The 72,089-nt window shown below is 40.2% G+C and overlaps 3 protein-coding genes across 3 annotated transcripts; all 3 read right to left on the bottom strand.

Annotated features, from left to right (window-relative positions):
• Positions 1 to 4,519: 4,519 nt before the first annotated feature.
• LOC126274545 (cuticle protein 63-like) lies at positions 4,520 to 8,862 on the bottom strand. Its single transcript, XM_049977123.1, has 2 exons — positions 8,825 to 8,862; positions 4,520 to 4,810 (listed from the first exon to the last, which is right to left on the bottom strand). Exons 1-2 carry the CDS (start codon positions 8,834 to 8,836, stop codon positions 4,589 to 4,591), a joined length of 234 nt encoding a protein of 77 aa, XP_049833080.1. The 5' UTR covers positions 8,837 to 8,862; the 3' UTR covers positions 4,520 to 4,588.
• Positions 8,863 to 33,494: 24,632 nt separating this feature from the next.
• LOC126274577 (cuticle protein 65-like) lies at positions 33,495 to 53,714 on the bottom strand. Its single transcript, XM_049977125.1, has 2 exons — positions 53,703 to 53,714; positions 33,495 to 33,785 (listed from the first exon to the last, which is right to left on the bottom strand). Exons 1-2 carry the CDS (start codon positions 53,712 to 53,714, stop codon positions 33,564 to 33,566), a joined length of 234 nt encoding a protein of 77 aa, XP_049833082.1. The 3' UTR covers positions 33,495 to 33,563.
• A 13,894-nt stretch (positions 53,715 to 67,608) lies between these two features.
• Positions 67,609 to 69,572, bottom strand: LOC126274561 (cuticle protein 65-like). Its single transcript, XM_049977124.1, has 2 exons — positions 69,535 to 69,572; positions 67,609 to 67,899 (listed from the first exon to the last, which is right to left on the bottom strand). Exons 1-2 carry the CDS (start codon positions 69,544 to 69,546, stop codon positions 67,678 to 67,680), a joined length of 234 nt encoding a protein of 77 aa, XP_049833081.1. The 5' UTR covers positions 69,547 to 69,572; the 3' UTR covers positions 67,609 to 67,677.
• Positions 69,573 to 72,089: the final 2,517 nt, after the last annotated feature.

Raw genomic sequence — 72,089 nt, 5'->3', positions numbered from 1 at the left:
CAAAATACCCCAGTTCTTACATCCAGTTTTAGTAATATTAGAGGTTTCTGTATCTGCAGTTACAGACATTCCGTTTATCAGAAAAGTGAATGTTTCAGAGATTTATTTAGAGCTTAAAACTGTACTGTAACACCATGTACTTGGTAGCAAATTTTGGTTAACTTACGTACATGACGTTTGTACCTTGGAAAATGTTTTCATTTTTGGGAAAATATTAATTTCCTGGATTACTTTTTTTTTAACATCGGAAGAACATTCCAGTGCTTAAAAAGTGAATGCCAACATTTAGTAATGGATTAAGATAATATATTACGCTTCTATTATAGGTCCTATTGAGACGAAAGTCTGAAAAATGTTACCTTTTAGTTTTCCAAATGTCTCAATTTGCAGCATCTTCACGATTGGTGTCTCAAATGGTATTGGTTTACAAACTGTGCTAGGTTTTTGACAGATTTAACACTTAATTTGTGCATATATTGTGGGAAATATTGACAGATTGCGACGGGTCCGGCTCTTATCGCGCAGTTTCCTTTCCCTGAAAGAAAATCCACCTACCTCGTTTCTTAGGTAGTTGCTGCACTCGCCTCTCCTGATAGCAGCTACTGGAAAAATTGCAGAAAAGCAGTGTTGAAGAAACTGCAATTTAATAGCCGCTCACCGGAGGCCGCGATACATGTTTGCTGAAATACAATCTATGAGCAATCTTCCTAAATAAATTGAGTTATTGGAATGGTAGTAATTGTTTACTCAAACGAGAACGCGAAGTTGGTAATTCTATTTAAGCTCTTTATTGTCTTTAAGCCTGATCATCAGCCCGCTAATCTACGTTTGAAGAAAGTTCAGTTCACAATTCTATCCACACTCAAACCCCGCCAGAATTAGCTTTCAAAGTTACGGAATTTACTTAACTGCAACACAGACGATTTTCTAACATACACGTTTGCAGTCGATGTTCAATAATAATTCGTTTTTTAACGTTAATGCTCGCCATAAGCACTTAGTAAAAGTTTACGAAGTACCGCCACGCTTTTAATTATTAAAGTTACTCGCGTCTTTCGCGGAACGAAAAGTCACAACTCGCTCAAACTCACACTACGCGTTACTGGACTCTTCCAGTCTCAAATCGCACAGTACCGAACCGATGAAGCCGTTTTATGACTTCATTTTACACATTATTCGCGAGGACACATCAAGCATGTCTCTTCTCGATCACAGTTCCTTCGCGACTCCTCCTCCACTCGCGACTCCCTCTCCTAGTCTGCTAACCGTCCTCGCATCTCATTGGCTCACACATCACACAGCCAATCAGAATTAACTCTTTGGGTGCGCCTCGCGCCAAAATCTAGCACGCACCAGTCATGACTTCTGAATCATTTACGTCATGATTTCTTGTTACACAAAATTTACTGTATAATTTAACAAACCGAAAGGAAAACTAGACTTTACTTTATTTCCAGAAATTATTTAAATACTCGCGAACGTTCTGGCTGCTTGTACAATACCATACACTCTTGGACATCCGACATTCACTAAGATGGGGAACCACTGGCGACTCTGTTCCCACGGTTACATCGTCTGAACACTTGCGAGTTCCAACCTAGATTTTATACACTTGCAAAGAATGGCGAATGTCCCTCTTTCATTCACTCAGGCACACTCATTCACTCTCACCTACTCATATAAAATAACTGTTCACAAAAATTCAAAACATTTATGGTTTTAACAAAGTTATAGGTGAATTTCTAAAAGTAAAATTCTCAAAATAAATACAAAAGCACGGAAGGTGATTTTGTTTCATAGTTGGATGGTCACTGAAGGTGATCTATACATAATGGTATTTATTTAGACTCGAAAATTGTAGAAATTTGCGTTTTCTGTAAGATTTTTCTAATTTCCAAAATATGCAGGTTTCAAAGCTCAAATTTGGATGACTTATTTTTATTCATAACAGAAACTAGTATATTAACTTTTAATTTCCTCAGGTTCCTCAGTTAGAAGTTATTAAAGATGAAAGTTCCACGTTATACACGCGGCTAGTTAGCGCACAGGTCTTACATTCTCACGGTACAGACATGCCATATGGTCGTGACGTCAGACGAACGGACACCGGTAATCTGCCCGCTACAGCACATATGCTAATCTGATGGCTACTTTACAGTCTGTCTACATTTCACAGTAAATATTTGATAGAAAACTGTGCGCTCGCACTAGTTGCGACGCCACAAGATGTAGCGTTGACCAAAGAATAAAAGTGTGGGTATCTAATAATCCAATCGAATACGTAAAGAGAGGAACTAACAAAGTAAAATAATATTATTAAAAGATATAACGAAATGGGCAGTTCCCATCATTTCTAGGTGACATGAATAATTTTGCATGTCATTGTGGAAATTACATGTGACTGTTATTTTCTATTGTTTGCGAATTAAGAATGGTATTGTTGTTTTTTGTGTTGATTAGCCGCAAGCAGAATGCAACCAAAAGTGGCGATATAAATTCCATTTTCCATTTGAGACTGTTTGTTTATAAGTTTACCTGGCTGATTTGTGAAATGACTAAAAATTTTGATCTCTTCCAGAATATCTGTTTTCTTCTCTTCATTTGTCTAATGAATAATTTAGAATTTGTCGAAAATGATTCTGGATGAGTGTGAAGAACAGGGACTTACGTCTCAACTACACACGGTATGAAGAAGAACCACCCGCAGGCCCGTCCACCTTCCTCACAAACAGAGAGAGATTCAATAAATGATAATTTGCATTTCCAATCACAGATTCGGTCACGGCCTGTTTTGGTAATTATTTCGAAAGTCGGGGGAAGCAATCCACACGTATTATAAAAATAAATGTATGTGTATATAAGTGTGTGTGTGTGTGTGTGTGTGTGTGTGTGTGTGTGTGTGTGTGCGACACATCGCCTCCTATACCACTTTATCGATTTCAACCAACTTTGGTACACTTGCAACTTACTGACAGCCAACAATCACTTTTGGCCTTCTCTAATGACCTCTATGTCGACGAAAAGTTAAATTCAATCTTCCTTCTTCCTTACAATAGCTCTGGGGGTAAGAAACACCGACCTATCAAATGGGTTGGGGGGAAAAGAAGCGTTTCCAGCACTGTTTTTAAAACCGCATGCCACACTGAGACTCGAAACCTAATAGTTGCCTTTCTGGGTCAGTAAAATCACCGGTTGTATTATCCAGTTATAGCTCACCTCACAGCCGCAAGAGTTTCTCTCCTACCTGCTGCGCTTCTTACAAAGAATCCTGCATATCCAGCTGGACTGGCACTGACTGGGTGATTCTCAACTCAATGGGTTTTCGGAAAGCAATTTTTAATGCTTCAGTTTAGTCTGGAGAGCTAAACTAAAATCTGCCCACTCAGAAGCCGGAGAATTATTAGAATCTCACACCGACAAATATTCTTACAACAACGCACACTCCATTGCAGGGTGAAAGATTGATAGCGAAAGCTCTGGGTGACTACATTGTTCATTATGTATATTATTTCTCAAGTCAACAACTCTTTTTCTAAACATATAATCGTACAGGGATGAAAGAGGTATCGCTAGAACGGATTTTAACCAAATTCTGACACTGCTTGCCGACTTAATATACGTGGAAAGTTTTGAGATAAAAGTGATTTTTAACTATCACTAGAAAAAGGGCATCACAGATGCCCAGCTTCATACTTTATATTATACGAAGCTAAAAAATTAATCGCGAATGATGGACTCCCTTTCCTTATTATCTTATCAGAAATTTCATTTTATTTGTTTTAAAATTTTAACTGGATAATTCTTCGACAGGATTGCCTTGGATAATAACCAGGATCACTGTGGTGGTCCACTATCTCTGCCCGTCGTACAAGGTGACTTTCGTAAACGAATATAATTTCCGAAATGACAAACGTATTTGTCATTGTAATCCTGCTAACGAACTTACTGTAATCGAAAATCTTTGCTACTTAAAATTATTGCTTATGTAGCCAAACTGACAGTCGCTACTCTTCGTACATTCGGAGTACTAACACGTATTTGGACACATGGAATATTTGTACCAGGGTGTATCATAGATTCATGATTATTTTTTCACGTAGTTCGCTTGATTTTTAAAGACATTTTCTCTTAAGTTCCACGACTACCCTAATCCCAACGACAATACTTATTTGAAATTCTTTCACTATTGAAAACTATAAAAGTGGGAAATTTCGCACATGTACCCTAGCCGCTGTTTATTTTCGTAGTATTAAGTCACTGAGAGCAGACGTGAATCTAGAGAATTTTTGGTTTTAGTATCATGTCAACCGAACGAATAATTCCAAGGAATAAAAACTAACATAGAAATCTTAATAATCATAGATGTGACATATTAAATGCAAACGTTTTGATATCAGCGTTGTTGAAACTGACAACAGCTGTTGAAGCGAAAAAAAGTGAGTACAGGGGCATGGGATGAAGTAGTCAGTGATGTACGACTAGACAAGATAAAGGTATTAGGAGGTAAAAGACAAATCACTGATTTTACAGAGGCTTTATATTTGGAGACACAGTACACACAGACAAGTATAGATTAGTATGAAACGGTTCAGCCGATGATGGGGTGACCCAAGCCGATCCCCAGGCCCAGAGGGGCGTGGCCGATGGCGGGGGCAGCGACGATAGGGGCGGCGGCTATAGCGGGGGCGGCGAGTACACGCGGCGCCAGCACAGCCCCGGGGGCGGCCAGCACTCCCGCCCCCAGGAGGCCACGCTTTTCTCGCGTCTCCTGGCAGCAGGCGATGGCCACGCAGACGGCAAAGACAATCACCTGCAGAATGAAGATTCATTACGTGTCTGAATCAGGAGAAAAGGGGTGAACGCATCACTGCCACCGTTATTTCATTCGACATAAGCCAACCGGATATAATATTAGTAATCCCCTTAAAAGAACGCAACCATTGCATTTGAGATTTGCAGAAGATGTAGAAGTAGTACCAGGCCGTCAGCCTGTCGGTTGTGTGGACTCAGTGTAGTAGGACGGTCTACGTGGGCACATGAGGGGCATCATCAAGTAATTAGCGGTTGTGGAACCGCCAATGTACACTGATGTCAAAAATGGACGCAACAAACCGGAGTTTCCTCGTTCTGTGTGTAATTCACGATATAACGATAGAAACTTTCAATAGATTTCCTACGGTCGTTTTCTGCAGGGAAGATCGCGTTCCAGTCAAAGGACAACCACGCCAAGGATGACGTCAGGGCACCTATGAAATGGGGCAATGTATGGCGCGCAGTCCCACATGGGCCAGTGTATGGCGCGCAGTCAAACATGGGGTAGTGTATGGCGCGCAGTCCCACATGGGGCAGTGTATGGCGCGCAGTCAAACATGGGGTAGTGTATGGCGCGCAGTCCCACATGGGGCAGTGTATGGCGCGCAGTCAAACATGGGGTAGTGTATGGCGCGCAGTCCCACATGGGGCAGTGTATGGCGCGCAGTCCCACATGGGGTAGTGTATGGCGCGCAGTCCCACATGGGGCAGTGTATGGCGTGCAGTCCCACATGGGGCAGTGTATGTCGTACAGTCCCACATGGGATAGTGTATGGCGCGCAGTCCCACATGGGGTAGCGTATGGCACGCAGTCCCACATGGGGTAGTGTATGGCGCGCAGTCCCACATGGGGCAGTGTATGGCGCGCAGTCCCACATGGGGCAGTGTATGGCGCGCAGTCCCACATGGGGTAGTGTATGGCATGCAGTCCCACATGGGCAGTGTATGGCGCACAGTCCCATATCCACCATCGCTGCGTACACAGTCATAGAGGGTGAAGTCATAGAGGGTGCATTATGGCCCATACCAGACCCTCTGCGATGAAGGGCCTTAGGAAAAATGGAAGTAATACAGTTGCAGACTGATGTGGCCCGATGGCATAATTTGGATCATTCTGTTCTTTCTCGGATGTGGCGACAGTTTATAGAGGCTTAAACTGTGTCCTGAAGATCAGGACAGGGCCGAGCACTAGTGATATCAGAAGGAGAGCACCGTTATTTGACTGCAAGGGCACCGTGGTACAGGCTAAGTACTGCACTGCAGCTGTCATCTGATCTCGCAGCATCCCCTGGACGTGTCGTATCGAGAAAAACGTTGTTTGCCCGGCCGGACTGGCCGATTGGTTCTAGGCGCTACAGTCTGGAACCGCGCGACCGCTACGGTCGCAGGTTCGAATCCTGCCTCGGGCATGGATGTGTGTGATGTCCTTAGGTTAATTAGATTTAAGTAGTTCTAAGTTCTAGGGGACTGATGACCTTGGAAGTTACGTTCCATAGTACTCAGAGCCATTTGAACCAACAAACTGTGCGCAGCAGGCTTCAGTAGCGTGGCCTCTATTGTCAGAGAGGTGCTGTATTTGTACCCCTGAAGCTTCTTCACAGAAGCGAACGTCTAAAGTGTAGTAGTCACATGCCACCCGGACCGCCGAACAGTGGGCCAGTATTCTGAGAAGAATATGAAACACGACTTCGAGACCCGAACATTGAGGAAAGAGACAGATATCGAGGAGGACTGCTAATGGTGTGGGCAGCGTTTATGTTGACCACTCGAACATCCCCTCATGAAATTGTACGGGTGAACCTGACAGGTTTAATTGTTGCCGGGTATTATGAAAGAGATCTTGGGACCTCATGTACGGTTGTTGCGAGCGGCTGCGTGTCCAGACTTCGTATTAGTGGACGATAGTGCTCGGCCTCATAGAGCATGAGTTATTGATCTTTTCTTAGAAACAAAGACACTGCACGCATGACGTGGCATTCTCGCTACCCCGATTTGAATCCAATAGAGCATGTATGGTATGCACTAGGGACACGGGTAGCGTAATGTCAGCAACTACCAACCACTTTCCCAAATTTGCGAACAGATCGGCAGGACGAATCGGCGTTATTGCCTCAACACGAGATTGATGACAACATTAACAGCATTCCCCGTTGTTGCCAGGCGTGTATTGTTGGCAGAGGTGGTCACACCCCATAATGAGCACATTAATCAGTTGTCGTAGCGTGTGTGCAGATCCATTAGGTTGAAAAAAAAAAGGAAACACATTTTGTCTATCACTATACATCTTGCACTTGCATATATTCTGTAGTCCATACATTGTTTCTACTTTACTATCACCTGTATACATCCGTTTTGTAGCAATATAAACGCAACCTTGCAAAATTTCTGTTTGTTGCTTTAATTCAGGACACCAACGTACTTACCGTTATCTATATGGTTCAATCTGTTGGTGTACTTCCACTGGACATGAAGACAAACACAGTTATGTTCAGTTACACAAAGGGAGAAAAAGGGAGCTTAGTAGATATCGAAGTCACCATAGATAGGGCACAAGCTATGACTGCATAACTACAGACAGTATGATGGCCGCGGCCTAATCAAAAGAATCTGTCCAACTTTGCTCCCAGGTCATAGAGAAACTTAATCTATGTGACGAAAGCGGATATAACCTACCATTATCAATGGATGTTCTGTTTTCTTACGAAGTGCTACGTAGTGTAAACCGTACTTAGCGTTTTATAAATATTTTCTTCGTGAATGGTACTACTGAAGTAGTCTACTGCGGCAGCATCTGCCCCAATGATGACTTTACGAGGCTGTTGTAATATTTCAATTGTCAAATGAAGTAATAACACTTGTTATATAGTTGCGCTACAGGCTTTTCTTCACGAACGTTTATGATTTTCGAATACGGGCGTGTGCCAGATACCCAACTCGTGGTTGATACTGCTCTGTTTAAACAAGAGAAACGCCAAATGATAGAGACATGGTTGCTCCGTACTGCCCATCACTTCTGTAACTGATATTTCTGTGAATTATTAGATGCTCTCAGTCGTATGGCATTGTTGGCAGGGAGACACCGAAGAGTAGGCTCAGGAGCGTAATCGAAAAAGCAGGAAATGTATTCGATTTTGCGAATATGACACATCATTGGTTGTATAATGAAGACAATGAAAATTTGTGCCAGACTGGGACGCGAAACCGGACTTCCCGCTCTACGCTAGGCGTCGCCTTAAGCGCTTCGGCTATCCGTGCACAAATCACTGGTAGACCCAAACTTGCAAATGTCGTCATCCATGTGCCATAGCCTGCAATCGTACTTTACGCATATTCCCGTCCAGGAAGGACATATTTACTGATAATCGAGGATCTCGTTTTGGCGAATAATTAAGAAATAGCAGTGTATCTGTTATTAAGAAGTATGTGAAAGGTTCCTTCGTATATGCATGTTTGTTTGAAAGAACATTCCATCGTACTTATTCATAACACAGGCACTACTGATTCGTAATCGGAAAGGGTATCCTAGAGCCGAGCAGAGGGTCTTCCTTTATTCGTGTAGGTGTTGAGTGTAGGTGACTATGGTGTGTATGGTGTGACATCGTCATTGTCTTGTATCAAGGACGGATCACCATCAACAGTTTTAAATACTCTAACTCCATCAGACACTGCTGATAGTTCTGAACTTTAATCTATGACGTTAGAGCAACGTTTGGCAGACAGGAAATTCACGCTCGCATCTATGCCCACACCACCCAAATAGTAGTAGTGAAAATGTCTTCCACCATAGAGATTCGAACCAGCTATATCCGACGCGAGCGCCATCGCAGAGGTGTAGGTTACCAATATCGACTGCGGAGGAGGGTAATTATCTCAAGTTCGTACCAGAGAAAGGAAATTTAAGAAAGAACAATTTTGATGTTCGACTAACAGAGTGAGGCTCGTTCTCCCGTTCTTAGCTCTGATATGAAAGACAAATGTAAAGGCTCAGGTGAGAACTGACTGTATTACTTACCAGAAACTTCATGTTGTAAGTTGAGAGAGGCAAGTGTGTCGAATGCAGTGGAGCGGCCAGCGTGCGGTTTATATAGCTGCAGCGACACCACATGTAGGGCGTTGGCCGGCCCAGCTGTTGGCCTTCGATGACCCACAGCAGGCGGAGGCTGTCTTGCTACCCTTTACACTGTCGTAAGCCGCTACCTCCCTAAACAATAGTTTGTAAAACAGTATATTTCGGATTTTTCCTCAACTTTACAACTGAATTTTTTAGTTCTATAAGTAACACTTCCTTGTTTCTTTGGACTTCCGGTTGTTAGTACCGCTTTGCAGATGATAGCGTTTACGACAACCATTACAGTATACTCCGTTTCATTGTTTGCCGCTCATGTCTTGGGAGGTCAGATCGGCCTCTAGGCCACCAAGCGAAATACTCCCACTCGAATAGATTGGTCCGATATCGCCCGCCGCAAAACACACATTTGCGCTAATGTTTTCCCTTTGAGTAGCAGGTGCAACCTACGCCCTCAATTGTTGACTGTATTCAAGGCACCGTCTTCCTTTACAGTTTTTACTCTCTACTGTTTGCTCTAATGCTATGGAGATTATTCCATGACGCCTTCTCTCATCTCCTACTATCCTATCCCTCTTCCTTCTCAGGGTTTTCCATATTTTCCTTCCTTCCCCGATTCTGCGGAGAAACTCTACATTCTTCATCTTATCACCACTTGATTTGCGACATCCTTCTGCATCACCATATTTCAAGCGCTGTGATACTTTAATGCTCTGGTTTTCTCACTGTTCGTGAGTCGTTGACATATAATGCTGTGCACCAAGCGTGCATTCTCTGAAATTTCATCTTCAAATTAAGGCCAGTATTTCATAGCAGTAGACTTCTCCTTGCCTGCCCTTTGTGCCTCTGCTAGCATGTTTCTTGTGTTCTTGCTTCGTCCGTTGTGGGTTATTTTGCTTAAGGTGACAGAATTCCGTAACTTCGCCTATTTCGTGGCCACAAATTATGATGTTAACTCTCTCTCTCCTCCCATTTCTCCTACATCTCATTGTCTCTGTCATTTTCCGGATTACTCTCAATCTGTATTATGTTCCCATCAGATTGTTCATTCGATCAAACAGATCCTGAATTTTAGTCTCACTCTTTAGTCTTTACTTTATTTCCGACATAGCTTTTTCGATGTATAGATTGAACAGCAGGGACGAAAGACTTCATCCCTTTGTTACACCTATTCTAATCCGACCACTTCGTTTTTGGTCTTCCAGTTTATTGTTCTCTTGGTTCTTCTACATACTGTATATTATCCGTCTTTCCGTAAAGCTTGCCGCTGTTTGTCAAAGAGTTTCGAACGTCCTTCACCATTTTACGTTGTCAAACGCTTTTTCTAGGGCGACAGAGCCTGTGAACGTGTCTTGATGTTTCTTCAGTATCAACCGCAACGTCAAAACTGCCTCTCTGGTGCGTTTACCTTTCCTAAATCCAAAATGTCCCTCATCTACATGTCCTGAATTTTATTTTCTATTCTTCTGTGTGTTATTCTTACTAGCAGCCTGGACGCATGAGCTTCTATGCTGATTGTGTGTGTGATAATTCGCACACTTGTCAGGTCGTGCTGTCTTCGGATCTGCGTGGATGATACTTTCTCGTAAGTTTGATGCTGGGTCGCCAGTCTCATAGATTCTACACCCCAACTTAAATAATCGTGTAGTTGTCATGAACCTCAATGATTTTCGAAATTTCAATTGAATGTTAAAATCTCTCCTGCCTTATTTGACCTCTCGTATTCAATAGCTCTTTTAAATTCTGTTTCTAATCCAGTATTCCCTACGTCACCGATATCGACCTCGATTTCCTCGTCTAACAAGTCCTCAGACAAGTTCTCCTCCTCATAGAAGCTTTCAACATACTCTTTCCACCTATCCGTTCTCTCCTCTGCGTTTAACAGTGGGACTCCCATTGCACTCTTAATGTTATAGCCTTTTATTTTAGCTGTATGGAAGGTTGTTCTGATTTTTCTATGTGCTGAAGCATCCTCTCAATAATCACTTGTTTTTCGAGTACTTTATACCTTTCCTGCAGGCACTCCACTTTGGCTGCCCTGGCTTGGTATTTCTTTCAGGCTTGACGGCTCGAATGCCAGCAAATCATGAACAGTGTGAAAACCAGAACAAGAAAGAACCGTAGAGCTGTAGATGTGGCGCTCCAGAAGGATGTCTTTCCTTGAAAATTTCCCCAACGTTTTTCCGCAGTTACTTTTCCTGCATCTGTGTTTGTCCGTCCAACGTCTGTGATTTACATTTTATGAAGACTTCAAACCCTCTTCAACTCAATTACCTACCCTGTGGTTCCTTTACATAGTATCGACATGTTTAGCGATCTTCAAACACGTCTACGAACAGCTAAAACTTAACAAACATGACTTCATAATATGCAGATGAGCGCATACTACCACAAATGAAGGCTAAGTCTGTAAAACTGCGACTGCCTTCAGTCGGTCTTCAGAGACTAGCGAATTTAAAGACTGTATCAGCTCAAATCGTCAAAGAAACAATACCACGTAGTAGACAAATGTGACCAGCTAACGCACAGAGTCATAAACGGGGTATTATTTGGTAAACAACTTAGCTTTTACTTGAACCAATAAGTGATAACACAGTTACACAGCCATATTCCCCAAAACGAAATTTGCCTTCTTGTTACACGTTCATGCCTTATTCTTCTTCAAAATTTAGACTTTCAGGGATGTGATAAAATCTCTACCGAACTGTACCGTATGCACCCCTCACAAAGATAACATATAGACCTTTTCACTGACCAGCTTTTAGACGTCCTTTACAAGAAGCCATCTCTTTTTATTGTATCTACACACTTGCACTTTTATGACACAGAAGGGAAGAACGTACAACGTAACAACGTCTATTTTCGTAAATAAAGCGAAACTTTATTTTCAGAATTCACTATCTTAATTAGTAATGAAATGTTACACATACATTATGTAATTCATTAACTTTCGCGTGACGAGGAAGAGTCAAGAAGAAACATCAAAGCATTTAGCGTAAACATTGCTTAATATATGCGTCTCCAAATTAAAATTGCTTTTGAGAAACAATTTGATAAAGAAAAGAAAACTGGCTTCCATTTGAAACTTAAACCAAAAGAGACATAAATGATACTGAAAATCAAGATACAAAAGCATAAAAATCGGATATGACCTCCAAGGTATTATACCGAAATGTAGAGCTTTCAGTCCCAACTGACGCAATATTGCGTTGCGTTTACACGAGACTGCCTCTGCGTTACGGTACGGTTACGAAAATAGAGTGCCCTTGACTTGGAAAGCAGGTACAGAACATATTTCGATTAATCGCTATTGGATGAGATTTAAAGGCTAGTACGTACAGGAGGAGCAGCTGTCAGAAACATCGGAGAGGAATGTGCCAGAATGCACGCGATAGAAAGATTACAGTATAGACTGTAATTCCTCAGCTAAAAAATGTGCCGAAAAGCTTTCCGGAGATAATCAGGAGGAACTAAGAGATGAACAGCAGAACAATACCTAAAAAGAATACGTTGGGGGAAAGCTGTTCACGAACGTCTTCATATACAGTATATTGCTGTATCGATGTGTGTGAACAGTGAAAGTCATCTCTTTCTATATGAAGTATTGTATACAACATATTCAAGCTGGAGCTTCGTTATGAGTTAGAAAATGGCTTGATCGCCTACGTACTTCACATTACGTTACACGTCTATAAGTAAATGTGAAAAGGCATACAAAGATGCCAACAGGTCCTGTTTAAGCTTGAATTAATTCTATTACTAAATGTCATGGTTACAGTTCAAAAAAGACGCGTGCGACAGTTAGCACGGGCCTTAATTTCACTTAAGACACGTTCACTACAAATTGTTAGCAGCGTTATAGTGAAATACACCGGTATTAATAAATTTTCATTCGTAAATAACATTCACAAGGCATTACATTGGCGCGGTTTTACTCAAGGTTTTACTATAATTTTATATCAAGATATATTAAGTATCATATCTTTGGCAAATTTCCTTGCTATAATTCCTTCCCTGCTTACTCGGCCGTATTAATTAAGCATATGGGAGCACTAATAGAGTTACGTCTTCCAAATTATTGTGATGAAATTGAAATTAAACCACAAAAATAGGAAATGCACAGTACGAAATTTGATACTTCTTAAATAAAAAATAGTTCAATTCACTTAATCATTACCAAGAATGAAACATGTACAATTTTTCATATTTTTGTAGGAATACCAGTGATGCCGAATTTAATTACATTCGTTAAATATTAAGTGTTCGTGTCTGGTGCGGACATAATAAACTCTTATGGTGTCATCTAATACTTTCAGAAATATAATCAAGATGTAAAAATAACAATAATAAATCGTGTTTTTCAATTATCTGAGATCCAGTTGTCCAGTTTACAATAGCAGAGCACAAGTAACTTAAAACTAAATCTCGAAACGTTCACTAATAGACCCATCTTGTCAAGAATTTCCCAACTTCTATTACGAGTACCTCGGCTTTCTAGACCAAACTCCAGAGATCTGTAGGGTTTCATAGTTCCCTAAGGCGTATCCAACGTAACAGTAACAGCTCCTGCGACTAAAATTTAGATTGTGAATGAAGAAGTGTTGCATGATATGTCTTTGCGCCGGCTTGGTCAGTTGAGGATTATACTTATTTTACTGAATTGCTGCGATGGAAGACACATGCGCTGCGTCTATATTACAATAGTTGCTTTTGTATGGCAGGTTCACTGGTCTGCATGTAAACGTGCTCTTCCTCCCATTACGAGCACCATCGAACTTTTTGTTTCACTTCGACATTTCATTATTCAAAAGCACGTATTTACTTATTACCTGAAATCAAATGGATTTTCCTAGTACATTAAATTTGCAACTGAGCTGGTTAATATATCTTACATCATCACTCTACCATTAAAACTACATCAGCTGACACTATTTACAACATACGCATATCTTACGACGAACTTTAATTTCTGGCATTGAGCAGTAGGTTTGTAACTACATGAAATAAGTTTTTGGGGACACCTTCTTAGGCAACGAATACTATTATTTTACCTTTAATTTAGTTGCTCTATTATCCCTGAAAGGATGCGCCATTTACTGATTCATTTTGGGTGAATCGCAGCAGATATGATGTCTTTGTGGATATGATAAAGGGACGTTATTTCTATTGCGACTGTAATTGATTTTTCTTTGCTAGACTGTTTGTTTTGGGTGTCCATCCGGGCTGCCGTTAGGACAATGGACCCACATTTGAGACGACGACGGTTCAGATACCCATTCGGCCATTGTTTAGGTTTCGCATGATTTTCCTAACTGTTAAGGCAAATGCTGGATGGTTCTTACGAAAAGACCACGCCGATTTCCTCTCCCACCCTTCCCTGATCCGAGACTGTGCTCCGTTTCTAATGACCTCGTTGTGAACTGGACGTTAGTCTTCCTTCCCTGCCTACCTTGTTGCAGCCCATGCAGTGAGCACAACAGTTTCAATAGAGAGGAACATCTAAGACAATTTTGTCACTGATCGAAAGTTTTTGCACAAAGATGGTCTGTCAAACAGTTAAATTCTCGGATAATATCATTTCCGGAATCACGGAATGACCATTATTATCTTACGGTGGTAGACTTTTTCGAACGCCTGAAAATTAGATGAATTGCGTGAGGTTTTTCGAATAAAATGAAAAATATTACGAAATATGATATACTATTTTACTCCTTACAGTTTTATCTCTAAGAAATCATTTTTATGTCCACATCTGACGCATCAGGTGTAGCTGCTACAATGGTCATCAGCGGGAACCCCCGAAAGCCGCCTACAGCACCTGTAACAAAATAACTTTCTAAAAGTCATTTTCAATGTATATTCTATCAGCACGCATAGGATAATTGAAAAATGTTCAGCTCCAACAAAATGGCGACGTGTTGAAACAAATGTCATGTTCTTCACCCAAAGAATGGAGATAAACTGAAACTGACTTTTGAAGGTATCGCAAAACGGCTGTGTACACTGACAGAGAATTCAGTTTAGAATCCTGGCATCAAATTCAGATCATATCAGCCGTTCTCAAGTTAGGATTTCAGCCAGTTTCGAAAGAAGCGCGTTTCATGTTTTCGTTGACACTTGCTGTAGTTAAATTGAACGTACGTCCCGTCACCGATCCTGGACGACACAGCAATCCTTCCAGATCCAAAAGGAGATCCTCCTGCATCTTCGTCGTGGCCGTGGCGGTCGTGTGGCGATCTTTGTTAGTTCCTGTCATCCACTTCTCTGCTCGCTCGGTACGCTGTTTGTCCGCTTTTCCGTTGAAGCCGTACCGCGCTGACCCGATCTCAAGTTCCAAGACATTCATAATTTCCATAGTACCCGTTAGGTCGTCGTCCAAATTACTTGCTGCCCCATTGGCTTCTATGTCGACTATTTTTTTCGGCTTGGGTGGATTTCAGTGAAGATTTTTCACAAATCATCTACTAATTCGGTAACGGAGTATCTGACAGACGAAAATAAATTAACATCGCAGTGAGAATTTTAATCCAAAATATGAATTTTATTATGTGTTTAAAGATGACTATCCCCTGAAGGAGAAAACATCCGATTATTGTTACAGTACGACGGCACACTGACAAGTAATGACTCCCACATTTTATGTGAAAACTCTTGAAAACTTTTGAATAAAGCAGACTTCCTTAACATTGTGCATCTTTATTCTTCATATCTACGAATTTGTAGTCCTCTGCCGCATAAGGGGTAGTACCGTGAAACATGGTGGTGTGTAACGTAATTGTAACTGTCTGTCCGTGAGAAACAGCGTTCTACAATCCCGGTTTGAATTCATGCAGAAATGGAGCATTACAATCCTCCATACTGATCCTAATTGACGCCGTCCGATTTTCATCTGTTTCCTAAACTTAAAGAACATCGTCGACGATTTCACTTTAATAGTGACGAAGCGGTGCAAACAGAGCTGAGGTTGCGACTCCGACAGCAAAGCCAATCTTTCCACAGTAACGGTATCAAGAAACTGGTCTCTCGTCGGGAGAATAGCGTTCGTTGCCAGGGTGACTATGTTGAAAAATAAAAATTGTGACTTGAAGAATAAATATGTAGAGTGGTAACAACGTTTGATTTACTTTGACAGTTTTCACATTTGAAATTCGTAGCCATTTCGCTTCAGCACGGCCTTGTAGTATTAGTATTAGTAGTAGTAGAAGAAGAAGTAGTCAGTTCAGTGAAAGTGGTGATGAGCAAGGGGTAAGATACAACGTGTCGATGAAAAGTGAAGACAAAGTATCACACACTGCAATCGTGATAACCTTTCAACATTAAATGGAAAGATATGAGACAGCAGGACCAAATTAGCTTGAAAGCATGACATCAAAAAATAAACTTAGAGGGTGCACTCTTAAGACTTCGTACTGTCTAACCTCTTCCACAACCGTCGAGCCACTCGTCGCTCAAAAGTCTCCTTTCCCACTGCCAACAGAAGGAACCCCTAAGCCGATTGGAATAGGTGTGTGCCCACGATGGGGTACCACATGGATTGTTACATGTAACTGCCGAAACGTTGAAGGATCGTTATGTAATTGTAGGGACGATATGAAATGCGTGTGCATAAACGTATTCATTTTCGCATTACGCCTCGGACTATCGTAAATTCTACAGTTGATAGTAAACACCTACCTATTAATGATTCTAATAGAAAGATGGCGTTGATTGCTGTTAATCAGAAGAAAAAAATCAGAGATAACGAGAAGAAAGTCGCCTGTGATGTCTCTCCAAGACAATTCAGGTACTAGATAAGACTAGTTACACAGATATTTCCAAATCACCATCATGTAACTCAAAAATTCTATAAAAACCGAGAACTAAGGAAACTACATTTCCTATTAATATAGTAAAAACGGAGCATCTATGTTTCATTTCCACAAAAAAAGGAAAACCAGATACAACGTCCCCATATAAGTATACAATTATGAGGAAAAAATACAGTGGTTTGAAGTCTACGCCTACAAGCATACACTGAAAATCACATTTAAGTGCCTGGCAGAGGATTCATCGAACCACCTTCACAATTCTCTATTATTCCAATCTCGTAGAGAGCGTGGAAAGAATAAACACCTATATCTTTCGGTACGGGCTCTGATTTCCCTCATTTTATCATGGTGGTCGTTTCTCCCTATGCAGGTCGGCGCGAAAAACCTATTTTCGCATTCGGAGGAGGATGTTGGTGATTGGAATTTCGTGACAAGTTTGCCCCGCAACGAAAAACGCTTTTATTTTGATGATGTCCATCGCAAAATCAGTATCATTTCAGAGACACTCACATCCCTATTTCGCGATAATACAAAACATGCTGCTCTTCTTTGAATTTTTTCCATGTACTCCGTGAGTGCTATTTGATAAGAATCCCCCACCGCGCAACAGTCTGTTTTGTAGATCTGTTACATTTTCTAAGTCTCCTATCAACAAAGCGAAGTCTTTGGTTAGAGCTAGTTGTGTTTCACAAGAACGAAGTTTTCTAAATCCATGTTGACTGTGTGTCAATAGACCGTTTTCTTCGAGGTAATTCATAATTTTCGAATACAATATATGTTCCGCTGGATATCGACGTTAATCATGAGGGTCTGTAATTTAGTGGATTACTCCTACTACCTTTCTTGAATACTGGTGTGATCTGTGCAACTTACCAGTCTTTGGGTGCAGACTTTTCGTAGAGCGAGCGGTTGCATATGATTGTGAAGTATGGAGCTATTGCATCACCATACTCTGAAAGGAACCTTATTGGTATACATTCTGGATCAGAAGCCTTGCTTGTATTAAGTGATTTAAGGTCCTTCACTACTCCGAGGATATCTACTTCTACGTTACTCATGTTGGCAGCTGTCCATTTTCTGCTGTTCATATCTTGAGTAAATCTGTTAAAAAATTAAATTTTCGTGTTATGCTAGAAACCATTTCGTATCAGCGCTACACCAAGGTTTGCTCTGATAAAAGCGTTCTCTGCCTCGAAGACAAGGGTTTCATATCATGTTTTCTAGCAGCTTTAACTTTCTAAGTAGCACACTGAGTGCATTCCGTTTTATTCTGTACATGGTTTTCATTTGAGAAGTGTTTTATCAATGAATTTACCCGCGATATCTTAGTTGACGTTGAGACTGAGTTTTTATTTCCACTGGAAGGCCCAATTGAGGTATGCAGCGTACGAGCTACCTTATAGTTACATACGTAAGTAAAATTCTGATGTCACGTCTGAAAGGAGTCTGTTTCCACACTTGGTTTCCTTGTAAAAGTTTAATGCATCCGTGATTCAGTCGATACCCAGTACCCAATTTCTTTAAATTTAAACAGATGATCTTGAAAACGAATAGTAACATCAGAAAAGGATATTTCTATAGCCGTGGTATTTTGGAAGGCAGTAACCTCACTGTTAATTAGCGGGATCTGTAACCTGTGGTAGATTAACGTGAATTAGACGCCCGCTTGTAAAGCGCCTTCCCTTCAATGAGAGAGTGGTGGAAGCTGTTGGAGTCTTTTAGTTTCTGAATCCGCATGAGCGTAACTTTTTCCATTAATTCTGAAACCTGAGGGCAGCTGTCTTCGAGGTTTTATATCACTTCATATAGTGGTGGCTGCAGCAAGAACGGGTTTGCCCATCAAGAGGGACGTGTTTGACATTGAGAACGGCTCCTTTCCTTACCTGCAGGGAAAAACTTGCTACAAACCAGAAACTCGTAAATAATACCACTTTAGCAGCAACAGCTACTATACAAGTACAACAACAAGCTACAGTAGTAGTCAATGAGTCAAAGGAGAAGGAAAGTGCTTCTGTTCCATGGTAGTATTATCATTCTGAATAAGAAATATCGTTACTGCTAGCTACAGCTTGCAAGAAGTCAGTGCTCGAGTGTTTTAAAACTGAAAAATACTTCTGATATTGTGTTTGAAGTTTCTATTTTGCGCTAGGAAGAGATGCTTTGCCAACCTACTGTATTTACAAGCTAGAATTATTTTTATGGATTACGATTTTGAGAGTTTCAGAAAACTAGTGGCTAAGTGTTTTGATAATATTACAGCAACGACTTCTCAGATATGAAGTGTGTCCAAAACCGCAACTGAAAAGGTTTACAAACCTAGCACGTCTACACACACATGTTAAATTTTTATGTCGAATATGTTTTCGTTGTTTGTTGAGTTGTCTTACACAATATATCATGTAGACAGATATCTTTATCTCTCGTTTTGTACCAAAACTTTTATTTTCGTTCGTAAAGTTTATCGCCCTTGTACGATATATTTGTAATTTATATTTGTAAGGACTAACGGAAATTTTTTGTGAATATCAATTTTAATATAAGAAATTAAAAATGTCTGAGGAATTTGTGGGATATGGTATTTTGTTTTAACAGTTTGATATTTTTTGTGGGGTCGCAAATAAAGTGTTACTCTAAATTTTAAACATTTTCTATTTCATTTGTCTAGTTTTTGCAGTGCGTGAAGTTTTCTGTTCTGCAAAAAAGACTGAAATACTTGTTTACGGCGTATCGTTTGTTGCAATTGAATTCTTCTACTGTTTCACATCATGAACTTGTCAAATATCTGTCTCATTGCTCGTCACGGTTTTTCCACGGTGCGAAACATATAAAATATATGGTTTTGTATAGAGATGTTTGAAAAAGTGTATTGTTTGGTTGACTTTTCTATTTTGGTATAGTTTCCTGCTAGTTCGCTATAGACGGGTACTAATAGCATTTAACTGATGGGGAATTATTTGTTAACGTGTTTAAAGTGTTCTGATATTGATAACATTTGGTGTCACCGATATGGAGCACACTGATTAACATCTCAGATACTGGGACCCAGGCAGACATGGTAGACTCCCAGAGTGCATCGGAACTAATGGGAACATGGTCGACCTTGAATGCCGATCCACAGCACCAGCGTCTCTGCGGTCACCTACGATGGCCAGACATCTGTGATGCTGGTGTAAGTTGAGTTAAAGCACCACCGGGTCGGCGGTTGATTTCGCCGTTTAATTCGCTGGTCCACTCGTCTCCTGAGGTGCCCATACTTCGCTTTCGACGTGTCCATGCATGCCTGTTAGTCCGCTATGTTACGTCACGTAACAGTTTAATCTGTTTGGTTTCGTTGTACTGTTGTGAGTAGTGTTCAGAAGTTGATGAAAAGTCGTCCTTCATACGAGTATGAAAATGCAAGGATCAAAGAAATATATATTCATTGTGGGTCATTGTCAGGCCAGGATATTGTGGATTTTATTAATGCTTTATTTCCCTTTTCGGCATATTTCGTCTTATTTATTTATTTATTTCCATATGAACGGTTTTCTCTACAACTACGCAGTCTTTCAAGAAGTTCCGGCTATTCTGAATTCGAACCGCTATCGCGTCATATCTCATAGATGTTCTCTGCAGTAAGCAGAACCATCTCTGAAAGCAAAGATCAATTTCACTTAGAACCTGAGGATGTTTACTACAAAGCTAAAGGTACTAAAGTAGATTTTGGAATTGTAGCTCAGTAACCTTGGTGTCTTGCAGCCAAATATGACCCCAGTTACACCAGCTTTAATTACTTCTTCCAGGATATCATTGCGGGCTCGATGAATTCATTACGAGTGACCAAAAGAGTTCACGCCACATTTCCTACATGCATTTTAGCCAACACCAAGTTCGTTTTTTGTATGATGGTGATCTAAAAAGTACATATTTGAAAGAAGAAATTTTTCTTTCATACGTAGCTTTCTTCACACTACGTTGCATACCACCAGAATTTGGTTTTTAGTACCTACTGCGTTACATTTTTTTACTATTTCAAACAATGTTTGCCCTAAATTTAGAATGCCTGTACACTGATAAATGGCCTTAACTTACTAGCACAAATTTGCTCACGTTTGTCAGTCATTAAGTCTTTGTCGCCTTTCAAAATAACTGTGGAATGAGTAAACTGTTGCTAAAATTTGAAAATTTATCACAGCATACTCGAAGTTCTCGAATGATATTTTAAAACCGTTTTACACAGTTCGTATTGCAAGACCCTACAAATTTCTTTGAAGCTGCCTCATACACACACGAAAACATTTTGCTTGCTAGACTTGGGCTGTGTTTCGTGACGGTTATACATTCTTCAATTCTCAGTTTCTTCTCAATCACCTGAAAGTTTCATGATAATTGAGCTACGGTGAAAATACCTATTCAAACATATACCTGGCTGTTCTGTAGTCACGTTGGATGGATAGCGCAAAGTATCGGCAGCGCAGCAGTGTGAGCGGGTCACTTGAATCTTGCCAGTCTTGCGGAAACCCATGTTCGCCCGCTGTAGTCGTTACGCTTAAATACTCATGAACCCTTGTGTCTCCGTTGCGGCAGGCTGATCAGCTTTGATGGCTATGGTGGACATAGGGGCAGGCGGGCTGGAAGATGAATTTGTGCACGTCTGCTCGCCTCTGCCTATGTTAAATGCTTGCATGTTGACTGTTGGCCTCGACTATTTTGGATTTACACTTACGTTCTTGGTGATGAAGCCCGTGGCGTGAACAGACTTCTGCCGGATCTACTTTTGATGGACATCTGCACTGATCCAGATGATCATCATACTCCTAGTAAGGTTATTACACAGGCAGCACTTACCGTTTATTCCAATAATGAATTACTCCGAGTACTGCAGAAGTAGTTGAATATGTTACGCTAACTACAGATAAGGACCAATGAGCCTTTTTTTTCAAGACTGTCTTCTCTCTTTTACAAGGAAACAGTCACATAAACAAACACGTTAAGGTCTGCAAAGCCTCTTCATTTGGCACCAACAATGTTACCATAGCGTAAACACGCTAGAGTCAAAACTTAACCCTTTCACAGCACAACCACAAAAGCTAAAAGCTTTCTCACACATGTACGAGTAACAACCACCTTATAAAAATCCTTGTTGATACCGATTGGCCACTTTCTGTCTCGAATGAGGATACACACCTGAATTGGTTCTGCTCCTATTCAGCCAACATCACACAGGTTACTGGCCTACAGCAAGCAGTGCATAAGTTTTCTTGGTAAATGTGAAATTATGTCACTGGACAAGGAAGACGCTCATTGGATTATTGCCTTAGTTGTGGTACCACCTCAGGCACAAAAAATTATAGGTGTGGATGTTTTTCCGTCTTAAGGTTTAGAGATAGGCGACTCCTTCATCATTGTTCTTACCAACAGTAGTACCATTTAATGATATTTCACTGTGCATTGAATATTCATATCTATTTCCAACAGCCTTAGGGGGTACAAATAATTACTTACTTCAAATTCAATTAAAATCTCCTTCAGCATCTTGCTACTTTAGATCTGTGCCGGTAGCATTGTTCGATGACCTCAAGACAAAACTAGGTAGTCTGCTGCAACAAGGCATCCTCACAAACAACACATTAAGTCATTAGATATCACCACTGGTAATTTCATACAGTCCACATACTTCCCTCCGTATCTGAGGGCATTTTAAAGCAGACATAATTCACAATCAGAGATAGACGTCAGTCCCATCTCAAGGACAGAAAAATTCATAGAATGTCCTGTTATTCTCAAATTTTTATTTGCCCAAAACACATTTGAAATTGCTGCTAAACGAACAGCTACCCCAATTTATATTTGTTAACAAAACATTTGGGCTGTGTAGATAAAACGAACTATCATTCAGAATTTCTAGTGGACTAGTAACTTTCAATTTTTTTTTTTGGTGGTGGATGGTGGGAGGATAAGGGGGGGGGGGGGGGGGGACAGGGCAACTGATCCATAAGATTCAAAATACAGTAAACTATTTCGACGATATATTCTTACATGACACTACAGGGTACTAAACTTGCCAAATTTACTTCTGATTTTCCAGACAATACAACAAAATGAGCCTAAGAGCCACCTACAAAATTACGAATTCCTTGAAGAGCAAGTAGTGTATAGACCACACGTTAAATTGTCAAGGATTGCAACAAATTCAACAAAATGAGACAACCATAGAAAAAAATTATGTGCTCACCTGCTTAGACCTTCAATCGTTCACTGGATATACCAACAACTCTTCTAAATGTATACCAAAAGCCGCACAGATCGCCAGACCACGTAACAATTTTCGTGACAATGGTGCAAAATATAAACTCTCGCAGCAGTGACAGCCTGGTTTTCGAAAATTGAAGAAATATCTCATGTCCGCTACTTTCCTTCAAATTTACCACCTGACAGAATGCATAATTCAGGCCATCGACACCTCTCAATTTGCACTGATCAGCATGAACAAATAATCACATGCGCATCTAAAGGACTATATAAGCGAAAAACAAGCCAAGCGATCACATTTGGCATTCATAAATTCGCTGAACCACTAATTCCGTTGTTTGGCCCTAAGAACAGACTTCCTGAAATAACGGTCCAATGCTGGGCGCTTCCATAAACGTTATCTTGCGCAATTCATTATCAGCTGGAGTCACAATATGATGACGCTGATGTCCTATGCAGTCTACTTTTGCGGACAAAAGTGGAAGGAAACACTGTGTTTCCTCATCGATAACCTCCTACAAACATAACTACAAGATTTTTCTATCCAGTGGCTTTAATTGTAATGGACTTTCTTATAAATCAAGTTGTTAAGTAAAGGGTTATTCTAAAAATGTATCAAATTTAACTGATTTGTAGTTCATGAAGTATAAACTGCACCTGAAAATGAAAGGACAGAGTTTCAGAGCTTTTCTTTTCTTTTTTTCCCATAGTCTATAAATGTTCAGTATGTCCCCCAGTTGGTGCTTTGCTGCGAGTCTGCGCTACTAATGGCTAACAAAGCAAAACTTTGTACCTTCATCTCTCCTTCGATATTTTGACTCTTCAAGACAAATTCATATGTTGCGAAATTCGGATTAACTAAATTGGATCCATATTTCTGAAAAACCCTATATTATCGGCAAGTTTGGCGAGACACTTCAATTAACATTCATACCTAGAGTAACACATAAATTTTTCTATCAAAAATAGCATCACATTGTGGAGGCTCTTTTTTTCAAATTAGTTTTTCTTTGTAATGAGCTCTAATTTGTTTCCTTTCCAGCAAAACATGAGTTTGGTGTAATTTATTACCCATATGGTAAGGACTGAGAAGCATAAGGATTTAGAAGCATATATGACTAGGGGAACCGTAAATAGTGGTTACAGGAAAATTGAAGAATTCTTTGTAGACAAGAGAAGTAGATGTATGAACACCAAGAGCTGAGATGTAAAACCAACACTAAGCAAAGAAGGGAATGTAGGAAGGTGGAAGAAGTATCTAGAGAGTCTATAAAAAGCGAGATAAGCTGGAAGGCAATTTTATGGATATGGAAGCGGACACAGACAAGATAGGAGATAGGATCCTGGGAGAAGAATTTCACGAAATGCTGAAAGACCTAAGTCGAAAGACGGCTCCACGAGTAATAAGAATGTAATAATTCTAATGTCAAAGAAATCAGATGCTGACAGGTGTGAATATTCCCGAACCATCAGTTTAATAAGTTATGGTTGCAAACTACTAACACAAATTCTCTATAGAAAAACGAAGAAAAACAGATAGAAGCGGAACTCGGGGAAGATGTGGTAGGATTCGGGGTAATGTAGGAACACACAAGATCGTATTGGCCTTACGACTTCTCTTAGATGATTAGTTAAGGAATGTCAAACCTACATTTATAGCTATTGTAGATTTAGAGGATGCTTTTGACAGTGTTCACTGGAATACTATTTTTGAAATTCTTAAGGTGGTTTGGATAAAATGCAGTGCACGGAAGGCTGTTTACAGCTTGTACAGTAACCAGAGGGCACTTATTAGAATGGGGTGCATGAAAGGGAAGCAATGATTCAGAAGAGAGCGTAGCGTGTCGCCTGTGTTACTCAGTCTGTACTTTGAACAAGTAGTAAAGGGAACAAAAGAAAAATTTGGAGCAGGAATTAAAGTACAGGCAGAAGAAATAAAAACTTGGAGGTTTGGATATGACATTGTAGTTCTACTACAGTCAGCAAAGGACTTGTAAGAGTAACTGAACGGCATGGACTATATCTTGGAAAGAGGATATAAGACGTACTTCAACGTAGGCAAAACAAGAATAATGGTTCAAATGGCACTGAGCAGTATGGGACTTAACTGCTAAGGTCATCAGTCCCCTAGAACTTCGAACTACTTAAACCTAACTAACCTAAGGACATCACACACATCCATGCCCGAGGCAGGATTCTAACCTGCGACCGTAGCGGTCGCGTGGTTCCAGACTGAAGCGCCTAGAAACGCTCGGCCACCACGGCCGGCTCAAGAATAATGGAATGTAGCCTAATTGAAGAGCTGATAGTGAGGGAATTACATTAGAGAAAGAGATTCTGAAAGTAGTAGACGATTTTTAGTATTTTGACATCAAAGTAACAGATGATGGCAGAAGAAGAAAGTACGTAAAACGTACGGAGTCAAGGCACGGAAAGAATTTCTGAAGAAAAGAAATATGTTAACATTGAATGTAGGTAACTGTTAAGAAGTATTTTTGAAAGTATCTGTATAGAGTTTAGCCATGTGTGGAAATGAACATGGATGATAATATTGTTTAGATAAGAAGAGAAGAGAGACTTTTGAAATGTGGTGCTAAAGAAGAGTGCTGAAGGTTAGGTAGGTACGTCACATAACTAACGAGGAAGTACTGAATAGAACTATGGAGAAAAACATTTGTGGCACAATATGACTACTAGAAGGAATCGGTTGATGGGAAGCATTCTGAGACATCATGGGGTCAGCAGTTTGGTACTGGAGTTAAGTGTGTGTATGTGTATGTATGTGTGTGTGTGTGTGTGTGTGTGTGTGTGTGTGTGTGTGTGTGTGTGTGTGTGTGTGTTTGTGTAGGGATGGGGGGCTGTAGGTGGGACCAAGATATGAATACAGTAAGCAGATTCAGAAGGATGTTAGTTGCAATAGTCATTCGGAGATGAAGAGCCTTGCACAGGATAGAGTAGCATGGAGAGATGAATCAAACCAGGCTTTGGACTGAATACCACATCAACTAACAGTGAAAATGATGAACTGGCCCTTATCCTTGTGTTTGAAGCAAAATAAAAAGAAAAATCATCTATAAATCTCATTACTTACTATTTTCCAAAAACCTGACGGCCGCAACAACAGTGAAAAGGGTAAACTATGCCATTAGGCCTTATACTTGAAGAAAATTAAAAATAAATCATATAAAAATCTTGATTACTTACTATTTCGTAAAAAAAACTGTTCTAAAGTAAATAGTCGACCAAGTACTTTCAACATAATTATTACAATTTGTTATATTAACGCTATGACACACCCACATACAATGTTTATACCGCAAATATGAAGAGATAATCTATTTTTTATAGAAATGCTCATTCTTTGGTAAAGTTCTTTTTTTGCCCTAGAAATTGATACTCGGACACAATCTGAGGCGCAACCAGCCTTTTTGTCTATTGTCTTCTTCTTCATCTCTCTTTTTTTTTAGGTTACTTAGAGCAGTCATCCATGAACTTGACGCCATACGCTGCCCTACAGTTCACAGCATCTAGTTTATAGGTTAGGTATAGATAGGTGATGAAATCCTTAACTTTAAACCACAGAAAATGACATCTCTTAAGGAATTCGCCACTTAAGCCAAATTTGATGAAAATATAAATTGTTTTTGAACCCGATATTGATTACTTCTGGGATTTGATCGATTCTTACTATAGACCTTTTAATATAACGGCGTCATGTTCCAGTGCATTGACTATACATAATCTTAAATTAGGAAACAAATGAAATTCGAATATTCTAAGCTGTATATTGGCTATAGGAATAATTCAAATTCATCGAGGTACACAAACATTTTCAATCAAAAAATGACTTTCGCTCTTCACTTTTCGTGACTTATGGCTTCAGTGGCCCAGAATGATACTCCATAACTAAATTTACAATGGATACTCTACCTTAGTGTTCTCTGAAATTGTCTTGAACAAAATCGAATATTGAATACAAATAGGCATGAACCAAGTGCCTTTGACTTTTCATCACTGAATTCCACTTTCAGATGTATTAAAAACGATTCCAAAACAATGGCTGTGGTGTTTTTAAATACTTTTACGTTTTGACTCTCCTTCTTTAATCAAATCTTTTCTTCAAGAAAGCTTTTGAGAATGATTTCATGCATGTAACAACTGTAAGATGAATACAATAGATATTCAACCAAAGATGTGTCTTCAATCCAAATAATGTTTTAGCATAGAACAGAAAATCCCATACATGGATAATTTCGTACAAAGCAGCAGCCCGCCCTTTTCCAGGCACAGGTTGAAATACATGAACTCCATAAAGTTGTCAGTATTACAATCTCAAATAACCACAGACAGAATTCCTACTGTTTCGTTGCTTGTAACTACTGGTTGTAATTTAGCTTCAAAATGGACTGCAGTAGCTTGGAGTTTCTTGTCTTTAAACTGGTTCTTGATTTCAGTAGCCTTTTCTTAGAAATTTATTTTGGGAATCGGTTATAAAAATATGGATATATTGAGCTTCGATTGTAGGTATCACTATGTGAACGCTTTCTCTGCCACTGATCCTACATTTGTCAAAGGCTGCTGCAAGTTTGGGCGTCATTACTGTTTGACGTTATCGTCTCTTTTTCGCTGAGTCAATGGATTTTTTGGGCTGATCTTATCAGTACATATTCCAGGAGTTACCTCAAACTCCGGTCCTTCTGATTCTACACTTCTTGAACTCAGCGGCACCATTTCTGTAAGTTGGTGAGTCAAAAAAATGGTAAGGAAGATTTTAAAGATAGTAAGTAATATGACTGAAATATGATTAACATCATCAGCATTTACCGAACAGTGGATTTTTCTCTTCTGCTGTTTTAAAATAATACATGATCGAACCAGATGTTGAAGTAATATTGGTATCTCTCTCGCCACTTCCCAGCTACTCTCGTCTTCTTTCTTTCTGAAGTAACCCGTGAACCATTATATGCATGAAACCTGCCGCTCGTTTTAATCGTTGCTTGAACGTAAAATGTTTCTTTTCTTTTTAGCATACCTAGCTATGGTAGCTGTGTGAAACTTCTAAATCATTTCTTTATGAAATCTACGACAGTGTTGTTTATAATGTCAAAAAAGTCACTAGAGTCGTACATTTCCTGTAGGATAAGTAATGGGAATTATAATATGACGTCGACTCTATAGCTTCATTCAGAAGGAATTATTTCACTTATATTTAGGTATAAGCAATTATCAGTTCACAATGATAACGTGAACTTGGAGGAAGTCAAATCCAAATAATTATTCTGTACATTGAGGCAGTCAAGATACTGTCTCCTTGCCATTAATAACAAAATCCATAATCTATGTAAGCGAATTACTTCCAGAAGAGGAAAACCGTCGTTTTCGTAGCTTTCCTACACTACGTACACCTCCAGTTACAAAAGTTTACCTACATAATGCAATGAATGTTAGTTTCATGTACCATATATCATTCGAATTTCTTGAAGAACACTGTCGTGGAGCCCATATGGAAGCCAATATCAGAGGGATGGATGACACAGCTTTTGTGGATGTTCATATATACATTGCGGGCTTACAGAACTGATAAAGCTGGCTCACAATAAGATCCACAGATGTCAGGACACATGCTAGAAACAAGGATACATGGCTACAGTCTCATAAGAGATACATTCATGAGATAAGCCACGGCAAATGTTAACTTATGGTACAGTAATAACCGATGTAACCAGCAGACTGTGGACAGCAAGCATGTAAACGTGGATTCATTGCGTTGCACCGGTGTTCAGTTCATGGGATGAAATTCCTTGCGTGCTGCATTTGATTTATCAATACAGCGACGGTAAAGTTTTTGGATGGCGCTGGAGTTGTCGTCCGGTGATTTTCGACATGTACTCGATTGGAGAAACAGCATGTTGGGTTACAACTGTGATATGTGGTCGACCGTTATCCTGTTGGAAATCACTCATTGGAATGCTCTTCACGAATGCCAACACAGTAGGCCGAAGTACCGGATTGACGTACAAATTTGGAGACAGGATTGATGGGATGTCAACGAGAGTGCTCCTCCTGTCATACAAATCCCATCCTCCGTCATAATTCCAGGCGTATGTTCAGTGTGGGAATTCTCGCTTAACACGACTAAAGTCGCAAATAGTGGTTTGGATCAGTGGAGTGCACGATACAGGGCGTCAGGTTCAGAGTTAACCTTGAAGTAGCCGATTTGTAACAGTTCGTTGTGTCATTACCGTACCAACTGCGGCTAGCATTGCTCCTGTAGTTGAAGTACGATGCGCCAGAGCCATTCGCTGAACACGAAGGTCTTCCCTCTCAGTATTGGCACCTGGCCCCTCAAGCACGGTCATCTTGCAACCGTACATTCTCGTGACCACCGCTGCCAGGGATCATACACAGTGGCTACATTAATGCCACGTATTTCTGTAATATCGCAGAAGGAACAATAAGTTTCTCGTAGCCTTATTAGAAGACCTCTTTCAAACTCATTGAGGTGTTGATAATAGCGTGCTAGTATCCGTAAGGGCTTCTTGACTAACATCAACTCAACTTGCCCAATCTCAGATTTAACGAAGGCTCACGAACGTTACAGCGTGCATTTAATGCAAACTTCGTTTGTGTCGTCAGTTGCTTTACTATCTCCAGTCTTAAGGGAGTGGGGCGAAACTTGAATAGAAATCATGTTTCAAATGTAGGAGGAGGCCTATAAAACTATTTTTGTGCCGCTCAACTTCTTCTTCTCTCTACAATTTTTTCCGTCCGTGTATTTTCCAAGTTAACGTAGTTTTTGAGGAAAGTTTTTCTTGCTTACAATTTCTATCTTTGTGTCTGTCGTAACAAGTTACTTCATGGTCCATATAGTATTGCCTATCTATAACTCTTAGTACCTTCTTTTCTTTATCTAATTCCCTCAATATCATGTCGTTTAATTCAGTGACAATGGATTACCATTCTTTTTCTTTTGATGATCTTATAAACTCTCTTAGAGAGATAAACAGACCTCTCATGCCCGTTGCTATCCGACAGATTTACAAAGTCTTTGACAAGCCTCAAAGTTTTTATTTCTTATCATTGAACTGCAGTTCCCTTTCTAGTTTCTCCGGCAATGGCCTGGCCGCAGTTTAGACACCGGTTCCCGTGAGATCACCGATGTTAAGCTCTGTCGGGCGTGGTCGGCACTTGGATGGGTGACCATCCTGGCCGCCATGCGCTGTAACCATTTTTCGATGTGCACTCAGCGTCGTGACGCCAATTCAGGAGCTGCTAGACCGAATAGTAGCGACTTCGGACAAGAATACCATCATAACGGCCGGGAGAGCGGTGTGCTGGCCCCTCCTATCCGCATCCCCCCTGAGCAAGACACGGCGATCGGATGAATCCGGTAGGCAACTCGTGGCCTGAAGGCGAAGTGCTTTTTTCCTAGTTTCTCTATGGTTTCTTTACCAGTTGCTTAATGTAGCGATATTATGACATCAATGATGGACTACAACCATGTCTCATTCCTTTCTCATCAACTGCTTCCCTTTCTTGTAATTAGATTCCTCTAACTGCAGTTTCGTGTCTGCTCAAGTTGTTGATAAATATTAGCTCCCTGTATTTTATACCTGCTACTGGTAGAATTTCAAAGTGTCTACCACAACCAACATAGTTTAAGGTTTGAGTTAATCTGCAAATGCCATAAATATTTGATATATTTCTTCATCCTATTTTATAAAATAAGTCTTTGGGTCAGTATTTCCTTACTTGTTCCTATATTTCCTCGAAATTCAAAATAGGCTGCAGTGATTTCGGCTTTTACTGGTATTTTAGGTCGCGTCTCACATATATAAAGCACATCAGATGTTCTTTCAAGTATCTCAACGAGAAAATCTAAACTACTCTAGCTGCCTTGTTTCGGCTTAGGTGTGTAGGTGCTCTGTCGCATTCTGGCAGTATTATACCTTCTATTCCATCTTAATATACTTTCTCTTTTTTCCATTACATTGTCTTTATCATCCTTTCCTCTGAATAGGCCTATCTTTTAGCCTTCCTTTCCTTTTTTAGTACTGGCTTCCCAACTGAAATATTAACACACAAGGGTCTCCTTTTTCCAAAGGTGTCTTTATTTTTCAGGTAAACGGGTTCTATATTTCGTAAAGTCATGTTCGTTTCAATAAATTTGAACTTTTCGTACAGCCATGCCTACTTTACCAATGTCGACATTCTGTCAGTCTTATGTTTAAATGTCTGAATTCCTCTTTGACAGATTCATGTGCGGCGTTTTCATATTTTTTTCCTTTGGGCAATTCAATTGAGAACCTCGTATTTTGTCCACAGATTTATAAAGGGCCTTGTCTTTTCCGCAACTTTATCTCCTACTAAATTTACCATTTAATCTCTCAAAGCTATCCAATAATGTTCTGTGTGTATCTATTCGCCGTTTCAGCCAATCGTTGTCGAATGCATCCTTTGATACTGTCAATAACTACTCGTTCTCAATCTCCTAAATTTCCTTTTTTGCCCGAAAATTTCGAGTTTGAACCTGCAGTTTATAAGAAATAAATTAAAAACGGAATCCACATCTGACATTGGTAAGGTTTCACTACCTAAAATCTGGATGAAATATTTTTATCATATTATAAGCTGTCTGAAACCTTTCGGTGTCCCCAGGTCTCTTCCAATTACATAAAATTGCTTCATGACTGCTAACCAAGTATAGGAATGAATGAATTGTCCTTGGACAAATTTCTAACAGGCACATTACCCTTTCATTTTGTTCCTCCTACCCATATTCTATTGAAATTTAACCATATCGCCTTTCTACCTGTCACTAAATTACAGTCCCCAATTGCTATTGTATTTTATCTCTGTTATTGATCTGAATAATGTATTTTATCACATCACAAATTCATTCGATCTATTCATCAAGTGTGGAAGTTTTGTAAAACTCGTCTATAACTTTCAACATCCCGTTTTCTCAAGTAATCCTCTCTTCATCGCCTGACCTAAGTCGCCTACACTTCGTTTCACGTGTTTATTTCAATTTACTTCTGGTTATTAGTGACCTTAGTTTGCTTCATTTCTAGAATTTTTTCGGTTTCAAGCTGCAGTTTATAAGAAACAAATTATGGTCGAAATCCACATCTGATTCTGATAAGGTTTTCAACGTAAAACCTGGCACCAAAACATTATGAACGTTGACCACAGTGAAACTTAATGCTGCCTGTTAGCGTTTAGGTCACTCGATAACGGAAAGAATTTACGTAAATGGGGCCAAGATGGATTGGCCCTCATTATAGCAACAATTCTGGACGAAAATGTGTGAGTTCACTGGAAAAGGCAACTTTGAGAAAGGACAAATTGTTATGGACCGTCGCCTGAGAACGTGTACTTTATAATGGCGTAGCCGGTCAGTTGCGCAAGGACCTCAGTCGTGAACATCTACAGAAAGTGGTTGACGTTCTGTGAAACCACGATCAGGGATGAGATGATGGGCGAAAACATCTCTCCACAGAGCGTGCAGAACGAAGGTTTGTCGGCTCTGAAAAGCAGGTGGTCTGCGATCTGGGCATATCTAACGGCATATTACAGTACTGGTGGAGGCGCAGATGTTCCGGAACATCATTCAGCGTACAATATTGAACATGAGGCTCTGCAGCAGACAACTCCTTTGCGTCCCCATATTGACGAAACGACCTTGTCAATTACGATTGTAGTGGACATGGGACATTCGAGTATGGACTCTGGATCAATAGAAGTATATTGCACGATCGGACAATCACGTCTGTTCTCACACCAGATCTATGGTCGTGGCGGAATACGCTGCCATCCAGCGTAAAGGTTTCTCCAAACATGATCCGTTGGAGGCAATATTAAGCTGCGAGGGACATTCATCTCGGCTTTCGTGGTAAGAGTAATAGTGTCCGGGGTCACTGTAATAGATGTGTACTACCGCGTCCTGCGTATCAATTTCGGCCCTTCTTGATCCCTACCCTGATGACTAAGCTATATCCGAGCAGGATGGCACTGTCCCTAGATCGCAATCGTGTTACAGTGGTCTGATGAGTGTTACCTTGTTACCTGATCTATATCTGATGGCAGACGTCTTGGACACTATCGGACGTCAGCTGAGTGCACACAAACCACTGGCCTGTAATTCTTGTCGAAGGCATGACTGAAACATAGATATCTGGTCACACGTACCAGTGCAAACACACCATCGACGTATCAAATAAATGCAACGTCGAGTCGCCGGTTTACTGCATCCAAAAATTAGAACAACACTGTTTTCCAAAGATGGTCATAGTATTAAGGTTTACCACTACGTGTTCTTAACGTCTCCGGAAATGGATTTAAATACTTTCGGGTATGCATGTAATGGGAAACACTCTCTTGAACGACCACATTGATACTACACTACAATATTTCACAATATTCGATGTATATTAACTTGTGAAAATAATGACTACATTGCTGGCAGCGGAGCGGACAAATAAGCAGAAGGGCTAGATTTCTGGTATACTTCCGTTACGTGCAACAGGGTGTATGAAAAAGGATGAGCTGGTTTTCTGAATAAAGAAAACATTAAATAAGGCTACAGAGAGTTTATTTATACATACGCAGTACACACAGACACGTATAGATTAGGAAGAAACGGTTCAGCCTATGATGGGGTGAGCCAAGCCCAGCCCCACACCGAGAGGTGCGTGGGCGATGGCGGGGGCGGCGACGATGGGGGCGGTGGCTATGGCGGGGGCGGCGAGGACGCGCGGCGCCAGCACAGCGCCGGGGGCGGCCAGAACTCCCGCCCCCAGGAGGCCGCGCTTCTCTCGCGTCTCCTGGCTGCAAGCAACTGCCACGCAGGCGGCCAAGACAATCACCTACAAAACAAGTGTACATTTAATTTACGTCATCGCAGGAGCTTTGCGCTGCAAAGGAATCGACGTTGGCACATTAGAAACGATAACAATACTCATGCAACCATCCAGACTGGATTTTTCTCTGGTTGAAAATTGTCAACTGCCTCGAAATACATATGTCGTGAAACTTTAATTACAATTTGTCACAGTAGAACGCTCGATATAAGTTGGGCTTATCTGATAACTAATGAGGAGGTAATGAACTCAACTATAGAGAAAAATGAATTATGGCAGGTCTTCACTAAAAGAAAGGATTAGTCGACAGGACACCTCATGGAGCATGAACAATTGGCAATTTTGCTACCGCAGGTAAATTGTGGGGAGTTAAAATTATTGTGCGAGAGGAGGGGGGGGGGGGGGGGCGACGTTCGATTGCGGAAAGCAGACTACAGGACAATCTAACTGTTTGCTGTCGTCTGTCGTCAAAGAGCAGTTCTTGCCTGTACACTGTGATTTTAAAACGTAAATTTTTCGATTTTTAGTGAGGAGTTCCCAAATGATAAATTTACTTTCCCAGAAATTAACGGCTACAGAGGACTCAAGATTTGAAGAAAAATAGATAATCACATTTTCAATTTAGTGTAGTGTCCTATTATAGACTTACGCAGATGTGTGGAGGCACGGCAAGGTCTTTGTGCTGAACGGCATTCGCTACACATGCAAACTTAAATGTCTAGTTGATAAAAGTGACTTCAAGAAGACAGGCTGTATAGAAAACCAGTGAGGCTCCAGTATAAATTATGAAGCCCATCCTGACACCTATGAACGAATTTCGTGTTTTTCAATAAAAGTCTGGAGTGTTTTGATTGCCGGGTGTACTTTGGCAAGGTAAATATTTGTATCCAAGAGCTTATGACTCCGTATTTATACATATTATGGAAGGCTTACACGACCAAATGTTTACAGATTATGGCTCAAATGGTTCTGAGCACTATGGGACTTAGAATCTGAGGTCATCAGTCCCCTAGAACTTAGAAATACGTAAACCTAACTGTCCTACGGACATCACACACATCCATGCACGAGGCAGGATTCGAACCTGCGACCGTAGCGGTCGCGCGGTTCCAGATTGATGCGCCTAGAACCGCCCCGCCACTCCGACCGGCTACATATTATGACATTGTCCATTTGTCATTAGAAGAGCAAAGTACTTGCTCAAAAGGAAAAAGAAATTTAAGAGGAAACGAATCGGCAGTTAAGGCTTGCTAATACGAGATCAGAAAGTAATGCTAATTGTCATGTAATGTCAAGAAGTAAACTTTTACCAGAAACATTAATCTTCCAAAGAAGAAAATTACGACTAGTGGGCATGATGATAAACAGTGTTGTGTTCAGCACTGCAAAAACAAAAGAATGATATTGCTGGATGTTCGGCAGCGCCGTGTTAAAATACTAACCCCAAGAGGACCGCAGCAAGTCGGTCGCAACTTTGGCAGCTTAGTTGCTTCACTGTTTTAAAACTGCGCTGCCTAAGGGCGAAAATTATTTGATTAAAAATTACGCTGGCCGTGGAAGAACACGAACATACAGAATACAATGACACTTGGAGTTTAACACCCAATCGACGTAAAAGTCATCACCCATGGGACACAACCTGTGACTGAACATCTATAGGGCTGGAAAATGGTGTAGAATATTCTAAGAAACCAGTTTGGCATTATCCTCACATCATAGAAAAATTTTAAATGCATAATAAAAACATTATATTTTGAACATTACCAATGTCGTTTGACATAAACAGTGCTGGAATTTTTCATGAGATATATAATTACAGTAGCAGTGAAAGGTGTTGGCCAAATCAGATACGGATGCAGATCATTAAATGAGTTATATGCTAGAAAAGTAATGATTAAATGAGAGCGAGATGTAAAACATTTACAGGCCAGGTGCTGCTCACTCTCCCATTGGAAGCTGTGGCATACTCGTATGATATACTAAGGTAAGTGGTTGGATGGTAGTTGGGACTGCTACTTACCAGAAACTTCATGTTGTAGGTTGAGAGAGACGTGTGCGTCGAATGCTGTGGAGTGGCCAGCGGGCGGCTTATATAGCCGCACCGACCCCACACGCAGGGCGTTGGCCGCTGCAGCTGTCGGCCTTGCTTATCCCACAGTAGACGACCCCCGTGGTGACAGCCTGCACACTGTTGTGACCTGTCCTGTTCCTACGTTAGTAGATTTTGAATTTTTACGTATTGGTACCGCTATGTTGTTGATACAACAATGACATAACCTCAGACTCATTTTTATTTTCTACTCGCTTGGCTACCAGAGCACTTGTTAGCTTGTAGACTGATATCATATCCCGTAAGCCTGTAACCAGGTAAAATTCATCTTAATATACTGACAACGGGACTATGAGACCTGTAATCACGACTTCTGAGTCTTACGTCAATTTTACGGGGACCTGTTTCGAGTACTTGGCTGGTGGTTTTTCATGGGACGGACCACAGTTACTGAATAATTCGATACTGAAGTGCTACGTGTGTCTCCTAGACCAGTTACGTTGTTAATGTTTCAAGCCAGCGAGCATCACGCAGCAGTTGATGTTCTAGACTACCATCTGGTGGCGGTAGTGGAACAAATGCTGTATATGTACGCCTTGTTTCTTTATTTTTTCTTCCTTCGAGAGAAAATTCCATAAAAATACAATTCTTACTTCTGAATCGATTTAATGCACCAACTTTAACAGGAATGGTAAAATACGCGCGCTATTTTCGTGCATCTCTTTTGAAAAATCCGTATACCTACAAGATAGTTCTTTCCATGAAACGTGAGTGGCACTCTATGAATTTCAATTTTAGTTATTTCTACGACCAATACCATCCTGAATTCCGCTCTTGGGCTGCAAGCGACAGCGATTAAGATGATTCTGTAATCTGTTCTGTAACAAACGGAATGCATGTTCGATGGAAGCTTGCTTTAGCGATTGCTATATTATTACAACGAAAATGTCTATATTAGAATGATTTGAAATAACATACACAATTTAATGGTATTGTATATGATGAAAATGAAGAAGAAAAAAGGGTACGCAGTTGGAATTCTATCTCGTACAGAAAGCGTCGTATCCGCGAATCTTACTAGCCGCAACAAATGGTTTAATTCATACTTAACTGGAAGAATGCAGAAAGTTGAAATAAGTGGTTCATGTAATGTTAATACAACAGCTGATTCCTCAAAATGGGGGGCTATCAAGTACACAGTCCCACAGGGTTCGGTCTTAGGTCCTTTACTGTTCTTGATATACATTAATGACTTACCATTCGATATTGATGAAGATGCAAAGTTAGTTCTTTTTGCTGATGATACAAGTGTAGTAATAACACCTAAAAACCAAGAACTAAGTAATGTAATTGTAAATGATGTTTTTCACAAAATTATTAAGTGGTTCTCAGCAAACGGACTCTCTTTAAATTTTGATAAAACACAGTATATACGGTTCCGTACAGTAAATGGCACAACTCCAGTAATAAATATAGACTTTGAACAGAAGTCTGTAGCTAAGGTAGAATTTTCAAAATTTTTAGGTGTGTCCATTGATGAGAGGTTAAACTGGAAGCAACACATGGATGGTCTGCTGAAACGTCTGAGTTCGGCTACGTATGCTATTAGGGTCATTGCAAATTTTGTTGATAAGAATCTCAGTAAATTAGCTTACTATGCCTACTTTCATTCACTGCTTTCGTATGGTATCATATTCTGGTGTAATTCATCGTTGAGTAGGAAAGTATTCATTGCTTAAAAACGTGTAATCAGAACAATTGCTGGAGTCCACCCACGGTCATCCTGCAAACATCTATTTTAGGATCTAGGGATCCTCACAGTATATATATTCACTTATGAAATTTGTTGGTAATAATCCAGCCCAATTCAAGAGTAATAGCAGTGTGCATAGCTATAACACCAGGAGAAAGGATGATCTTCACTATGCAGGGTTAAATCTGACTTTGGCACAGAAGGGGGTAAATTATGCTGCCACAAAAGTCTTTGGTCACCTACCAAACAGCATCAAAAGCCTGACAGATAGTCTACCAACATTTAAAAATAAATTAAAAGAATTTCTAGATGACAACTCCTTCTACTCATTGGCTAAATTTTTAGATATAAATTAAGGGAGGGAAAAAAACTAACTTAAGCATTAGTGTCATGCAATATTTTGTGTAATGTAATATCTTGTACAGACATCTTTCTTTAACCTGACACGTTCCACATCATTACGAAGTGTCGTATTCATGATCTGTGGAACAAGTATTAATCTAATCTAATCTAATCTAATCCGCGCTAAGCTTGCTTGTTCGAAAATTTAACTAACGCTACAACTATAGGTCACGTGCTTATAATGTCGATATCGATTTTCTCGGAAACTACGTGCTGTTGCAGAAAAAGTCACTTGTCAGGTACTCAGGTCTTTATGCAACATACCTAACACTCATCAAAAACATGGAGTTCCATATCTGATAGTCCTCTTGAGAGATGTCAGCGTCTTTTTTTCTGTAAACCTCTGAATTTGCGTTCAGTCGATACTAGTACGAGGCTAAAGAATCTAAAACCTGCATAATTAGACATCGCCAAATAAACAGTTGCGTGCAACAGACAATTATGAGCACCATATCCACAAAGTGATGAATGAAGGATTACTTGGGAAAAACGTAAAAATCTGCTAGTAACATAATGTACTAACACATCCACTCCTTAGACAAACATGTCCTGTAAAATAACTTTTGCTGTGTAGTTGTATGTTCTTCCCTCATTTGTATAGGAAGTGCAAATGTTGAGGTTCAATGAAGGAACTGATAGACAGTGGAATAGAACGGTTTGCCGGCCGGATTGGCCGAGCGGTTGTAAGCGCTTCGGTATGGAACCGCGGCCGCTGCTGTCGCAGGTTCGAATCCTGCATCGGGGGTGGTTGTGTGTGATGTCCTTAGGTTAGTTAGGTATAAGTAATTCTAAGTTCCATGGGACTGATGACCTCAGGTGTTAAATCCCATAGTGCTCAGAGCTATTTGAGCCATTTGAATAGAACGGTTTCCACACTTGGCAATCACAATTTGTGCTCGTCTTTGTAATAGCCGCACTGCAGGAGAACATTATCAAAAGCGACAGTGTTTTTGCCACAAGTTGCCACAAGTTTGTCGTTTTTGTGATCGTTGTGGTTGTAATTGTCTGTGAAACGGAACTGTTTTAGCTTAGCGACTCATACTTTTGTGCTCTTTAGATTCGGTGAAATGCAAACACTGATAGTACACTAATGTATATTTTTACAGATAAACGACATTTGATGAGTGGTAGTACATACGCATATTCGCATTTTAAATTCGTGTTTATTTGGTTTTAGCCTTTAAAATTGGAGCATTTTCCTTATAATATAAAGACACAGCCGAACTAATGAGTTGGACTGTCATTTAAGTAACGTAGATATGAAAACACATGGAGTGTCGGATAATACACTAAGCAAAAGAATCTTTTTAGCGTTTACTATCATCGTTACTAAAGAAATGATATTTACAGCTAGAGTAATTCATTTACTTCCACCTAACAGACAGTAAAAGCTAAATCGATGTACGTGACTGTCTGGGAGACCACAACAGACAGATTCAGCACTGAAACAAGAATGGTTTTTCCTACCTTAGCGCACACTGGCATCTATCATTCGCCAAGTATGAGGGAAATGTGTTAAACGTACTAGATCAGTGTAAATGCCTGTAGGGTGTGTGTGTGTGTGTGTGTGTGTGTGTGTGTGTGTAGTGCTGTGGCAGTTCTATGTTGGTACACAGCCTACTCCTCTCGTACAGCACTGCGAGAGGAGGGGAGTAGGGTGAGGGGTGGAGGTGGTCGCCGAGCTGAACGTCTCCCACCCGATGGAATGATCTCCATCAACAGTCACTATCTCGACATGGGACTCACAAAGCTGGATTTCCTACGTAGATTTCGCAATACCACTTCTGATTGGTTATGTAAAAAATCCAATATCAATTCTAAAGAACGCTTGTAGGTCCTGGAATTCCGCACAGCCTGTTTTGAAACTGAGAGGGTAGTCAATTTGTGTCTTGTTGTTAACATTTTCTTATAATCTGAGCGGAGGATATTTTATCCTGTTAAGGAAAAGTACAAATGACAGAATAAACATCAACTGTGCACTTATAATATTTAATTGACGAGAGACAGCGACTGGGTTGACTAAATCGGTAACCGGAACAGCGGTTACCCATCCAATATTGTCCATGCCCGACGTTGCTTAACTTCCTGATCTGACATAAACTAGTTTATTCAACGAAGTAAAGCCTTTGGCCATAGACAAGAGTCCAAACAAAAAAATTTTAAGGTATGCTTGTATTCATATAGGCCTTCACGTCTGCTAATGCACTTTTGACCGAGTAAGTTAAAATACAGGCTATTTCAAATTTAAGTCAGCCAAGACACATTCATGGCAACAATGGGACTGAAACGTCAAGGACTTAACTGCGAAAGACAGGTTCGACCTCTAATGTGTGATATAGAAATGCAGACCTTGTAGTCATAACTGACGCAATGTTGCATCGTATTTGCATGAGAACGTTTCTGTGTAACGGGAACGTTTGCGAAAGTAGAGTGTCCTTAACGTGAAAAACAGGTAAACGCACACGTTTTTCGAAAATATTTATAAGGTAACGTCGTGCCAGGACTAAAAGGATGAACTTTATGTTTTATACAAGCATCAGAGAAATAAATGAACTATCAGAACCAAAAGTAGGAAAATATGATGAATGAAAGTATTAGAATAGAGATACAATTCTGCGTAACAACGTACTACACACCAGCAAAATAAAAAAAGGAATGTATAGGAGAAAATTATTTTGATTTGGAGCACGGCCAATGAATAGAGATTTTATGTAGATTAGCCTCGAAAGATTTTATAATACCTGAAATCCAGTAACAAGTGAAGTATGCATCCAACAGGTCATTGCCTTTTTACTCAACTTTCGCACGATTGTCGTAGACGTAGAGTATCAAATTCTGCACTAGAACTCTTTATTCCTCAAACTCTGACGTAGTGATATTGATTACGTTTGGACCAATATCGAAGTGCAAGTCCTTAAATTAAGTGCAAGTCGTCAACGGCTTGCGTGTCCCCAGTTACCCAGCTGCTGAAAGGGGATTACAGTTTAACGTGGAATCCGAACCACGTGTAGCTCTTAGCGACTCCTCAAATCGTTGCGAGGTCATTTCAATGAATACTTTATCCCATGTTCCCCTAACATCTGATATAAGCTGGTTGTTGTGAAAGTTCTTCCACCTCAGCTCAACTAACATCAGAATATGTAGCTTCTATTCTTTTAGGACTGTTCTTAATATGTCTTTCCGGGTTGCGTAGCTGTTCTCGATTATAGCGAATCTGACAAAGCTGAGCTTTGAATTATTTTTTCACAAAAGACGGCTGTTACTTTCTTTCTGGCAGGAATCATTTACAAGTACTTTTTTTCAGGTTGACCTGGCTGATTTTTGATATTTTAAGAACATGATGTACTTGTAATAATTTGTATTTTGCGTCACTATCTAATAATACGCTTTTCTTTCCTAATAAGTCCAAGACTGGGAGCGAGCTGTCACGATTCCTGAGGGCGGGTTCAAGCGCAATTGCATATAGTGTAATTGATAATGAACAAACCTTACGGAAGTACCGTTTTACATCGGATGTTCGCTATTTTGTCTGTATCCTTAAAAAATTGCTCTGACAAGGCGGAAGAATGTGTTGCAGAGTCCAAATTTTCGTATTGGTTATAGCTGGAAACTGTGAGAGATCTGGCGGAAAGATTTTGAAAAAAACTACAGGCATTAAAATTCCCTTCTTTTACAGATGTTAGTAATGGCCACTGCGTCACGGCAGTCCTCAAATTGTCGATTATACTGCGCTCAGGAAAGGCACACGTTTGGTAAGCTCCACTCACGTTTTTTGTTACCGCCCTTAGTCTTGCGTTTGCTGTCCGAGGGGCGTTCAATAAGTAATGCAACACATTTGTTCGAAAGTAGATAGATTTCATTCAAAATTTGAATACAGCATTTTATTTCCCACTCTTTTGAATGGAGAGTCCTATTATTCAACACAATCTCCGTTCAGTACGACAGCCTACATCACCTTACTGTGAGGGCCTGCATGACAACATGGTACCAATCTACTGGTCGAGTCGAAACCAACGTCTTGCTGCATTAGTAACCTCCACGTTCTCCACTTATTGCTTCTCGTGGAGTGCATCTTTCATTGGACCAAACAGATGGAAGTTGGGCTGTAGGGCGGATGAGGAAGAACAGTACAGCGAAGTATAGGGAGTTGTCATGGGCAAGGAGAAGTTCGTTTGAATTTTTGCGCCGACGAACACGATGAAGTTGTTTCTTCACTTTCCTGAGGGTTGCACACGGTTGCATATATTTACTCTTCTGGAATCTCTTCCCTGAAAGAATTGTCTGCTTCAGTCAGCACGTCGTCAAGATCATTCAGAAGGAGTGATTCGCAGCTCTTGTCTACTTCTAATGCAGCACCCAAGTCACGGAAACCTTGCAGGGCTCCCTTTTTATATGAGCTTGCTCTTGTGTTGTCTTGTTTCCTAGCAAACGTTTCTGGATTATTTTGTGTTTTTTCTTTTTCGATGTTCGGATTAGGTTGTATACTGACACTGTCTGCTCTTGGACAATAAAATCAACTCTTGTTCTCTCTTGCTCATCCTTTAGTTACCTTCACGTCTCAGACAACATCTGCGCTTTAATCTGATTTATCTGTGCACTGTTTGAGACATCATCTAGTAATTTTTGGTTCTGTTCTCGAAGAGTCGTGAAATAAAATTCCTCTGTCCTTTTGTTCCACTCACTTTTTGTTGTAACGTATTGTGTTTCGCATGCTCCATGCACAAATTTAAACCACTTCGACACATACTTACATTACTGACACAGCTTATCAATGTTCACAGCATCATAATTCTTAATTCCTCATAATTAAGTGAGGTAGTACCTGTATTTGATTTCCAGTAATATTTTTCACGGAAAATCGGTTGCTTCTATAAACTGATTCTGGTAATAAAAGCACATTATTTATGACAGATTCACTATCCAGGTTTCTGATATAGTGATGTTGCATACTTTCTTGTGAGTCGTAAATCCGGTCCATTCTGCTCGTTGATTGACGAGTGACGGAGGTGTAGGAGTACATTAATGAGTCTGCGTTTGTTGTCTTCCACGTATTAATTCTATTTTAAATTCTGACCATGTATCCGAGTTCCACCTTTCTGTTGAAGTTTTCCTTTTGGTCTTTCTTGTTAATAACAGAGTTAACATCACCACCAATTACGACTTCGTTACATGTCGTTCGTAAAACGAACATAATATCTTGTTGGAAAATCTCGGCTCTCAGCTCTCTACACCTCCATCTAGACGAATCATACATATTTGCAAAGAGTATATCTTCTCCGACTTGAAAGTTTGTGTGGGAAATGCAAATGGTATAGTTGTTTTTTCCATCGTTTAGGCGCAAGCAGAATGAAAGCAAAATTGGTTATATAGCTTCCGTATTTCATTTCAGATATTTCGTTTATAAGTTTATCTGGCTGATTTTTAAAGTGAGTAAAAATTTAGATCTTTTCCAGGTTTTCTTCCCTTCGTTTGACTGAAGAATAATTTCGAATTTTTGGACAATATATCAGAATGTGTGTGGAGAGCAGATACGTATGTCTGACCTATACACGGTATGAAGAAGCACCGACTGCACCGACTATAGTTCGTCCAGTTTCCTGACAAAGAGAGAGAGACAAAATAAATGATAATTTACATTTCCAATCACAGATTGGGAAATCGAATTGCTTGATATGAGTCACGGGTTGATCTGATTATTATTTCAAAAGCAGAGGGAATTAATCCACACGTATTATATAAATAGATATATGTAAATAAGTTTGCGTGTGTGTGTAGATATGTATGTGTGTGTGTGTGTGTGTGTGTGTGTGTGTGTGTGTGTGTGTCACAGCGCCTCATAAACCACTGTATCGAGTCAACCAATCTTGCTACGCATAGACGCTACTGACACCCGACAATCGCTTTTGCTTGTCTCTGTGACCTCTTTGTCGACATGTCGGCGGAACGTCAAACTCAAATATCTTTCCTTCCTTACTATTGCTTTGGAGGCATCGTCCTATGAAATGGGTGGGAGTGAAAAAGAATCTTTAAAACTTTTTTCCTTCCTGACAACCCGCAGAAAATGAAGAAATGGAAAATGTTTACAAATACTTCGTTTTCGCTGTTCATGCAGTAAAAATACAGCACGAGGCGGGAGTTTACGATTTAGTACTTCTTTACCACTAATTGTTTTTGCGACACGTTTTACAGAAGATATACATCCTTACGACTCAACGTATGTGCAAAATTATATCATTGTAAGACACATAATTCAGGAGCTACGACGTCATAAACAATGAGAAGCGTGAAAAACTGCCGAAATATGCATAATGTTCAAATTTACTACTACTTTGCTAATGACCCTAGTCGCAATTAATTTCGCAAACACTTTACACATAATACCCTGAATGTACCAATAACATTGTATCATTATACGCCATAAAGTTCAGGAGGTATGACGTCATAAACTGGGTGCTGTGTGAAAAACTTTCACATTGTCCAAGACATTTAAATTTATCAATTAGTTCCTGCTAACTCCATTCGCAATAAACTTCGCAGAGTATACACCATATGGCTCTTAATGTAACTAGAAAATTATACCATTCTACCAGACATATTTCGGGAGTACGACGTCATATCCCGAGCGAGGTGGCGCAGTGGCTACCACACTGGACTCACATTCGGGAGGACGACGGTTCAATCCCGTGTCCGACTATCCTTCCCCGTCCTTTCCTAATCCGCTGAGACCGATGACCTCGCTGTCTGGTCTCCACCCACTAAAGAACAACAATATGACGTCGTAGGCATTAAGGACAAGGCAAGGCGCCACGTGATATGGGTGTGGACTCACAGCTATAAGTAAATACCTGTACAATTCCGGGTTTCTCAGCTCGGTGTTAAGTAAATGGTATCAAACAAATTTTACCAAAAAATTGAAGATCACCATACGCCTGCCTAATCAGAAGATTGTCGTATCAGTGTTGAGTAATTTTTCCGAAGCCCAGATTAATTATTTGTTGTACTTTGCAAAGTGGCGAAAATCCACCAAGGTTGGTTGAAACTGCAATTTGAATTTTGTGCTACGGCTAGTTCTAGGCCAAGGAACGCTAGACATTCTACCACTTCGCAGAACTGCCGCGACTCCAGTATCTCCGACCTCTGAGCCACGAGGCCTGACTCCTCTTTCCGCTGGCAGACGCATAATTGACAAACAGAATGCAAATATTGTGCTACATAATTCAGATAATGTAGAAAATTTTAGTGACTGGAGTTAAATCATAGAGGGGGTTCAACAGAGTTCAATTTTTGTTCCACTCTTATTACTTGTATATATTAATGACCTTCTATTTCACCGTCAATAAGCAAAATTGGGACTTTTCGTAGGCGATACTAGTGTTGTAGTAAATCCCATTAGAGAGAAAGCGACTGAAGTGTGGGTAAGTGATATTTTCCAAAAGGATGTTAAGTGGTTCTCCGAAAATGGACTCCCCCTAAATCTTGGAAAGAAAGCGCACTACATTGAGTTCTGTAGAACACTCAGAGTCAAACCAACAATTGATGTACCACGGGAGCAGGAGTCTGTAAGCAGGAAAGAATGCTCCAAATTTTAGGGTGTACATATTGACGAAAACTTGATCTGGAAGAAGCATAATACTGAAATCGTCTAACAGTGACGTTAAACTACTTCTTCTCTCTGTATAATTGCTAATCTGAAAACAAACTATCAACCTCGAGAGATAGATTACGTATTTTTTCTCAATAGTGTCGTACAGAGTGATTTTCTAGATTATCTCATCACTAAGAAATCAAGCATTGACTACACAAATTCGAGTACAGAGAATAATGTGTGGTGTTCACCCAAGGACGTTATGCAAGTTCTTTTTCAGGGAGCTAGTGAAATTCGACATAAATAATCTGTTATAATTTGAGAAGCACAGTGATAAACATGCCTACAACACTATAGGAAAAAATGACGTTTATTACCCATTGCTGAAGCTGTCATTGGCTCAGAGAGAAGCTCAATCAATTTAAAATCATTTCTCTTCTGCAACTCCTTCTATTTCATTTACCATTGTCGAAAAACTACTATAAATAATAATAAAATAAATAATAAACTATAAATAATACTAAAAACTGATAGCGAGTAATATAAAAGAGAGAGAGTTGGATGAGTAGGAATAAAGTAATAGTATGCTCGTTCATGTTAGCACTAATCTGTATACATATTCTGTGAACTGACTGGTTCCACATCATTTCGGTAAAAGAATCATTCAAATTATTTACACATTGAGTAGCTGACTAACTATGTTATTACCTGTGTTGTGGTGTACGTATTAACAAAAGTGTCAAGAGAGGTGCCTGCAACTTCTGTCGGTCGCAGTTCTTTGGTGGAACGAATAGTTAGTATCTCGTCTGTAATTTCGTAGTGTTGCAATCCGATGGGTAGCCGTGATAAAGCTACGTACTTCTTCGCTATAGATAATTTGTCCGGCCTTTGTCAAAGCTTCAGTTATCTGTCATTTCATAACACTTTTCATAATTTACCTTATTTTATTAGTTCCTGTCTTTACGTATACACTGGTACTTTAAGACACCAGTGAACTCTGTACTATCTGAATGTCAAAATCTAGCTGTCTGACCGTGCCAGCATAGATGCTGGTATTTAGTTTCTTGTCTAATTACAGCATGGGTACTACGACGTACCACCAAAATGCAAAATGAAATTGCTTTCAGCTACTGCTCCCACATCAGCACATTACATGACATTTTGGCATAAACTTTGAAGCCAGAAATAAGTAAATCATTCCTGATCACATACAGACCAGCGGAAATATTTTTGCCTGGTTACAACACGGCGGGCTATGCGGGTGACAAGACTGTAGAGCCATGCCGAAGTCTCGTGCTCCCTACCCATTCACATAGAATCGGTGTATCCTACTGTCAGTGTGTAGAAGAAACAGTTTGTGATATAAATCACATCTTATTTCAGTGTGGACGCTATGAGAAAGTCAGACTAAACTGTTTAAAAGAGGTCTTAAGACTTGGTCACTTCCAGCCAAATTGATCCAAATTGTCGGGGCACAAAAAATAGGACCCATGACGCCATATCTATAATTACAGCTAATAAAAATTTAAATGGAATTGTGACCATTGAACTTAACTAATGAAATGAATTAACAAATAACTGATTGGCTGTCAACTGTGTCTGTAATATAAGTACAGCAGTATCGATCAGAAGATATATATGGATGAAGAGGAACAAGTGTTTTCTTTGCATGTAGATATGTTCAAAGCATTTAAACTGTGATGACTAAAACTGTTTGAAAGCTAAAAGCCAATAAAATAAAATAAAGTTTATTTAAGAACTTTCTGTGTTTGTTTTGATGAGTATTCAGTGAGGCATGAGTATGCAGTTGTGTATTTCGAGCTCCTTTTATTCAGAGATCGGTTGCGTGACGCACGGATAATAAGCAACTGAGTGTTTCCTCTTTGTATATCTGTGTAAGTGATTCCTTAAATTTAATTTTAATGGATTACTTTAGGTTGTCAAGGAAAAATTAAAAACTATTGTTTGTTACGAAAACGAGAAGAACTAAGGAATAAAACCACACTAAATTTATTTTCCCAAGTAATAGCCATGCTTTGCAAAACTATTTTGGAAAATAAATAAAATTAAAAAGTTTCAGGTCATCCCGTTGACTTCACGATTATGTAGTGATGGTGCCCGTTTTTTACAAAATAAAATACGAGTATAGTATTGTAAGATAATGTAAGTTTGCTTTTGTCATGTATTAATGGTTTTACTTAATGATATGAGATTTTTTTCTACAATCCATGTACTATAGAGTATACAACAAATAAATTTCGGATAGATTTGATGATAAATTAAGAAATGATAATTTATTTTTCATATGTTAACGAATGTTGTTTTGTTGTATCACTATGTTATGAACAAAAATCTTCCAACCTTTGAAATATCTTAAAACGGAAACACAGACAAATTAAATTCTGAAATCTGCTATGGTTGCTTAACTTCATAGGAAGAACTAATAGGCCAAGTTTCAAACAAATGTCAGACGATAAACAAGATGGTACACATCATTTGATATGACCCCTTAGTATCTACTAATATCTTCCTACACGTGCCTAACATTCATTTGCACAGTTTTTTCTAAACTTTCAGCATTATCAACCTACAGAAAAATCTAGAAAATGTGTGGAATGCTTTCCATAATCACCAGAGCCCGAGGAACCTTTACAAGACAGTACAGGATTTGCAAATTCTTCCATTTTCTGTACAGAAAAGTTGAACAACAGTGAAAGACAATACTTTAAAGTAAATTATATCTCAGATGGATAGAGAAGGTAGCGTATAAGGAGTACAAATTTAGATTTCCAGTGTTTGTAAAACTGCATGCCAGACTGAAACTCGAGACCTAATAATTGCCTTTATGGCCCAATAAACTCACCAGTTGTGTTATCCAGATCTAGCTCATCTCACAGCCGTCAGAGTTTCTCTCCTACCTGCTGAGCTTCTTACAAAGTCTCCTGCATACACAGCTGGTCTAGCACGCTTGGTTAAAAATAATAATTGATGCTCAACTCAATGAGTTTTTGGAAATCAATTTTTTATGATTGAGTTTAGTCTGGAGAGCGCGACTAAAATCTGCCCACACAAAAATCAGAGAATTGTTAGAATCTCACACCGACACACATTGTTACAACAACATACACTCCGTTGCAGGTTGAAAGATTGATAACGAAAACTGTGTGACTACATTGATCATTATCTATATTATTTCTCAAGTCAACATCCCTTTTTCTCAACGTATACTAATCGTAAATGGTTGAAAGAGGTATCACTAGAAAGGATTTTAACCGAATTCTGACACTGCTTGCCGATTTAAAATTAATATACGTAAAGAGTTTTGGCATAAGAGTGATTTCTAACTATCACAGGAAAAAGAGTATCATATACGCCCAGCTTCATTCTTATACTTTACGAAGATAAAAGATTAATCACGAATAATAGACTCCCTTTCCGTAGTATCTTGTCAGAAATACCATTTTATTTGTTTTAAGGTTTTAACTGGATAATTCTTACACAGCATTACCTTGGATAACAACCGTGACCACTGCGGTGGCCCATTATCTAAACCCGTCGTGCAAGTTCATATTTCTAAACGAATATACTTTCCGAAATGACAAACGTATTTGTCATTGTCATTCTGCTAACGAACTTCCTGTAATAGAAAATGTTTGTCTACTTAAAATTATAGGTTATGTGCCTCTACTGCCAGTCGCTAATCTCCACATGTCATACAAACAGGGACGAGCATTCGGAGTACAAACACGTTTTTGGACACATGGAAATATTTATAGAAGGGTTTATCATAAATTCATGGTTATTACTTCACGTAGTTGGCTTGATTATTAAAGACATTTTCTCTTCGTTCCCACGACTACCTTAATCCCAACAACAACACTTATTTGAATTACTTTCATTATTTAAAACTATGAAAGTACGTAAGTTTCTCATGGGTCTTCTAATCGCTGTTTGTTTTCTTAGTATTAAGTCACTCAGAGCAGACGCGACTCTAGAGTATTTTTGGTTTCAGTATCATGTCAACCGAAGGAATAATTCCTAAGAATAAAAACTAACATAGACATCTTAACAATCGTAGATGTTACAGATTAAATGCAAACGTTTTGGTATCAGCGTTGTTGAAACTGACAACAGCTGTAGAAGCGAAAAAATGTGAATACAAGTGCATGGGATGAAGTAGTCAGTGATGTACGACTAGACAAGAGAAAGGTATGAGGAGGTATAAGACAAATCACTGATTTTACAGAGGCTTTATTTTTGGAGACACAGTACACACAGAAAGGTATAAATTAGTATGTAGTGGTTCAGCCGATGATGGGGTGACCCAAGCCGATCCCGAGGCCGAGAGGGGCGTGGCCGATGGCGGGGGCGGCGACGATAGGGGCGGCGGCTATGGCGGGAGCGGCGAGGACACGCGGCGCCAGCACAGCACCGGGGGCGGCCAGCACTCCCGCCCCCAGGAGGCCGCGCTTCTCTCGCGTCTCCTGGCAGCAGGCGGTGGCCACGCAGGCGGCGAAGACTATCACCTGTAGAATAAAGATTCATTACCTGTCTGAGTCTGAATCAGAAGAGAAGCGGCTCACGTATCACTGCCACCGTTACATAATTCTACAATAATATTAGTAATCTCCTTAAAAGAATATATACATTGTGTTTGAGATCTGCAGAAGGCGTAGATCTAGTACCAGAACGTCAACTTGATGAAAGTCGTGGCAGTAAAGCGGTTCTTAAGGACGACTTGTTGTAGAAGGATGGTCGAAGTGAGCACGCGAAGGAATATCACAAGAAGTTAGCGGTTGTGGAGGCGCTAATGTACACTGGTGTCGAAAATTAAAGCAACAAACCGCAGTTTCCCCGTCCTCTGTGTAATTCACGATCTAATCATACAAACTGTTAGAAAATGTCAGTACGATCGTTTTCTGCATGGAAGAACAACCACACAAACGATGACGTCAAGACAGACAAATGGGGTAGTGTTTGCTGCGTTGTCCCACATCCACCATCGCTGTGTACACGGTCAGAGACAGTGCATTGTGGCATAGATAAGACACCTAACAGACTTCCTGACTTTAGAAAATATGTAAGCAATACAGTCGCAAACTGCTGGCGCCCAATGGCTTAATGTGAATCGTTCTGTTCTTTCTCGGGCGTGGCGACGGTTTATAGAGACCGAAAATGTGTTCCAAAGATCAGGGCAGGGCCGAGCACTTGTGACGTCAGACAGAGAAGACCATTATTTGATTGCAAGGGCATGTCGGTACTTCCTTAGTACTGCAGTGCTAGTGTCATCTGACCTCGCAGCATCCCCTGGACGTGTTGTATCGAGGCAAACGGTGATCAGCGGGTTTTGGTAAAGTGGCCATTATTGTCAGAGAGCTGCTGCGTGTGTACCTTTGAAGCGTCTTCACAGAAGGCAACGTATAAAGTGGTGTTGTCAACATGCCACCTGGGCCATAGAACAGTGGGCCACTATTCTCATCAGAGATGTGTCCCGATTTGGTCTGGAGAGTGATTCTCGACGGATTCCCATATGAAGAGACTGCGGAACAGGATTTCTAGACTCGAACGTTGTAGAAAGATACCGATATCGAGGAGGATTACTAATGGAGTGGCTAGCGATTATATTGACCACTTGAACACCTCCTCATGAAATTGTACTGATGAACCGGAAATGTTTAACTGCTCTCAGACCTCATGGCGAGATCTTTGGGCCTCACTTATGGCTGTTGCGAGGTGCTGCGTGCCCATACTTCGTATTGTGGACAATAGTACTCGATCTCATAGAACACGAATCGTTGATGTTTTTTGGAAACGGAAGACACTGCACTCATGACGTGGCCGCCCGTTACCCCGATTTGAATCCCATAGAGCAAGCCTCGGTTGCACTATGGATAAGGGTTGCATGAAGTAACCACTATCCCGGACTTACGAGCAGATCGGCAGGTAGATTGGCCTTTAATGCCTCAACATGAGATTGATGACAACATTCACTGCATGCCTCCTCGTTGCCAGGCCTGTATTATTGCCAGACGTGGTCACATCCTATACTGAGCGCATAAATCAGTTGTCGTAATGTGTGTGAAAATCCATTAGGTTGAAGAAAAAAAATGAAGCACACCTTTTCTACCGCTATACATGTTGCACTTGTTTACATTCTGGAAACCTTCCATTGTCTCTAATTTACTATCACCTGTTTACACTGTTTTGTTCAATAAAATGGTTCAAGTGGCTCTGAGCACTATGGGACTTAACATCTGAGGTCATCAGTCCCCTAGAACTTAGAACTACTTAAACCTAACTAACCTAAGGACATCACACACATCCATGCCCGAGGCAGGATTCGAAACTGCGACCGTAGCGGTCGTGCGGTTCCGGACTGAAGCGCCTAAAACCGCTTGGCCACCGCAGCCAGCCACTGTTTTGCGGCAATATAAATGCAACCTTGCAAATTTTCCGTTTGTTGCTTTAATTATGGGCACCAACATATACAACATAATTGAAATTATCCGATTTGTTGCTGTACGTCCACTACATGAAATAAACACAGTTAAGTTCAGATGCAAAAAAGGGCATAAGGTTACTTAGTACGTTCCGAAGTCACCATAGTTGGGGCAAAATATATATCTGCAGAACTAGAGGCAGGAGGATGGCCGCGGCCTATTTCAAATAATGTGTCCAGCATGTTCTATTTTCTAACGAAGTGCTATGTAGCGTATACAGTATTTAGCGTTTTATAAATATTTTCTTCCTGAATAGTACGACTGAAGTAGTCTACTGCGGCAGCATCTTCAAAAAGCTCTGCCCCAATCATGACTTAACGAAACTGTTGTAATATTTCTGTTGTCAAATGAAGTAATAACACTTATTGTATAATTGCTGTTCGAGCTTCTGTTAACGAATGTTTATGATTTCAGAATACGGAAGTGTATCAGATACCCATCCTGTGATTGATACTGCTCTGTTTAAAAGAGAGAAACGGCACTTAGTACAGACATGGCTACTCCGTACTAGCGACCACGTCTGAAACATATTTCTGTGGTTGATACTGCTCTGTTAAAAAGAGAGAAGCGGCGCATGATAGAAACATGCCTACTCCATACTACTGACACGTCTGAAACTGATATTTCTGTGAGATATTAAATGCTCTCAGTCGTTAGCCATTGTTGGCAGTGAGACCCTGAAGAGTAGGTTCAGCAGCAAAATCGGAAAAGCAGGAAGTGTATTCCCATTTGCGAATATTGCCCACCATCGGTTGTATAACGACGACAGTGGAAATTTTTCCCGGACTGGGACGCGAACTCGGTCTTCCCGCTCTACGCGAGCGGCCGCCGTAACCGCTTCGGCTATCCGGGCGCAAATCACTGGGAGACCCAAACTTCCAAATGTCGTCGTCCGTGTGCCATAGCCTGCACTTATACGTTACCCATATTCCCGTCCAGGAAGGACATATTTACTGAGAGTCGAGAATCTCGTATTGGAGAATACTTAAGGAATAGCAGTGCCCCTGTTATTAAGAAGTACGATGAAATGTTCCTTTGTACTTGCATGTTTGTTCGAAGGAACTTTGCATCGCACTTATTCATAACACAGGCACTACTGATTCGTAATTGGAAAGGGTTTTCTTGACCCGCGGACAGGGTCTCCCTTTGTTCGTCTAGGTATTGAGTGCAGGTGACTAGTGTAGTTGTGTGTATGGTGTGGCGTTTTGTTTGTCTTTTATCACTGACGCGGATCACCATCAACAGTTTTAATGCTCTCACTCCATCAGACACTGCTGATAGTTCTGAACTTTAATCTATGACGTTAGAGCAACGTTTGGCGGACAGGAAATTCATTCTCCCATCTATCCCCACACCACCCAAATAGTAGCAGTGAAAATGTCTTCCAACATCGAGATTCGAACCAGCTATATCCGACGTGAGTGCCATTGCAGAGGCGTACGTTGGCAAAATCGACTCCAGAGGAGGCTAATTACATCAAATTCGTACCAGAGACACGAACGTTAAGAAACAACAAATTTAATGGTCGACTGAAACGGAATACATTAACAGAATGGTGGTTGTTCTCCCGTTCTTAGCTCTCATATGAGAGACGAATGTAGAGGTTCAGATGTGAACTGACAGAGTTACTTACCAGAAACTTCATGTTGTAAGTTGAGAGAGGCAAGTGTGTCGAATGCAGTGGAGCGGCCAGCGTGCGGTTTATATAGCTTCAGCGACACCACGTGTAGGGCGTTGGCCGGCTCAGCTGTTGGCCTTCGATGACCACAGCAGGCGTAGGTTGTAGTGCTACCCTTTACACTGTCGTAAGCCGCTACTTTCCTAACCTATAGTTTGTAAAACAATATATTTCGGCACTTTCGTCACTTTACTCCCGAACTGACTAGTTCCATAAGTATCACTTCCTTGTTTCTTTGGACTTCCTGTTAATAGTACCGCTTTGCTGTTGATACCACATACCACAACTAGTACATCCAACTCTGTTTCATTCTCTGCTCCCTATGCCTTGGGAGGCCGGATCGTCGTCTAGGTCAACGAGCAAAATACCCCGCCCGACTAGACTGGTCTGATACGTCCCCCCCGCAAATTATTTAATGTCTTCATCTCAGCCTGTCGGAGTGGCCGTGCGGTTCTAGAAGCTACAATCTGGAGCTGGGCGTCCGCTACGGTCGCAAGTTCGAATCCTGCCTCGGACATGGAAATGTGTGATGTGCTTAGGTTAGTTAGGTTTAATTAGTTCTAAGTTCCAGGCGACTGATGATCTCAGAAGTTAAGTCGCAAAGTGCTCAGAGCCATTTGTCTTCATCTCAGAGTAGCACGTGCAAGCTACGTCCTCAATTATTTATTGAATGTTTTCAAATATCTGATTCGCTTTATAGTTTTTACCCTCTACTGTTCGCTCTAATATCATGGAAATTAGTCCATGATGCCTTCTCACAAGTCCTACCATCCTATCCATTCTTCTTCTCAGTGTTTTTAAATGTGTATGAATTTCGAAGGGGCCAAACTGTTGAGATCATCGGTCCCTAGATTTACACGCTACTTAAACTATCTTAAACTAACCTATGCTAAGAACAACACACACACCCATACCCGAGGGAGGACTCGAACCTCAGACGGGAGGGGCCGCGCAGTGAGTGACATGGCGCCTCTAACTGCACGGCCACTCCGGGCGGCTCAGAGTTTTCCTTTCGTTTCTTTCTTTGCCGATTCCGGAGAGAAACTCTACATTCTTCGTCTGATCAGTATAACTGATTTTCGAATCCATCTGCAGCACCACATCCAAAGCGCTTCGATTCTTTCCTGTTCTGGTTTTCCTTCTGTTCGTGATTCACTGACATGCAACGCTGTGCTCCAAAGGTTCATTTAATCTATCACGTTAGTTAAATTAAGTTAGTTAGTTAGTTAGTTAAATTAGTTAAAATCAGGCCAATATTTGATAGCAGAAGACTTCTCTGGGCCGGCCCTCCGTGCCTGCGCTACTCTGCTTTTATTGTCCTCGTTGCTTCGTCCGCTGTGTGTAATTTTGCTTCCAAGGCAACATAGTCTTGTAAATTCGTATATTTCGTGACCACAAATTTTGATTTTAAATTTCTCGATACTCTCATTTCCCTACTTCTCGCTGCCAGAGTCTTTCTCCGGTTATTCTCGAGCCGCACTCTGTGCTTATTAGACCATTCCATCTGACAGACCCTGTAATCCTTCTTCACTTCCACTGAGGATAGCATTATCATCAGTGAATCTTACCGTTGTTATTTTTTCATCATGAATCTATATCCAACTGTTGAGCCTATCCTTTACTTCCGATATAGCTTCTTCGACGTCTAGGTTGAACAGTAGACGCGAAAGACTGCATCCGTGTCTTACACCTTTTTTAATCCAATTATTTCTTTCTAGGTCTTCCGAGTTTATTGTCCTCTTGGTTCGTCTACACACTGTATATTATCCGCCTTTCCCTATGGCTTAGTGCTGTTTGTCTTACAATTTCGAAAGTGTTTCATCATTTTAAATTGTCAAACGCTTTTTCTAGGTTGACAGATCCTTTGAAGTGTCTTGATTTTTCTTCAGTATTTCATCCATTATCAACCGCGACGTCAAAACTGCCTCTCGGGTGACTTTACCTTTTGTAGATCCAAAATAGTCGCTATCTAACGGGTCCTCAGTTTTCTTTTCCATTCTCCTGCGTATAATTCTTATTAGCAGCCTAGATGCATGAGCTCTTAAGCTCACTGTGCGATAATTCTCTCACATGTCGGCTGTTACTGTCTTAGAGCATGGGTGGATGATGCTTTTTTGAAAGTTTGATAGTACGTCGTCAATCTCATAGATTCTGCACATCAAACTGTTGTTTGGTTTCCAGACCTCCCAATGATTTCAGAAAGTCAGATAAAATTTTACCTAACCTTTCTTTCTTCTTTTATCTCAAGTCTTTCGGAGCTCTTTTAAATTCTATTCCTGTATCCGCTATGTCATCCATGTTGTTGTTGTTGATGTTGTCTTCAGTCCTGAGACTGGTTTGATTCAGCTCTGCATGCTACTCTATCCTGTGCAAGTCTCTTCATCTCCCAGTACCTGCCGCAACCAACATCCTTCTGAATCTGCTTAGTGTATTCATCTCTTGGTCTCCCTCTACGATTTTTATCCTCCACGCTGCCCTCCAATACTAAATTGGTGATCCTCCAATATCTGCGTCTAACACTTTGTCAGACAGGCCCTCCCCCTCATAGAAGATTTCAACGTGCTCTTTCCACCTACCCGGTCTCTTCTCTGTATTTAAAAGTGGAATTCCCACTGACTCTAAATGTCACAGGCCTTCCTTTTAATTACTTGGAAGGCTATTCTGACTTTTCCATATGCTGAAGCATTCTCTCGACGAATACTTCTTTTTCGATTTCTTTACGTAACAAGTGCAGACATTACGCCCTGACTACCTTGGCTTTGTACTGGTTTCAGTTTTCATTGATTTAATTTGCACTATTCGTGTTTATTCCTGAACATACTTCCCAATGTTTGTCCGCAGTTACCTTCCCTGTACCTATGTTTGTCTGTTCAGTGGTATGTGATTGTACGTTTTGGGAAGTCAAATCCTCTTCATAAGAGATGGCTACTTTGTTATTCCTTTTCGTAATATCGACATGCTTAGTGATTTTCGAAAGAGTCTACGAGCATCTAAAACCTAACAAATATAACTTTAAAACATGCAGCTGCTATCGTGCTACCACCAGTGGAGGCCAGACCTGTAAAACTCTGTGACTGTCTTCAGTGGGTCCACTGAGGTTAACGAATCTAAAGACTGTATCAGCTCAAATCAATAAAGAAACAATATCGCCTATAAGATAACAGAGACCAGCTGATCAACAAAGAGTCATAAATGGGGTATCATTTGGTAAAAAGCTTAACATTTACTTGAAACAATAAACGTTAACAAAGGTACAGAGTCATAGTCCCCAAAACAAACGCTGCTGTGTTGCTATACATTCATGCCTTATTCGTCATCAAAACGTAAATTTAGGCTGGCAGTAATCTGATTAAAACGCTACCGAACTGAACAGTATGCACATCTGACAAAGATAACTTGAGGACATTGCTGGTGTACATGCTTTAAGAAGCCCATTACAAAAAGCCGTCTATTATCATTGGAATTCCACACTTGCACTTCAGTGACACAGAAGGGAAGAACGTGCGACAGCAAGGCAACATCTAGTTTCATAAATTTGTCTCCGTTAGTACTGTATGAGTTACCATAAATTGTTTGACAATTTTTTTCTTATCTAATTTATGTCTTTTATGAATCAGTTGTTGGTAATTGTCTGTTGTATAGTATTGTTTCTGCAGCCGCATGTGCTTTCGTACTCGTTACTTTCATAACCCTTTGATTGTACAGAGACGCACAGTTTCACTGTTGAATGAGCTGGATGGGCGATACCATACACGCAAAACTGTATTTTAATATCAATTTTAGTCGGTCTTAGCCAGTATAGTTACGACGCTTACTAGAGATAATATACTGCCAAACAAAAGAACTGACCCATCATTTAGGCAGGGGGCTATGAAAACAAGGGATCTTCGAAGAAATACACAAAGCAAAACTCTAATTTCAGAGTTCACTACCTTCATTAGTGGTGAAATAGTACTCATAAATCAGCTAATTCATTAATTTTCATGTCACTAGGAAGAGTCAAGGTTAATCATCAAAATATTTAACGTAAACATTGCTTCATTTATGGGTCTCAAAATTAAAATTTTGAGAAATAATTTGATAAAGAATAGAAAATTGGAGATTATTTGAAACTTAAACAAAAAGAGAACATAATGACAATGAAACATAAGGTACAAAAGCACCAAAGTCGGACATGCCCTCCAAGATGTTATACCGAAATGTAGACCTTGCAGTCACAACTGACGCAATACTGCACTGCGTTTACACTAGAATATCTCTGCATTACGGGACGCTCGTGAAAACAGAGTGTCCTTGGCTTGAAAAGTAGGTAGAGAACATATTTGGATCATACGCCATTGGATGAGATTTCAAGACTAGTATAAACAGGAGGAGTAACTGCCAAAACATCGGAAAGGAATGTGCCACAATACGTGTGTAAGAGTGATTAAAATGTAAATTGTGCTTCCTCAGTAAACATGATCCGAGTGAGTGTTCCAGAATTGAGACAATCAGGAGGAATTAAGTGATAAAAGCATAAAAATCTCTAAAAACATTACATTGGTGGAAAGCTATTCACGAACGTCAGCTTATACGGTCTACTGCTGTAGCGATGTACGGAAACAGTAAAAGTAGTCTCCTTCTGTTTCAAGTATTGTACACAACGTATCCAAGCTGGCAAAGATCGGTATAATGCTGGAGCTTTGTTAAGAGTGGCAAAACAGCTTGGTCGTTTACGTACTATACATTAGATTACACGTCTATAAGGAAACGTGAAAAGACATACAGAGAGATCAACAGTTCCTGTTTAAGCTTGAATTAATTCTATTATTAAAAGACGCAGTTACAATCTCCATTCCGTAATTCATAGAAGATACGTAAGACAACATGGGTCTTAATGTCACTTGAGGTATATTCACAATGAACTGTGCGCAGAGTAATAGTGAAATATACCAGTATTAATACATTTCATTTGTAAATAACATTCACTACTTTGTTAAGGCATTGCAAGGTCACGATTTTACTCAAGGTTTTACTATACTTTGATGTCCAGATACGTTACTTTTCATAGCTCAACAAAGTTTCTTTACTGCAATTTATTCCCTGCTTACTCAGCCGTATTAATTAAGCGTATGTAAGTACTAATAGAGCCCCGTCGTCTAAAGTATTGTAATGGCATTAAAATTAAACCACACAAATAGAAAATGCGTAGTAAGAAATGTAAGACTTCTTAACTAAAAAGTAATTCGATTCAGTCAAACACTACAAAGAATGCAGCATATATAATTGTTCATAGTTTTGTAGGAATACCAGTAATTCCGGATTTAATTACATTCGTTAGGTACTGGTGTTGGTGTCTGGTGTGCACTTAATAAACTTTTATGTTGTCACCTAATGCTTTCATAAATATAATGAAGATGTAATAATAACAATAGTAAATCGTATTTTTCTGTTGTCTGACATTCAGTAGTGGAATTTACAATAGTAGAGCACAAGTAACTTAAACTGAATCTCGAAATTTTCATTTATAGACCAATCTTGACAAAAATTTCCTCACTTTTATTAAGAGCACCTCGGCTTTCTAATCCAAAATCCAGAGATCTGTAGGCTTTCATAGTTCCCTAAGACATATCCAACGTAACAGTTACGAAAGTAATGGAAAGTTTGTGTGCAAAGATGGAACATCTCCGGTGACAAAATTCAGGTTCTGAACGAAGAACTGTTGCGTAATATGTCTTTGCGCCGGCTTGGCCAGTTGAGCATCATACCTATTTACCGGAACTGCTGCGATGGAGTACACGTACGCAGCGTCTATATCAAAACAGTTGCGTTTTGTGTGGCTGGTTCATTGGGCTGCATGACTTATGCACTCTTGCTCCAATTACGTGCACCACCGGCCATTTGTGTTGCATTTTGAGACTTCGTTGTCGAAAATCAGGTTATTTACCTATTATCTAAAATTAAATTTGGAATTGGTCTGGGTGGTATCTCGTATTCATTCCAGGTTCTGGTTTTTCAGTCAATTAATATGTTTTATATCATCTCTCTACCATTACAACATACGCATATCTTACGCGGAACTTTAATTTCTGGGTTTGAGTAGTAGATTTGTAAATACATGAAATAAGTATTTGGTGACATCTTCTCGGTCAGTGAGTGGTATTATTTTCCCTTTAACTTCGCTGGATTATTGTTCCTGAAAGGATACGTCATTTATCCATTCGTTTTGCGTTTATCGCAACAGATATGATGGTTGTCTATGTGGACGTGATACAGAGGTGTTATTACTATTTCGATTGTAATTGGTTTTGTTTTACTAGAGTGTCTGTTTTCGGTGCCACCGAGGCTGCCTTTAGGACACTGGACTCGCATTTGGCAGGACGATGGTTCAGATGCCGGGTTAGCCGTCTAAGTTTAGGTGTCCCATTATTTCCCTAAACTGCTTAAAGCAAATGAGGTGATGGTTGTTGTGTAAAGGGCACGGCCGACTACTTCCCAACCCTTCCCTAATCCGAGATTGTGCTTCGTCTCTAATGACCTCGTTGTGGACGAGACATTAGTCTACCTTCCCTGCCTACACTCACATCTGCTTACAGCAAATGCAGTTAGCACAGCCATTTCTATTGCAAGATCGATTTAACTAAGACAGTTGTGTCCCCATAGAAAATTTGTGTGCAAAGATGAAACGGTCAAAAAAGTTGAATACTCGCAAAATATCATTTCGTGTATTACATAATTACCATTATTATCTTAAGAGGGTAGTCCCTTTTGAACGCTTGAAACATAGGTGAACTGTGTGAGTTTTTCTTACTAAATTTTTTTTATTAAAGATGACATACAGTTTTACTCCTTACAGTTTTATCTATAAAAAATCATTTAATCTCCACATCTGACCTAGTACTATCTGACAGCAACAATGGTCGTCGGCGGGAATACCCGAAGCCCGTCAAATGGACATATAACAAAATAACTTTCTATAGGTCATTTTCGGTGTATATTCTATCAGCACGTATAGGACAATTGAAAAATATCAAGCTATAAGAAAATGATGACATGTTGCAACAAATATCATATACTTCACCCAAAAATTTGAAATAGACTGAAATTGGCTTGCGAAGATATCGCGAAACGGCCGTGCACACTGGAACAGAATTCAGCTTACAATCCTGGCATCACATTCAAATCATATCAGCCGTTCTCAAGCTAAGCCTTCAGCCAATTTCGAAAGAAACGCGTTCAACGTTTTCGGTGACACTTGTAGTACGAGTAGTTAAATTAAACATACCGCAAGTCAAAGATCCCTGGACGGCACAGCAATCAAAAAATAGCTCTGAGCACTATGGGACTCAACTTCTGAGGTCATTAGTCTCCTAGAACTTAGAACTAGTTAAACCTAACAAACCTAAGAACATCACACACATCCATGCCCAAGGCAGGATTTGAAACTGCGACCGTAGCGGTCTCGCGGTTCCAAACTGCAGCGCCTAGAACCGCACGGCCACTTCGGCCGGAGGCACAGCAATACTTTCAGATTCAAAAGGAGATCCTCCCCCATCTTCTTCGTGGCCATGGTGGTCCTGTGGCAATCTTTGGCAGCTCCTGTCTTCCGCTTCTCTAATCGCTCGATACGCTTTTTGTCCGCTTTTGCGCTGAAGTTGTACCAGGCTGACCCGATCTCAAGTTCAGCCAGGTTCATTCCGTAGTACCTGTTAAGTCGTCGTCCAAATTACATGCTGCCGCATTGGCTTTGATGTCGACTATTTTTTCCCGCCGTGAATGGCTTTAAGTGAAGATTTTTCACAAATCACCTTCCAAATCGATAACGGAGAGTCTGGCAGACTACAATAAAGTAAACATCGCAGTGAAAATTTTAAGCCAAAAAATGAATTTTATGATGTTTTTAAAGATGGCTATCCCCTGAAGGAGAAAACTTCCTATTGTCATTACAGTAGGATGGCACACTGAAATGTAATGACTCCGTCTTTTTATGTGAAAACTCTTGAAAACATTTAAATAAAGCAGACATAGTTAACATTCTGCATCTTTATTCTTCATGTCTTTTTATTTGTAGTCCTCTGCAGCTTAACGGCTCTGAAGTGTAGCGAGAAACATGGCTGTGTGTAACATACTTGTAACTATGTCGGTGCGTGAGAAACAGCGTCCTGTAATCTAGTATTGAATTCGTGCAGAGATGGAGCATGACAATACCATAGGACATAGAAGCGCAGCGACATCTGGAACAACCCGACGCCTTGGTTTCACTGTCCTCGATCATCCTCCATACTGACCCTAATTGACACCATCCGATTTTCATTTGTTTCCAAAACTTAAATAACATCTTGGACGATTTCACTTTGATAGTGACGAACCGGTGCAAGCAGAGGTGAGGTTGCGGCTCCGACAGCAAAGTCAATCGTTCCGCAGAAACGGTATCCACAATCTGGTCTCTCGTTGGGAGAACAGCATTCGTCACCAGGGTAACTATGTTGATAAATGAATATGGTGACTTGAAGGCTAAAGATGTAGAATGGTAACAACGTTTGTTTTACTTCGAGAGTTTTCACATATGAAATTCGGAGGCTTTTCTTTTCAGCACGGCCTTGTAGTATTAGTAGTAGTAGTAGTAGCAGTAATAGCAGAAGAAGTAGTCAGTTCAGAAAAAGTGGTGATGGGGAAGGGGTAAGATATAACGCGTCGAAGAAGAGTGAAGACCAAGCACCACACACTGCAATCGTGATAGCCTTTCAACATTAAATGTTGACAAGATTGCTTCGCAACGAAAAACGCTTTTGTTTTAATGATGTCCATCCCAAAACCTGTATCATTTCAGTGAGATTCTCTTCCCTATTTCACGATACAAAAAGTGCTCCCCTTCTTTGAACTTTTTCGATGCAGTCCGGCAGTCCTATCTGATAAGGATCCCCCACCGCGCAGCAGTATTGTAAAAGAGGACGGACGATTGAACTATAGGCAGTCTCTTTAGTAGATCCTTTTCACTTTCTAAGTGTCCTAATAATAAAATTCAGTATCTGTTTAGCCTTCCCCACAACTTTTTCTAGGTGTTTCTTCCAATTTACGTTGTTCTGAATAGTAATTAATAGGTATTTAGTTGAATTTACTGCCTTTAGATTTGATTGATTTATCTTGAAACCGAAGTTTAAGGGATTCTTTTTAGCACTCACGTGAATTATCTCATACTTTTCGTTATTTAGGGTTAATTGCCAATTTTCGAACCATACAAATACCTTTCCTAAATCGTTTTGCAGTGTGTTTTGATCTTCTGATGAGTTTACTTTCATTCTTATCTTTTGGTCTTCTGTTCCTTGGAACAGAATTTTGCGTCCAAGGAACAGAAGACCAAAAGATAAGAATGAACCACAACGACAGAAAAATACAGTAGTTCTCCCTTTTATTAAAAAAGTAACAGATCGGATCGGTAAGATTTTACGAAAACATGACATAACACCGGTCTTTAAACCAACAAAGAAAATAAGTCAAGTACTACGATCTGTGAAGGATAAACGCCCTCCTCTGTCGACATGTGGTGTGTATAAAATTCCATGTACCTGTGGGAAAGTTTATATTGGTACTACCAAAAGAAGCGTAAATACGCGACTGAAAGAGCATAAAAGTCTTTGTCGACTTGGAAAAATAGAAAAATCAGCTGTAGCGGAACATGCTCTTCAACCAGGAAACCACCAAGTAAAGTTTTCGGATACCGAAGTTTCATCTACAACGTTAAATTACTATCCACGCCTATACAGAGAACCTATTGAAATTTATAAACATCACAATAATTTTAATAGGAAAGAGGAGGCTATGAAACTCAGCGATATATGGACAGTGGCTCTACAAAATTGCTAACAATTTTTATCTTGACAAGGTGGTAATCGATAGTCAACCTTATGTTTGCTATGGATTATCACTGCTCATCACGTGTCTCCTGAACCACGCCCCCCTTTCTCACAATATATAAGTCGCTCTCAGACACCCGACCAGTCAGTCAGCAAGACTCAGCGGAGCAGCGCCTCTGAGGAAGTCCAGCGCAGTCCTGGACGAAACGTAAGGAGCAGAAAAAGTTCTTGGACCACGACCTCACATCCCGGAAAGTATATCAACAGCCATGTCACCCGGTCGTGAAAGCCTTCATTTTACTTAATAATAATGTTATTAAAACACTATGATGTTCTATGTCTAGTTTTGTAGTATACCTAACTATGGCAGTCTTTGGAAGTCCAAAATTATTTCTTTTGGAAAACTACGACAGTGTTGTTTGTATTGTCAAATAAGTCACTATAGTCGTACATTTTTTGTAGAATAAGTAATCCGTATTAGAATACGGTGTGTAATCTATAATTTCATTCAAAAAAAATTATTTCACATATATTTTGTCAGTTCCCTTTGTTAATGTAAACCTGTGTGGATTTCATATCCAAATAATTATTCTGTCTTTTGAGGCAGTCAAGTTACTATCTTCTTGCCATAATATCAAAATCCACAATCTGTGTAAAAGAATTTAATTATAGAAGAGGAAAGCCATCGATTTTGTGACATTTCTATGCTATATGAGCTTCTAGTTACAAAATTTTACCTACATAATGCAACGAATATTCGTTTCATGTTCCATAGACCATTCGAAAGGCCTAAAGCACACTGTCGTGGAGCCTATGTGGAAGTGAATATCAGAGGGATCGGTGAAACAGCTTTCCGTGGATGTTCATATATACAGTGTGGGCTTACAGCACTGGTAAACTGGTTGACAATAAGATCTATAGATGTAAAGACTCAAGCTAGATTCAAGGATACACGCTACACTGTCATAAGAGACACTGTCCCGAGATAAGCCATTGAAAATGTTAAATTCTGATACATTAATAACAGGTGTAACCAGCAGAATGTAGAATGCAATCATGTAAAAGTACATGTATTGTGTTATACAGGTGCTCAGTTTATGGGATGAATTTCATGAGTGCTTCATTTGATTTATTCATACAGGGACGGTAATGCTGTTTGTGAAAGCCGCAGGAGTTGTCGTCCGAAGATGATCCATGTGTGCTAGATCGGAAAAAGATCTTGTAATCGAGCAGGCCGAGGTAACATGTCGTCACTCTGTAGAGCATGTTGGGTTACTACCGTGGTATGTGGTCCAGCGTTATCCTGTTGAAAAACACCCCTAGGAACGCTGATCATGAACGCCAACACAATTGGTAGAATCACCGGATTGACGTAAAAATTTGTAGTCGGGATGGATGGGATGTCCACGAGAGTGCTCCTCCTGTCATACAAATCCCATCCTCCACCATAACTCCAAGTGAATGTTCAGTGTGTCCAGCACGCAGACTGGTTGGTTGCAGGCCCTCAACAGACCACCTTCTAACCAGAATACCACCATCACCGACACCGAACCAGAACCAGCTTTCATCAGAAAACACAAGAGATCTCCACCCTGAACTCTCGCTTGACACGACTGAACTCGCAAATGTCGGTGGTTTGGGATCAGTGAAGTGCACGATACGGGGTGTCTCTTTCAGAACTTACCTTGAAGTAGCTGATTTGTAATAGTTAGTTGTGTCACTACGTACCAACTGTGACTAAAATTGCTGCTGTAAATGCTGTAAGATGCGCCAGATCCATACACAGAACACGATGGTGTTCCCTTTCAATAGTGCTGATGACCACCCAGAGCACAGTCTTCTTGTGACCATCGCTGCCAGGTATCATGTACAATGGCTACATTCCTGTCAACTGTTTCTGTAATATCGCAGAAACAGTGAAGTCAGCCTCTCGTAGCCTTATTGCAAGACGTCTTTCAAACTGAGAGAGTTGTTAATATTGACGTCTTAGTCGCCCTCTGGACGTTCTCGACGAACATCAACTCACCTTGCCCACTTCTCAGATGTAACTAATCCTCACGTACGCTACAGCTTCTATTTAAAGCAAACTTTGTGTCCTCAGTGGCTATACTATCTCCAGCCTTAAGCGACTGGCCCGAAATTTGAATAGAAATCATGATTCAGATGTACAAAGAGGCGTAGCAAATTTCTTTTGTGTCGCGCAATTACTTCTTGATGCTACAATTTTTTTCGTCAGTGTATTTTCCAAGTTAACGTAGTTTTGAGGAAAGCTTTTCTTGCTATAGCTAGTTTACAATTTATATCCTTGTTACCATCGTAACAAGTTACTTTATGGTCCACATAGCATGGCCTCTCTACAAGTTTTAGCACCTTCTTTTCTTAATCTAATTCCCTCAATATCATGTAGTTTAATTCAGTGACAATGGATTAGCATTGTTTTTCTTTTGATGATCTTATAAACTCTCTTAGAGAGTTAAACAGACCTTCCATGTCCGTTGCTGTCTGACAGAATTACAAAGTCGTTGGTAAACCTTTCGAATCCTGCCTCGGGCATGGATGTGTGTGATGTCCTAAGGTTAGAGGTTGGTTAGGTTTAAGTAGCTCTAAGTTCTAAGAGACTGATGACCTCAGCACTTAAATCCCATAGTGCTCAGAGCCATTTGAACCATGGTTGAAAGTTTTCAGTAAATTGCATGTGCCAAAATATTTGCTGTCTTTCTTCAGTCTATCTTATAAAATAAGTCTTTGGATCAATGTTTCCTTACGTGCTCCTATATTTCCCCAAATTTCAAAATAGTCTGGACTGATTTCTGCTTCTACTGGTATTCCAGTTCTGTTATATATCACTGGGGTCAGTATTTTGCAACAGTGAATTTCTACACTAATGCGTCTAAAGTACAGACATCTTTCAAAAACTGCCTTGTTTGGACCTGTAAAAACTCATTCTCCTTTAGGTATGGAAATATTTGCGTCTCACATATACAATGCTTTTCAGATGTTCTTTCAAATCTACTCTAGGTTCCTCGTTTCGAGTTAGGTCTCTAAGTGCTCTCTACGATTCTTCTAGCAGAATTACATCTTCTATTACACCCTCATATACTTTCTCTTTTTCCATTACATTCTCTTTATCATCCTTTCCTTTGAATAGGATTATCTTTTATCCTTCCCTTCTTTGTTTAGTACTATCTTATGGACTGAAATATTAACATTAACATACAAGGGTCCTCTTTTCCAAAGAAATCTTTATTTCTCGGGTAAACGGCTTCTGCATTTCGTAAAGTCATGTATGTTTCAATAGATTTGAATTTTTCTCCAGCCATGCGTACTTTGCGAATGTAAACTTTCTATTGGTCTTACTTTTAGACGTCTGAATTCTTTTTTGACAGATTCACATGTAACGTTTTGATATTTTCTCCTTTGGACACTTAAATTCAGTATCTCGTATGTAGCCTACGGATTTATAATGGCTCTTGTCTTTTTGGCTACTTTATCCTCTAGTACATTAATCATTTCATCTCTAAAAACTATTCAATAATCTCATGTGTGTTTCTAATCCCTGTTTTAGTCAATCGCAGTTCAATGCATCCATTGAATCTATCGATAACTACTCGTTCTCAGTCTCCTAAATTCCCTTCCTTGCTGGAACATTTTCGGCTTCAGTCTGCAGTTGATAAGAAACAAATTATGAACGGAATCCACGTCTGACACTGGTAAGGTTTTACTACTTAAAATCTGGATATGAAACATTTTTTATCACGATATACGCTTTCTGAAACTATTGTTGTCGACTTCTCTAAAAAATGAATTTAAATACTTTCAGGTACGTATGTAATGAACAACACTCTCTAGAACGACAACATTGATACTAAACTGCAATATCTGACAATATTCGACGTATACAAACTTGTGATAGCTGGTAGCGGAGCAGACAAGTAAGCAGAAGTCCAAGATTTATGGTGTACGTTCGCTATGTGCAACAAGGTGTATGAAAAATGATGCGCTGGTTTGCTGAGTAAGAAAACATTAAATAAGGCTACAGAGAGTTTATTTATACACACGCAGTACACACAGACATGTAAAGATTAATAAGAAGCGGTTCAGCCTATGATGGGGTGAGCCAAGCCCAGCCCCACGCCGAGAGGGGCGTGGGCGATGGCGGGGGCGGCGACGATGGGGGCGGCGGCTATGGCAGGGGCGGCGAGGACGCGCGGCGCCAGCACAGCGCCGGGGGCGGCCAGCACTCCCGCCCCCAGGAGGCCGCGCTTGTCTCGCGTCTCCTGGCTGCAGGCAACTGCCACACAGGCGGCCAATACAATCACCTACAAAATAAGTTTAAGTTAATTTTACGTCTTCGCAGGAGCTTTGCGGTGCAATACAGAGTAATGGACACCGTCACATTAGAAACGATAATATTACTTGTGCCACCATTCAGACTGGATTTCTCCCTGACTGTAAATTTTCAACTATCTCAAAAAATATATATACCGTGAAACTTCAATTATACGTTGTTACAGTGCAATTCGAGATATTAGATGTGTGTATGTGATAACTAATTAGGAGGTAGTGAATGGAACTACAGAGAAAAAAGTATTATGGCAGATCTTCATCAAAAGAAAGGATTAGTCAACAGAACGCGTCATGAAGTGTCAACGAATCGCAAATTTTTTACCGCACGTAATTCGAGGGAGGTTAAAATTATTGAGGGAGGGTCCGAATTTCGAGTGCAGAAAGCAAGTAACAGGACATTTTGACTGTTTCCTGCTGCTGCTGTCTGTCATCAAAGAGCAGTTCTTGCATCTGCAATGTGAATGTAAACAGGAAATGTTAACGATTTTTAATGAGGGGTTCACAAATGAAATATCTAAGTTCACAGAACTTAACGGTTATGGGGGACTTTAAATTTTAAGAAAAGTAGATAATTACCTTTCCAACTTAGTGTAAAGCCATATAGACTCACAGCGATGTCTGGATGCACTGCAAGCCATTTGTGCTGAACGACATTCGCTACATATGTAAAAGTTAGTTGTCTAATTGATAATATGGCTTCAAGAAAGGAGTCTGTGTTGAAAACCAGCCAGGTCCCGATTTGAAGCCTAGCCTGACACCCATGGATGAATCTTGTCTTTCTCAATTAAAGTCTGGAATGTTTTGATTGCAGGGTGTACTTTGGCAACGTAAATATTTGTATCCAAGAGTCCATGGCTCCGTATTCATACATATTACGGAAGCCTTACACTGACCAAAAGTTTACAGATTATGACATTTTCCCTTTGTCATTAGAAGACCAAAGTACTTGCTCAAAAGGAAAAACAAATTTAAGAGGAAATCAATCGGTAGTTAAGGCTTGCTAATATGATATCAGAAGGTAATGTAAATTTTTAGAGACATTACATGACGTGTGTGTGAAACCTTATGGGACTTAACTGCTGAGGTTATCAGTCCCAAAGCTTACACACTATTTAACCTAAATTATCCTAAGGACAAACACACACAACCATGCCCGAGGGAGGACTCGAAACTCCACCGGGACCAGCTGCACAGTCCATGACTGCAGCGCCTTTGACCACTCGGCTAACATGGCAGGAAAATTGTGTGGATTATTCTAAGAAACCAGTTTGGCATTATCCTTAGAGCACTGTAAAAATGTAAATGCATCATAAAGGCGTTATATTACAAACATTACCACTGTCGTTTGACATATAGAGTACTGGACTTTTTCTTGAGAAACACAATTACGGTAGCAGTGAAAGGTGTTTACGACATCGGATACGGACGCAGCTCATTAAATCAGTTATATGCTAGACAAATAATGGTTAAATGAGAGGAATATGTTCTTCGATCAGATGTAAAACATTTACAGGCCAGTTGCTGCTCACTCTCCCATTGAAAGCTGTGGCATACTCGTATGATATACGAAGGTAAGTGGTTGGATGGTAGCTGGGACTGCTACTTACCAGAAACTTCATGTTGTAGGTTGAGAGAGACGTGTGCGTCGAATGCTGTGCAGTGGACAGCGGGCGGCTTATATAGCCGCACCGACCCCACACGCAGGGCGTTGGCCGCTGCAGCTGTCGGCCTTGGATATCCCACAGTAGACGACCCCCGTGGTGCCCCGTGGTGACAGCCTCCACACTGTTGTGACCTGTCCTGTTCCTACGCTTCAGGATGTTAAAACACTTACGTTTCTGCATTTTGAATATTTACGTATTGGTACTCCGATGTTGTTGATACTGGATACAACAATCATATAACCTCACACTCCTTTGTATTATCTATTGGGTTGGCCACGAGAGAAGGAGTCAACTAGTAGACTGATAAGAACTGTTTCATAGCGCGAAAGTCGGAAACCAGATAAGATTGATGTTAATATACTGGCAGCAGGACCATGAGACCTGTAATCGAGGATTCTGAGTCTGAGGTACGTTGTAGGTTTGAGTACTTGGCTAGGATTTTTCAGGCGACGCCCCTAGTTTCTGAGAAAATCAGTACTGAAGTTTTATGCGTATTTCCTACACCAGTCATGTTTGTAAGCGGTTGATGTTCTTGATTACCACCTACAGTCGGTAGAGTACAGATCCTGCCTGTGTACTTTCTGTTTATTTCGTTTTTCTTCCTTCGAGAGAAGATTCCATAACATACATTCTTTGTCTCTGAATCAATTTAGTGGACCTGCTATAACAGCAATGATAAACCACGCATGGTGTTTTCCGGTATCGGTTTTGAAAAATCCGTGTGCCTCCATGACAGCTGCTTTCATTAAAAGTGTGTGGCGCTCTACGAATTTGGGTTTCGGTTACCGCTGCGACAAATACCACCCAGAATTCTGCTCTTGCGCAGCAAGCGACAGCGATTAAGAACATGCCGTAAACTGTTCTGTAACAAACGTAATACACGTTTGAAGGAAGTTCGCTGTAGCCATTGGTATATTATTTCAATTAAAATATCTATATTAGAATGATTTTGTATGACATATAAAATTTAATACTGTCGTTCCGTAAGTGTGGTATACGCGAACCTTACTTGCAGCGCTACGCTCGCTTGGTCGAAAACTTGACTACAGCTACAACTGCAGGCCGTACGCTTCAAATTTCAATATCGTTTTCTCGGAAACTACGAGCCGTTGCAGAAAAGGTCGCTAGCAAGGTACTCAGGTCTTTCTGCAAAATACCTAAGACTCGTCAATAACCGTGAGTACCATCTCTGATGGACCCATGTCAACGTCTTTTTTCTGTAAACCTCTGAATTTGCGCTCAGTCGATCATAGGATGTTAAAAAATTGAAAAACTGCAGCAGAAGACGTCGCCAAATAAACAGCAGCGCGTAGCACACAATTATGATCAACATATCCACAGTCATGAGTGAAGGATTACTTCGAAAATACGTAAAAATTTACTATAAATGTAATGTACTAACACAGCCACTGCTTAGAGAATCATGTTTCGTAATATAATTTTGTTCTATGTTCTTCCATCGTTTGTATAGGAAGTGCAAACGTGCAGTTTCAATGAAGTGCCTGAAACACAGTGGAATAGAATGGTGTCCACACTTGGCAGTCACAGTGTGTACGCGTCTCTGTAATACCCGCACTGCAGGAGAACATTATCGAAAGCCACAGTGTTTTTGCCACAATTTGTTCCTTTTCGCTGTGTTCTAATCCTCTGAATACATTTACACTACTAAGACAAATAAAGGTAGTTCGCACTGCAACACAGCAGCTTCTATTTTGGGAAATATAACCGTTTAAGTAACACATGCGTTAACATACGTTTTTTGCACAAAAAATATCGTATCGCAAAGTAATAGATTGTTAATGATTTTTGTGATCCTTGTGGTTGTAGTGGTCTGTCAAATGGAACTGTTTGTTAAGCGACTCGGGCTCTTTAGATTCGGTAAACTGCAAACACTAATAGTACACTAATTTTTACAGATGAACATTTGATGAGTGGTAGTACATACGCATATTCGCATTTTAAATTCCTACTTATTCGCTTTTAACAATTAAAATTGGAGTACTTTCCTTATAATAAGGGGACACAGTCGAACTAATGAGTTGGACTGTCATTTAATTAATGTAGATATGAAAACACAGCATTGTCGGATAAGGACAGAAAGCAAAACAATATTTCTAGAGTTCACTATCATCGTTACTAACGAAATGATATCTACAGTTTAACTAATTCATTTTCTTCCATCTAATAGGCAGTAAAAGCTAAGTCGCAATACGCGACTGGCTGGGAGACCACAAGAAACAGATTGAGCAGTGTAATGAGAATGGTTTTTCCTATCCTTAGCGCACACTGGCATCTTTCCTTCGTCAAGTGTGAGGGTGATGTGTTAAAATGTACCTGATAAGAGTGGTCGCCTGTAAGGGGTGTATGTGTGTGTGTGTGTGTGTGTGTGTGTGTGTGTGTGTGTGTGTGTAGTCCAGTGGCAGTTCTATGATGGTAGGCAGCCAACTCCTCTCGAATAGCACCAGGGAGGGGAAGGGGGGAAGGGGGGAGTGTTCACC

Source organism: Schistocerca gregaria, chromosome 1, assembly GCF_023897955.1.
Source record: "Schistocerca gregaria isolate iqSchGreg1 chromosome 1, iqSchGreg1.2, whole genome shotgun sequence".
NCBI classification, from domain to species: Eukaryota; Metazoa; Arthropoda; class Insecta; order Orthoptera; family Acrididae; genus Schistocerca; species Schistocerca gregaria.
This window is presented reverse-complemented; position numbering and strand designations above follow the sequence as displayed.